The 72089-nt window shown below is 32.3% G+C and overlaps 1 protein-coding gene across 4 annotated transcripts; it reads left to right on the forward strand.

Moving 5' to 3' along the window:
- The first annotated feature begins 7601 nt into the window (after positions 1 to 7601).
- Positions 7602 to 52077, forward strand: POSTN (periostin). 4 transcript variants are annotated; one of them, XM_051987408.1, is made up of 23 exons: positions 7602 to 7774; positions 9163 to 9261; positions 14641 to 14705; positions 16409 to 16566; positions 18018 to 18182; positions 19156 to 19302; positions 20130 to 20271; positions 22209 to 22421; positions 23582 to 23716; positions 25529 to 25677; positions 27636 to 27772; positions 29265 to 29395; positions 31283 to 31413; positions 31553 to 31655; positions 32147 to 32214; positions 32825 to 32870; positions 36586 to 36666; positions 40033 to 40113; positions 40863 to 40952; positions 42026 to 42106; positions 42440 to 42523; positions 49586 to 49627; positions 50914 to 52077. In XM_051987408.1, exons 1-23 carry the CDS (start codon positions 7656 to 7658, stop codon positions 50949 to 50951), a joined length of 2505 nt encoding a protein of 834 aa, XP_051843368.1. In that variant the 5' UTR covers positions 7602 to 7655; the 3' UTR covers positions 50952 to 52077. The 4 variants fall into 4 exon arrangements, with proteins under 4 accessions (XP_051843368.1, XP_051843369.1, XP_051843366.1 ...); XM_051987409.1 differs by lacking the exon at positions 36586 to 36666 and having other exon boundaries at positions 7603 to 7774; XM_051987406.1 differs by lacking the exon at positions 42440 to 42523 and having other exon boundaries at positions 7604 to 7774.
- The last annotated feature ends 20012 nt before the right edge of the window (positions 52078 to 72089 follow it).

The raw sequence follows: 72089 nt of genomic DNA on the forward strand, positions 1-72089 counted from the left end.
GCAAAGTCATATATAATCAATGGAATCACTAAGGACTCAAAAGTAGGGCTCCAAAACTGAAGAATTGCTCATTTCAAAAACTTTGCATTCCCATTTTCATTTATCTATCAAATAATAAAATTCGTTTGGTTGTATTTTATTTTGATGTTTTTAAAGTTCTTTTTGTACTTATGTGCTTCCTCAAAACAAAATGATTTCCCTCCTACACATTGCCTTTGCTGAGTGCAGGGTTGATTAAGGAAGTTTGAGCTAGAAAAGAACTGGTAGAAAATCTAATTCAAAATTTTCTCTTAGAAGAAACTGAGACTCTAAAAGATGATTGAACCATGGATTTATAACTGGAAGAACCTCAGAATCCAACATTTGGCAGATCATGAAAACAAGAATGAATTAGGTTAATGGCTTGTCTGTAGTCACACATTATTTGCTGATTCTCAATCCATCCCTGTGGTATGATTAGTTGAAAATGACATAAGTATTAAGTAGCAGACACAAGGTCTCAATTCCATATCCAATAATTTTTCCTCTAATGTAAATTACACAATTAAAATTATTAAAGATTAAATCAGACATAATCCACTCTGCTAAGGTTTGGGAAAGATATGAAAAAATATATATTTCCTGCCCTCTAGAAGCTTATAATCCCCTATGGATGAAAATACACATAATACACAGATAATTGTCCTGGCTTTAATTCCAATTTAACCATTTAGCAGTTGTATAAGACTGGTAAGTCAATTAACTTCCTTGGGCTAGAGTGTCTTCATCTATAAAAGTACCTAACAATATAATTATTACACCTGCCTTAGGATCATAAGGGTCAAATTAGATGATGTGTATAGAAGTTTTCAAAAAGCCCAATACTCCTGAGTCACAGAATATAAGCAATCCTCTGAGACCTCCTCCCCCAATTAAGTCACCTGTAGGATCTGAGTTTCATAGATTTAGAACTAGAAATTGATTAAATAGGTCATTCCATCATTTTTTTTCCTGATGCTGAAATTCAACTTCATTTACATGATTTTTCTAAGTTCAAACAAGTACTAAGAGAGCTGGAATTTCATTTCAGATCTCTGCTTCCAAGTTCAGGGCATTTTCTATTGTACACCAAAAACTGCCTTATACAAAATAAAGTATTAGAAGTAAAGAAGAGAGCCACAAAGTACAATCCAAGGTTAAGGAAGGAAAGTTCACTTTTCAATGGAAGGAATTAGAAAGTATTCCCTAGAGGAGGTAGTATTTGGGCTAGATCCTTAAAGTTCTTTTAAGAAGAAAAGGTTCTTTTGGTTTGTTTTATTTTGTTTTAAATAAAGCATTATTATGCTTATATGTTATTTTTCTTCAATGTGTAGAAAAAATTCTGGGGAAACTGAAGAAAGGAAGAAATATATAATTAACATTAAATTTCTACAAGGTTAGGCAGCATTTTCTCCAGTCATGTCTAATAAGAGCCACAATAACTTTCTCTTTAATAAAGCCAAAATTTTCTCCATATTATCTAGCTCCTAGTGCCAGCTGTTGATATTTTGCTTGAAGCAAGCCTGAATCTTGTTGCCACACCTCCACACTAATACTTTTATCTCCCCAAAGCTCTTTTCCAAACATTGATTTGATACTGATGCCATCCTCTATTGATCTTGTTGTTTATTACTTAAAGGGAAGTCACCTATGAGTCAGAGCCTAAATTCCTGACTGGGACCGATTCCAAAATATGCACCAAACTTCTTCATAGATAACTTACTGATATGAAGGATAGGTGTGATTTTATGTAGGGATGAGATGAGTACTATGTAGCTTCAGCATTATCTATAAAAAAAAAACTTTCAAGAGCTTAGCAAAAAGAAAGAAGAACAGAATGACAATAGTTTAAGAGACTATTTAATGTGGGAAGAAAAAAAAAAAGATGTGTCAGGTATCACAGAACCCAATGACAGAAAAATACAATTGAAGAACAGACAAGATGAAATATCATGAAGTTTGTTTATTTTGGGACATTGAGAAGGAGTTTTTTCTATATTTCGTTTTCCCTGTGATACGAAATAGTTCAGTTGAAAAGTGATAAGCCTTGTTCATAATCAAAATAAAGTATGAAGATAGCACCAGATATTTAGTATTTCATTTCTAATCTAGATAGTGATCATTAGTATAACAGAAGAGAAAGTATACCAGAAGCTCATTAGTATACCATAAGAATTAGTCATTGGTGTTTGAAAAATGTGCATATTCACCTCCAACTATTTATCACCAAAAACTTTGGAAAAGATGATAGAACTTTCTCATTCCAAATCTTATTTACGGATATGGAATCACTGAAAATAAGGCATTTTCCTATTAATTAAAACTAAAACATTTGTGCTATGCATAAAGTAAATGTTTATATTTCACACTCTTTAATCAAAAATTAAAATAATTTTCAAGGAAGTCTTCTGTTCTTCTGGGAAAAAAAAATAAAAAGTATTTATAGAGTTTTCTCCACTAGATGTCTCCAGAGAAATACAATTAATACTGCTGGTAATATCATACCAGGGCACATTAAATTTTCATGCATTACTATTCAAGTACAAATAATTATTTAAATTGTGTTAATGAATTTGTTTGGTCTGTCACCATATTGTTTATTTTCCTTTCTAGATGTATTCATTCATGGTCATTTAAGAGACTTCCATCTTTCATTTTTGGAGAGAGATAACATTTCCTTTTTTCTCTGAATAAATTTATGTTGGTTTATACTGGACCAGAAAAATAAAGTAAGATGGTCATCATTAATATAATACGATTTCCTTCATAGCTTATTTCTCCTCCATCCATGGAGGGCCTTAAGAAGAGGACTGATTTCTTCATTTCAATAAACATTTCTTATCCCCTTGGAGAAGAAGGTTTTGAGTCAGCATGTCAGAAAAGAGGGAATTCAAAAAATCCCCAAACTAATAATCAAAGAACTACTTGTAGATTGATTCAAAATGCTTAGAAACAAAGTTGTTTCCTAGGACTTTGTCCCAACATAATAAGCTTAGAGGTTACTGATAACAATTGTATTCCTTCAGTGGAAGAAACAATAGAGTTTAGCATTTAAGAAAGCTTCATTTGAAAAAGGATTCTGCTAGATAGCACCTTACTTGCCATTATATATCAAAAAATTTGCTTCTTATTCTTGACCATAGCTTGTTGTCTTTCCCATCCCCATCTCATCCACTTCCCAGTACCTACTCCCTCAAAATTCTAGTAGAGTCTAGGATCATTTCCCTATGCTGACTGGAGGTTATATTTTCTACCCACTTGTTCTAAACTATGTTAGTATGGTTGTAGGTACAAAAATAAAACCTCTGGACTCTATTTAGAATGCAGAAAAGCTTTGTCTCTTAAATTTATGCCACTGACTTTAAACTTTAAATATTCATAGTCACATTTTAATTATCACATACTCTAAATTAGGAAGGGTAGAGGATAAAATACATTAGAACTCTTCCAAAGACCTCACAGACAGCAAATGTGGAAGTTCAAGAATACCAACACTCCCCTTTGAGGTCTTAAGGCCTAAGATGCCATTGTGAGTCATTTTCCCTCAAATGCGGAAATAAAAACAAAAAATTTCCCCTTTGATTTCTGAGTCTACCAGTGTTGATATATCCATAATCCAAGTTCAAGAATCATAAGCCCTCCACTTGAATTCAGATTGTATAGACTTAGCTGTAGATTGCCTGCAAGCTGGTAAAGTGAAATAGGGCATGGCAAAAACTCTAAAGGCATAAGGCTTGCTTAAGATCCTGGAGATAGCTGATGAAAATGGCATCTGTCTGTCTGGGAAAAAAAAATTCCCACCTTTCAGACACATTATTCTTCTCTCTTACATAATGAAGAATTTATTTTCCCTAAGTGAGGAATATCATTGGGCTAGGCTTTTCCATTCTTTGGAGGTCAAAACTTTCCCTAAGGACAAAGGAAGATAAAAATGGATTTACTATCCTTTTTATCAAATGAATGAGTAAGGAGTTGATGCTTTCTCCTCAATAGGAATCCCTTTAATACCTCTTGTTCCACTAAAAATGGAGAATGTCTTCCAAAAGAGAATACTTATCCAATTTAATTAATTAGTGCTAGTTAAAGTATCTTAGGGAAATCATAGCTAGTCATTGTGATCTTAAAATACATTTAATTTAACTTTTTTTTTAAATAATTTTTTATTGATAGAACGCATGCCAGGGTAATTTTTTACAGCATTATCCCTTGCATTCATTTCTGTTCCGATTTTTCCCCTCCCTCCCTCCACCCCTTCCCCCAGATGGCAAGAGTCCTTTACATGTTGAATGGGTTGCAGTATATCCTAGATACAATATATGTTTGCAGAACCAAACAGTTTTCTTGTTGCACAGGGAGAATTGAATTCAGAAGGTATAAATAACCCGGGAGGAAAAACATAAATGCAAGCAGTTTATATTCATTTCCAGTGTTCTTTCTCTGGGGTAGCTGCTTCTGTCCATCTTTGCTCAATTAAGGCTCTCTTTATCAAAGAGGTCCACTTCCATCAGAATACATCTCAAACAGTATCATTGTTGAGGTATATAATGATCTCCTGGTTCTGCTCATTTCACTCAGCATCAGTTCATGTAAGTCTCGCCAGTCCTCTCTGTATTCATCCTGCTGGTCGTTCCTTACAGATAATTTAACTTTTAAATGCTTACTTTTTTAGCGAATATTTTAATAGAGATGAAACAGTGAATCTATCACTTCTCACAGAGAGTATATGATGCATTGTTAAATGTTTATTCCTCTCTGCTAAGAGTAAAAGACTTCATTTAAAACTTGCCTGGTCATAGATGTGCATTCCAATGTTAAGTAGTCCTGTGGTCCTATTTACTGTGAATGCCTTGAAATTTCATGTATCACTTACCTTCTTTATGGCAGTGTAAGAATCCAGTACTAAGACACTACAGAGACTGGAATCCTTATCTATTGGAAGGTGGAGATAGGGTGGCGAAAAAAGGCATTGTCCCCCAAAATCCAAAGCAATTATGAGTTTTCAGAGACTGGGGAAAACTGGCAAACCTTGGTATAGAGTTTGGTTTTGCAAAGCTGCCAGCAGATTTCCAATTTTGCTACTGATGTTGTTATGAAAAATCCAAACAACTAAATTCTTGAATCTTCCTTCTACTGTTACATGGCAGTGGTCAATGTGTTGGGCTTAATTTGAAGAGAAATTTCTTCTATCTCAGTCATTGATAAATGTATTATATGGTCCCTGGCTTCTTTTGCCCTTGTTTCTTGCACCTAATAATTAGGTTTTATGTATATAACTGTATTTTAAAATGACTTCAAATTAGTGTATAGAAAAACTTTCAAATAATTCAGATTAACTAGACTGTTTCACAAGGTATTGAGTGTTCTATTTCTGAGAAGCTGTATAACTCTTATTAATGTTGTTGTAGACTGGATTCTTTCATTAGAAAGAAAATCAGCTTGATAATGACTAATGAATCTTCCAATTCTGATCTTATGGCCCTCTATTTGAGGGGGAAATTTTAGAAATTCCAGGATTATATATGTATTCTACCAAGCATTAATTAAACAATATAAGTACTGCATACTCATAGTTTTGGTTTTTACAATGCAATTCATTAGTAAGTCATTCAACTAGTATTTATTAAATATCCACTGTTTGCAAAGTAGCACAGTTAGTGTGTGGGGAAGAAAGGGGGATGGAACAAGAACATAAAAGACAAATGATTCTTAGACTTAAATGAGAAAATACATCTATTTAATGGAAGGGGAGGAAATAATATCAAAGCCCTATGAGAAATGAAGAGGCTAATATAACTAAAAAATCAGAGAAATATGTATGCAGTAGGATTCTTTAACCAGCTGTGATATAAAAGGGGCTTGCTGACCTTCCTATTTCTAAAACTGTCTCCTTATGTCTTCCCCTCATTAGTTTTCTTTTGGATACAAAAGTGTATTTTTAAAACTAAGATTTTTCAAGAAGAGAAAATCTATAAAGCAATACTTTGGGAGTACTCTAAGTAGCACTAGAAGCTTTTCAGAAAACAAATGGCAAGGTCGCTAATTAAGAATCTTGAATTTAACTGTCCTTGTACCCTTAAGCTGCTGACAATATAAGTTATTAGTCTCCTCTTAACCTTATATTCTCTTTTGGATCTTTTATTATATGCCACAAAAGAAGTGAATACCAATTGAAAGCAGCAGTGATAATCCTTGTGAGTATATATTTACATAGAGAAAATACTGGGGGGAAATGTAATATGATAACCCTAAAAGAATCTGGTTGGGGAGGAATGTATTTATAAATTAAGGTAACAAAAATAGAAATTATTTCAATAAGTTTTTAAGTATAATACCTAAATTTATATGGTAAATAAGGAACAGTACAATAATAATTGGCCATTGTGAATGTAATGGGATCTAGAGTATCTAAGCAGATACCTAAGTTTACAAAACTTGCTTATAAACATCAGCAATGCTATACCAAGTCATAAGGCACATGGATATTCCTTGGTCAGGAGCTTAAAAGGGTTAATTTAGAAGACTAGTACTGTTGGACACAACCCAAAGAAAAGTAATATTTTTTTTATTACTCCCTCTGTCGTATTTTATCCTGTCTTGGCTCACTCTGCTATTTAGATTACTAATATTTGTGTTAGACCAGGAATGATTTTGCACAGTGATTATCAGCATGTGTGTTCAGGCTAATGGCATAAATTTTATGAGAAATAAGTTATAAAATATAATACAAGGTAAAATGTAATTCCCTTCTGCCTTATTTTTTAATTCTGAAAAAAATGGCAGACTTGAGAGGTCTGTTGTTTGGGTTATCTCAGACTCTCTGTGATTCCATTTTAGGTTTTCTTGGCAAAGATAAGGGAGTATTTTGGCCATTTCCTTCTCCAACTCATTTTACAGATGAGGAAACAGAGGCAAATAGGTAAGTGACATTTGGACATTTCTCACATCCTTCATCCCCTTTCCCTTTTACACTGAATTGAAAGAAATCTTAAATTTGGTTTTCAGTTAACTTTATATGCACAATACACACACACACTATATATATATATATATATATATATATATATATATATATATATATATATATATATATATATAGCTAAAAAGGTAAGGAGAAATAATTTGAAGTTTAAAATTAAAGTATGTTCCAATTATGATTTAAAGACAACACCTATCTGATCTCTGCTGGACAACATGGAAAAACATTTCAAGGATGAAGAGTTATCTGAACGTTAGAGAGAATAAAAATACAGTTCAATCTCTGTTCCATTGATAATTTCCTGGAGCATACCCACATACATAAAAACAATAGAATATATAAAAGCCTGCCTAAATGTTATAAAATGTTTTCCTTTAGCAAAATCCCAATATACTACAAAAATCTGAGCACAGATTTAAAGAAGAAAACTTCATTGTCACCAGAAGAGGGAAAGAAAACTGTGCATGGTTAATGAATGCAGCTAACTTAAGCTGATTGAAACTGGCAGTTCTAAGTTGCTGATGTTTCTTGGAGAGTGTTCAGTCTCAGGTTGATATTTTGGTCCCTCCCACAACTCTCTGGCATGTATATAAACTCTGAGCTCTCCAAAACTTATTGCCAGTTCTCTTTCTTGACTAACTGAAGCAACAAGGAGACTAAAATGTTACTTCTTTTACCCATATTTTTAACACTCTTATTGTCTGCTCTTGAGTTTGCAGACTCCAATGCTCATTATGACAAGATTTTACTCCATAGTCGTATCAGAGGTCAGAAACAAGGGTAAGTTGATCTTTAATTCTTGTTATTATTATTTTATCTTATTCTATGCAAACAAGTAAAGTAGGAGAAAACAAAATTTCTCTTTTATATTTATTTAATCTTTATAAGGAAAAATGACAATTTACAACTGCACTTGTTGTGTTTAATTCATATTTTTAAAAATTATATCCAGAAACTTTAAGATGAACATTTTTTAGGAAATGTTACATAGTTCTTAAATTTAATTGACAATATAACATGTCTTTCTAATGTAAAAAAGTCTAACTTTTAATTGTTTCTAAACATCTAAGTTTTTTTCACATCATGTTAAGAAAAATTATAATAGACTGAAAGCTTCTTTGCCTTCTTTTAGCAATCTATGTATGTGTAAAAAGAACAGAATAGTGCAATATAACTAGCTTCCTCCAAGTTTTTGCCAGAATTGAATTTGAAGAAGTTAAAAATTCCCAATCCAAGCAAAACAATACAAGTAAGTCATGTTTCCTGCCATTTCACTAAGTCTGACTTGGCTTTCCTTTCAATTCAGCAGTTTATGTGACAAGTGAACCAAGAAAATGATGACTTTTTGATTCAAAATGAATTTGAATACCGCTTAGTTTGACTTAGAGGATTTTTTCAGTGTTCACATGTTTACTAATCCTGTAGAAGAGATGAAATCAAAGTTTCAGATGAGAAATATATTGGAACAGAAATTAGTGGGAGAATATTCTCTGATCCATTTTTTTTTTTTGGTCTAAACAGAATGTTAATTTTCTGCTTAAACCAGCAGTATTAGAAAAGTTTCCCCATTATGAATCCTCCAACCTAAATCTACCTATTATTTTTCACTAGCACCTTTGTGAATAGTTAACCATTTATTTTGAAATATGTGTTTTCCACACAGGAGCAATAAAAATATCTGTCTAGATCAAGGAGAACAACAGCAGACATTGAAGAGGTTCACCATTCTTACATTGTTCTTTGTGATCTGATTGTTCCAAAGCCAGAGAAATGAGCTTTTTTTCCCCCCTTTTAAACCCAAATGCAGTAGCTGAGATCCTCAGCAATTTGTATGTATACACTCACACACACACACACACACACACACACACACACACATGCACACCATGAAAATGAAATGTACAAAACATGAAGCAACTAAATTGTTCAGATATTTCAGTTTTTGTAGCAGTACTCCATCTCATCAGGGAAGTTGTTTCCTCCCCTCTGAGAAGGAACAATTCCTCTAGAGATCCAGCAGGATGGTATCAAGAGCTACAACTGTGCTGGGGTAGAAATCCCATCTGTTCTTGGAAATGAAAGCCATATGTTAGTTTTTAGTGCCAGACTTTGAGATGAAATGGATGTCATTGTAATTTTAACTCTCTTTTCTTTCCTTTATCCTCTAGCCCAAATGTCTGTGCCCTTCAACAGATCTTGGGCACTAAAAAGAAATACTTCAGTACTTGCAGAAACTGGTATCAAGGAGCCATCTGTGGGAAGAAAACGTAAGTTGCATGTTTTTATATAAGCCAGTCCTGCAGAAATTCACATTTCAGTGTACTGGAAATATGGAAAGCATACCATACCTTTTAAATATACTGAATGAGCCTCTATATTCTTTCCCAAACAGAAAAAAAAATTCCAAATTTCAGACAAAAGAATTTCACATAAATTAAGTAATATTCTGTATCACTAATGAATGATATTAATGGAAGTCAGATTTCTCCTAAAATGGTGATATAGAAGTCATATGACATAAGACAAAAAATCCTGGGTTCAGTATCAGGACACCCTGAATTTCCCAAGTTTTGATTTACTATCAAAAAAGGATTATGATCCTAAGTAAATCAAAAAATTTTTATTCCTCATTTTCTTCATCTCTAAAATGGTCACTAAGTTCCCTTCAACTCCAATATTTTATGATTGAATAATAATTCTAATATTTATGGCAAATGTCATTGCTTGAAATAACAAATTGAAACAACAGAAAATCAAAGAGATTCTTTCATTTCAAGACCACTTTTATAAAGATCAAGACCAGAATTTATTTGTGCAAATTCTCAAATAAAATATTAAACTAATTATACAGATAATTGGGGCAAAATAAAATTGTGATATTCTTATATAAGTACATACATACAATGTACTATATATATATATATACATATATATATATATATATCTACATTTGATAATTAGTTTTTGCCCATTTTACAAGCAAACTTACAAACTTCTAGGAAAGAGAATAATTCATTGCAGTATGGTAAAAAGCACACTGACTTTGAAGTCAAAGGATAGGGATTCAAAGGTTGGTTTTGCCACTTACTACCTGTTATGACATTGAGGAAGATGTTTAATATCTCTAGCTCTAATTACTTACATGTATGAAATGTGATGGTTGAACAATATAATTTATACAATCCCTACATGTTCTGAATCTAACATCCTAGGATCCAAGAGCACTGTATGTGTTAGTGATCCTTTAGGGGGTGGGGGGAAAAGAAAGCTATTATAATAATCAGGAAAGAGATACTTATTCATATTTCTGAAGAAATTACTATCATTATATCAGAGAAGAGATCATAAAAGAACATGAGCTCTGTAATCAAGAGAATTGAGTTGAATTCTTACATCTGTGTTTTACTACTTATGTGATATCCACACGAGTAAGTCTTTTCCTCAATTTTCCTATCTATAAAATGAGATTGGACTTGACCATTTCTCCAGTCTTTCCAATCTAAATCTCTAATCCTATGAGTCATGTATGTTAAGCTCTGCTGAATTCTTGCTTTGGATAATAGCCCATGTGTGCTGCTATGAAAATGAAAGAGACTTCCTCTTATTTTATTAGAACCCATTCATTCTGAGTATCAGACTGAATAGGACTTATAGTTATTTCCAAATAGAGAGACTTTTAATATCTTGCCAAAGATTTTTAAGGTAAATTCATTACCTTAATAAAAAACAACTGTTCTTGTTGAACAGTGAGCATTGCTTTTCAGAATTCCTTGGAAAATGAGAACAACTATAGAGTTCAAAGTGAACTGTTTCTTTAATTAAATTTAACATTTAATTATTAAATTCAAGGCATTCAAACACAGTAATTAGTAAAATATTTTAGAGAGCACTTTGAAATCTAAGAAGAATCATGGCATAGAAAATATATAACTGGTATCAAAATCAAGAAGGCCTAGGTTCAAGTACTGTCTCTGACATTTAGTGGCTATTAGCCATTCTACCTCTCAGTAGTCCAGGTGAAAACTTTAGGTTGCAGAATAAGGAGTAGAATAATAATTAATATCTACATAAGACTTATCATGTTCCAGGTAAATGCTAAATGCTTTACTATCTTTACTATCTCATTTGATCCTCACAACAATCATGAGGTAGGTGTTATTATAATCATTTTACAGATGAAGAATCTGAGGAAAACAAAGGATAAATGACTTGCCCAAACTCACATAACTAGCTTGTGATTGGATTTTAGTTTGAGTCTTCCTGAGTTTAGGCCCAGTGCTCTGCTCACTTCCTCACCTGGCAGTTTCATAAATTCTAATTTTTAAAGTTCAGGGAATATTCTCATGAACTACATTTTAAAAACAAACTGGCTAATGAGCATTTAATAGACATATGTCTATTATAATCTGTAAATAGAAATGCCCTTTAACATTCTTAACATTTTTAACTTAAAAAGTGAAAGCTGAAAGAATTTAGATATGTTATTTCATGTTTCTGTGACCTTCTGATATTATTGTATCTTAGTATACAATGAGTTTCTCCAAGTTACAGAATAGTTAATTCCCTATTTCCTTATGCCTCACATTTCTATGTACATCCTTTCTCAAAGAGATGAAGGATAAATGATAAAGGTCAAGTGAAGAATACTATAAGGTTTTTATAACATTTTCTAACATGTTTTAACTTAGTAGTTCTTAGGGTGTACACTGACAGACCTTTGAACCTTGGAATTATTCTTATGCTTGTAGTTCAGACTCATAAGAAATCATATAAACCATTTTAAGTGACTGAAGAGAATTAAAAATGGGCTTGTTATTGCTAGTTTAGGTCCCATTCTCAAATATTGTGGGGTTAGAGTCTTCCTTACTAATTATTCTTTCATGACATGAGCCTTACTTGGAATTTCCAATTACTAGAAAAGAAAAGATATAGTCTCTAGTTCTTTAAAGGGAAATCTTTGTAATACCCTGCCCAGAAGATATGGAGGTATGATGTAATCTTACTTCTACCATGTAAGTACAGCACAGATGCCAAAATTTGAATGAAGCAAATGCCAAAATACAATCTTGCTTTTCATCAAAGGACTACTTAAAAGTCAGGCATTCTTCCAAAATAAAAATGGTATCTTCTCTATTCATTTTTTTCCTCTTTCTCTTTTCTTGAGTAACTAAAAGCTTCAGAGAAGCCACATCTTTTTCATGAACATATTAACACCAAAGCTTTAATGTGTATCCAAATTTATAAAACAGGAGAAATAAACAAATACTGATAGCTTTTCAGAATTTGATATCCATTCACTTATCTTCAAGTTTCTAAAGACATCTTTAGGATATCATGCAAGGCACAGTGTGACATAAATGGAAGTCTTTTGTTTGAACTCACATTTGGAAAATTTGGGGATACAGCTGAATCAATATCTTCCATGTTTTACAATGCAAATAGGGTCTTCAAAGATTAAATATAGACATGTAATAATATATAAAGTCTCTTTAGACTCTGTATTGTATGACCTAATCTTTTTTGGGAAAATCTCATGAAACTTTGTAGAAAATTTAGAATACTAATAAATATCCCTGGGATTTTATGGTCTTGAATTTAAAAGTAGAAGAAAGTCTAGAAGGACACTTAGTTTAGGACCTTTATTTTATAAATAAGGTTCAGAGGAGCCACAGTGCTTCTCTTAACTCTCTAGTCACCTAGTGTCAGAGGAAAAATTTGAGCCTAGATCAATGGTCCTTTCACTGTACCTTTTAGATAATGCTAAATGAAGTTTGAGATTGATCATCCCTATTGAGATTGACCTTACTGGTCTCATGTTGCCTGTCAACTTCTTACTCCAAAAGCAATGGACTGACAATAAATATTAGCTCCTCTGGGGCAATATATAGGAATTCAAATACAGGAAAAAGTGTGTTTCTTTATATATACATATATATATATATATGTATATGTATATTTATATTTGTGTTTGTGTTTTCAAAAGATAATAGCATCTTACAATCTTTTTACAATATTGTACTTTATGTAGAAACTACTTCTTTGAGACTCCAATATTTCGTCCTAAGAATAGTTTCTCAAGCCTCTCAACAGCAAACATTTTTAATGAGTTGTTTTGTCAAAGTTCAATGAGTACTCCTTGCAATTATTTGATACATATAAATAAATCCCTGTATTTATTAAATAGTTAAGAGGGCTACAACAATATTTTATTGGGTTTGCATATATGTTTATGTTTTCACAATGTTATTTAAACTCAGGGAAATCTTAGAGTTATAGTGTAATCTGGAAATTACAGTGTGTTGATTTTTCCCCCTTCCCTTCTTTTTCATCATCCACTCTAATTGTCCCAGATGTTTTACATAAAACAACTACAGCTAAGAAAAGATAAACACAAAAGCAAAGCAAGGGTCAGACAAGAAGCTCTAAATTACTAGGAATATCATAATTATCCCTACCCCCCATTTGGAGATCATTAAGCTATTGACCCTCTTTATTGCTATTAAAGGAAAACAGCTGTTAAACTGATATCTGATTACAGCTAAATAAGCTTTTACCATTACAAATGGCATTTCCCTTACTTTATTGAAATTTATTAATAAGAATATATTTTCTGTTTTTCTTTCAAATGATTCAAATTTCTTCATGAATATGTCACTCTTAAAAACAATTGTTGATAGGAAATTAATTCCATTAATCAACAAGCAAAGAAAAATGAATCTAAAAATGAACAAAATATATTGTGATTGATGTAGCATTAAACCTACAAAGACTCTTTCAGCTTAGTGATTTATAGATTGTTCTTTTTCTTTCCCATGAAAATTTTTGGATTTCTTCCTTATATATCAATATTTCTTTTCATCTAATTATATACTGATACATCATTCTTATTATATACTATTCCTCCAAGTTTCTATTAACTATAGTTTTATTATAAGTAAGCTTCTAATGAAGATCGTAAGATTTCCAGAAGCTTTACTTGCCAAATGGAATTTGATAACCCCAAAGTCAGCTCTATATTAGCAGAAAAACTTGGAGAATTGTAAGTACTATTTGTATAACTTTAGCAAAATTAATAATTTTACCTGAAATAATTGAAAAGTTGTTATAAAATTAAATCATCTTCCTTGAATTTTATCTATTATTACCTTATTCTATGAATTCCCTTTGAATCAAGCATAATTTAATTTGTTGATTTTTGAATACCAAAGTATTTTATTTAGTGCTATTGGTCAGTTTTAAATTTTATCTGTCATTTTGTTTTCTCAGATTTTCTGTACAAATATAGCAAAAGAAATAATTTTGAAATCTTCCTTTGAGCTGTAAATACTGATAATTAGTTTCAATATTTGAAATCAATTAATTCACTTTAGGAACTAAATTGTTTTTTCTCATGATATTTTATTGTTAATGGATGTTCTGTTGTCCTGAAAAGTCAATGTTCCTTCTTAAGTTTTAAATGTAATAGTGCAAAATAATTTATGTACTACACACAGAGAGAGAAAAAATGTTAGCAAAATAATTTGTATACTATAGAGCGATAAAAATGTTACCTTGCTTTTCAACTAAAAATATAGAAACAAAAACTGCTCACTAAGCTAATTCTATTCTTTCCCCCATTTGATTTCTTACTTTTACCTTGCATACAGGACTGTGTTATATGAATGTTGCCCTGGATATATGAGAATGGAAGGCATGGAAGGCTGCCCTGCAGGTAAGAATATATCTTGTGAGTAAAAGAGAAGAATATATAAAGCTAATATCACTTGGGGAGGGAAAGCTAAATAGACTTCTCCAAGCAAGAAATAATAATAGTATACATTTCAGAACATGAAATCTTTGAAATTTTGTATATATCAGATAAATTTTGCCTAGCCTTTGAGGGGAGGTTTTAGTTTTCTTAATTGGAGTAATCTGTGATTCCACTGAAATTGTTATTAGATATTGTATTTCCTATGTACCTTCTCACTTTGTATTGAATTATAAATTTTCATTTTATTTCAAATTTATTAAATATTATTTATTAAATCAATAATCTTTTACTAAGCAGCTACAAGGTGTCAGGTATATGCTATGGCCTGAGAGTACATAGTCAAAGAATGAAACAATGGCTTTTATCAAGAAGCTGACATTCTAACATAAACTTTGTTAGATCATTTAGTACAATCATTGTCCCAATGCAGAAATCATCTAAATAAAATATAACAGGTGATATTGTCAGTTTTAAAATATTCTTATTAGGCTTTATCAAACCAAAAATCTCATTTTTTGTAGATCTTTCATTTCTACCTTTCAGAGGGGAAAATAGATCTATTTCTTCTTTCATATATATGCAAATAATAGTAATATTTAGTATTTAAATAACATTTTAAAGATTTTAATATTATTTATGAATATTAAATAATTTTATCTTTACCATAACCCTAAAAAATAGGCGCTATTATTATTTGCATTTTACAAATGCAAACAAAAATGTTAAAAGTCCCATAGTTAGTGAATGAGTAGCTGAGATTAGATTTGAATTTGTATCTTCTTGATCCCAAGGCCAGTACTCTATCTACTGTTGCTTGAATCTATCACCTAGTTGCTTAAATCAATACTTTATGACATGATTTCCATTCTTCTCAACATAATAATCAGAATCTTTAGAAAAGGATCCAATGTATCAAGGTATCCATTAATATGTGGCAAGTTATGTCATAGTTATGACATAAGGCTATGATCTAATTTCATACTGAACTTATCAGTCAAAAACTGTAGGACTTTCTTTTCGTGTGAATGACTATCAACTCAGATCTGAGTTTTTCATAATTCATTTTTTCAACCTAATCATGGTCTTGAACATGATGTTAAGGAAGGGAGAATGATATAGGTTAAAGGAAAAAAAAAAAAAAAAAAAAAAAGCTTTGACAATAGAGTCAGAGGGTCTGGGCCTGGATTTGAATCTTGCCTTGGAATTGCATTTCCTGTGTCACTTAGCTAATCTGGGGCTTCAGTTTCTTCATTTTTAATATTAGATGACTTGATTAGATGACTAGCAAGGTCCTTTCAAATGCTAAATCTAATCATCCCCATAAGTTTCATCTGGCTGACTTTGATCCATTATTCCATTCTAGTGAGACCTTATTTATTCTGTTAATATATTACCTACAGTTCCCAAATTGTGTTGTCCACATATTTGATACATATGTCATCTCAGTCTACATCCAAATCCTGCTCATAATTGCATGTGGTATTTTTAATGTAAAAGCAAGAGGCTAATTTTCATCTCATGTTAAGTATGATTTGTGTTTGAAATGGACATTGAAATTGAATCAAATCTATTTTGTTATATGAGAAAAAGTAAAAATAATAACAATAAAAAACTACATGAATCCTATCCTAACATGCATATTATTAACTTGAAATTTTTTTCAGTGTTGCCTATCGACCATGTTTATGGCACTTTGGGCATTGTGGGAGCTACTACAACTCAAGGATATGCTGATGTGTCAAAACTGAGAGAAGAGATAGAAGGAAAAGGCTCCTATACTTTCTTTGCACCAAGTAATGAAGCTTGGGATAACTTGGATTCTGTAAGTTATTATTATTATTATTATTATTATTATTGCTATTATTAGTAGTATTTCTTGACATTAATTGATGTTTACTTTTTATATTTAACAAATGATTGGGGAGCTAGGAGGCACAGTAGATAGAGCACTGGCTTAGGAATCAAGAGGACCTTAAGTTTAAATCTGGCCTCAGATACCAATTGTGTGAACTTAGATAAGTCACTTAACTCCAACTGTCTCCCAAACAATAAAAATTAAAACCTGAATCTAAAAATAAATCTTGAATTGTATGTATTTTAAAATGTGTGATCTAAACATATATGAACATTGACAAACATATAGGCATGTATATAGTAATTGCATATGATTAACAAACATTTGGAAAAAATAAAAAAGATACATTTTTAAAGCCTATAATATAGTAAGATAAGACACACACATATACACACAAGCAGAGAGTATGCATATATTTCAAGACAAATAAAGTTTGAAAAAATGATAGTTTTTAGAAAACAACTTGATTTTGAGGTTTTTGAAAGTGCATATAGAGGAGAAGCTATGGCAGATAATGGCTAAAAAGCAAACTTTGGATTCAGGAAGTTATAAGATTAAGTCCTGTTTCTGACCTTCCAGAAATAAACTTTGTAATGCAGGGAATTTCATTTTAATGTCTAGATTGTGCAAGGAATTCTTTGAGATTTTAAGTTTTAAATCAGGTGAACCTGTATTGGCAGAAGTAAATTTTTTTTTACTGGGAGTTTCTCATACAAGAGGATTCATAGATCAGGTCCATACATGTGTGTAACTATAAAATAAGAGAAGTTGAATAGTACATAATAATCTACTTAGATAGCCAGAAGTCCTAAATTTTTGTCTAGGACTTCATTTAAAAACAATGATTTAGCATGTAGGAATTTGTGCCTTATATCTATGTAGTTAAAATACCTTATCTTCACCACTCTGCAAAAATGAATTAAATCACAGCTACTTATGAACAGTAGGAAATACCTAGGCAGATTGTTAGGGGTCATAGCTCCTTGAATTCATATCTGTGATACTGTAAGCGGAAGAACTTTGAAAATTGTAAAATACTATGGATTATTATTATCATCATTTTTTTTCATATAGAACAAAAGAATTCACTCTCCTTTCTGAGTGCTTATTTTATCATCTCTATATTCAGTCTTTAAGTAGACTCTCTACATGCATAACATCATTAAGTAGCCAAGCCTGAGTGTATATCATATGTTAGACACTATAATAGGCAAACAAGTTTCACAAGTTATATTCTTGTTGCTGATTTCTGCTAATCAATTAACAATGAACATTCTGATATAATTTAAGTTATATATGTGTTAATTTAACTTTAATTGATACTGCAATGAAAAATAAAAACTGGAATTAGCATTATTTTCATGTCAAGAAATTTAATAATCACTACTGAACCAAATTTTTAATATTTTTTCCTCTAGGAAATCCGTAGGGGTTTGGAGAGTAATGTCAATGTTGAATTGTTGAATGCTTTACATAGTCATATGGTGAACAAGAGAATGTTGACCAAGGATTTGAAAAATGGATTGGTTGTTCCCTCTATGTACAACAATCTTGGGCTCTTTATCAATCATTACCCTAATGGAGTAAGTTTGATTTAAATGTTTTACACTTTTCTGAAATTATTAGTTCCTGGCCTCTGCATATGTTTGTATATATTGAAAAGAATCAGTGTAAGGAAATTTGAAGTTGTGCCATGATGCTTCATCTTAATTGTAATATATTGATTAAACATACAATATAATGAAAGGTTGATGCTAACAGATGATTGTGGAAAAGATATTTGTTACATATCTTGTCTTCTGCAATGCGATCAATGTGAAATTAGATTATTTTTAAAAGAAAATCTGCGGCTGTTGTAATCAATTGCTCTGAGATAAAATATTACACATACTTAATAAGATTGCCAGAGATGGAATGTGGTACTTTTCACCCCTACTTTTTCTTCTCCATGCTATATAATTTGTATGTTTGAAAGGAAATATTATTGAAAAATAGTACATGATGTCTTGGGGGAATCCTTCAAAAATAACATAACAGTAAAGCTGTGAGGGAGCAATTATAATAAAGATGTGACCAGAGAAGCTACTTATTTTTAATCTGCTAAATTAATATCTACTTCTTACAAAGCACTGCAGTTCAGAACAGCTTATGACTATGTAAATGGTGAGAAAAGGATATAATTAAAATTTTTTGTCCTCAAATCAAAGATTGCTTTGAAAACAAAACAACTTTAAAATTATAGAATAGCTTACATCTTTGTAAAGAAAAAACAATTACCTGGGTAATTCAAGCAAGCAAATATTTCTATTTAAGTTATATGTAGTCTTTGAAAGTGGCAACATGAGATCTGAATTATTTAGAAAGTTGTTTCCATTATTCACTTTTACTTCTATAGGCATGGAGGCATATATGCTTTTATGAACAGACTGAAAGATTTTTGTTGCATTTTCATTACATTTTGTGAGATATTACTTACTAAGATACATGAGTTGTCAAAAATAATTCTTCCTGGGTTAATAGTGTCTTAGAATTCTGCCTTTTTCCAATAAATTATAGGTTGTTACTGTTAACTGTGCTCGAATTATCCATGGCAACCAGATTGCAACAAATGGTGTTGTACATGTCATTGACCGTGTCCTAACACAGATTGGTACTTCAATCCAAGATTTCCTCGAGGCAGAAGATGATCTTTCATCTTTTCGAGTAAGTGTATGTGGGAGTGTGGGTGTGGACAGACAATGGAGGGAGGAGATTAGGAGACACAACAAATGAATTATCTATATTCTCAATTATTTTTGAATTTTTTTTCAAATTAAGAACATTGCTAAATTTGGTCATGATTTCCAATCCAGTTCTTAATTTACATCATGTGTTTTCCATTTGAATAGGGAAAATCTTTTCCTGAATTGAAATCATTGTATCATATTCAAAGATAAAAATTACAAGAACAAAATAATAAAAATTGAATTATCATCATCACTATCATAGTTTACATTTGTATAGTGTTTTAAATTGGTACAGTGGAAAATGTTTCGTACTATCTTTTTATTGGCAGTTCTGACATACTGGCTAGAGATATGTCCTAGGACTTAAAAAGACCTGTGTTCAAAGTTCAGTCTCTGACACAGTGGCTGAAGGAACTGGACAAGTCACTTAGTTTCTCAGTGTTCTAGGTAATTGCCTAAGACTTTAAATTGCAGGAAAGTTATTGATCTACAATGATAGGAGGAATTTACTCACCTGAAGTTTCTCCATACTAATGAAATGATAACTGCTGTCCCTATGTTTTCCCTTTCTCAGTGGATCATAAAACAACATGTAATCTCTGGGTAATAAATAATAATAATGATTCTATTCAGCAGGTATTGATTGAATAACCTAGAACTGAGTACAATTCAAAATGCTAGGAAGAAAAGCTAAAGAAAGGAAAAAAGACAGTAGAGAAAGAAAAGTGATTTGATATAATAGGTCAATCCTCCATTTGTATTATAGACATTTGTGTTTTTGTCATTTGTACATTTGTGTTTTAGGCAGCTGCCATCACATCAGACCTATTGGAAGCCCTTGGAAGAGATGGTCACTTCACACTCTTTGCTCCCACTAATGAAGCTTTCGAAAAGCTTCCAAGGGGTGTGCTGGAAAGGATCATGGGGGATAAAGTAGCTTCTGAAGGTACTGAAATTTTTTTTTTTTATCATTCTCTGTTATTCTAGGAAGAAATAGACATGAGATGAACTTGTACATTCCATAGTATTTTGATTTTGTCATGGTACAGACCATAAAAGACAATTGTCCTTAAGTAGTCTCTTAAGTACATTTAAAAAAAAAAAAAAAAGATGGACTACAAATGCTGAACTAAAAGCAAGTCTTGGTCCTATATTCTCAAATTTTAATAATAATCAATAATTAATATTAACCAATATTTGTGTTCTTTTGCTATATTCTGTTTATTGTTTGTTAGGTAGATACAGTATTGGTTTACAGAGGTTTTTACACATTTTAAAGATAATTTATAGATCCAAGTATCTTGCAAATAATTTCCTTTCTACACCTTTGTCGTTTTTTATCTTTTACTTTTTTTTTTTTTTTTTTTTTAAGATTTTCTGGCAGTGGTGTTTTTTTTTTTTTTCAATATAAAAGAAATCTATTGTAGTACAGTTTAGAAACTAAATGACTAAGAAATGTAATGAATACATCTTGTTTTAACATTTTAATGAGGGTGTTGTACTGTTGGATATATTCAGTTAGATTGTATTAAGTAAGTTTTTATTTAGTATTAAAATAAATTTGTGAATTTATTTTTGCATTAATAAAATTTGTACCTAAAAAAAGTTTTTTTTTTTAATTTTTAAAAAATACTGAGTTTTTTTTTTTTTTTTTTTTATTCTGTTAACTTTTCCTTTTCCTTAGTGGCTGATCCAGCTATAAGTAGCTTCTACAAAATTGTATTAGAAGTTTCAATGCACAACTTTTTAAGTGCACAAATAAAATGATACATGTTTGAAAGTAAAAATAAAAACAAAAGCATATTAATCTTTGAAAGGGGTACTGATCCCTTAGACATATTGATCAATTTTTATTTTTGGTAGAAAATAGAATTTAAGGCAGAGATTCCAAACATGGCTACCATGTAAGGACCCTCTGTCCACTGGACCCTCTGTCCAGTGCCCTCCTTATCTCTACCTTCGCCTATACTTTAACTTTGCTTATCTAATAATAAACCTCTTTTATCAATCTTAAAAAAAAAAAAAAGAAAGAAAAGAAAATAGAATTTAACTCTGCAGGTGGTTCCCTAAGGGCTTAAATGAGTAAAGTTCTGCTGTTACCAGGGTGTTCTTCAAGCACTGATAAAAATCTGGCTTATCAGTCCTTTCCTTATTTCAATTTAAATTCAAAATACTGTCTAAAACATTCACCTTTTTTTCCTACTTGAACTCACTATATTTAATGCAGCAGAAACAAATAATAGAAGACTATATATTTTTTAAAAAAATATTCATACACTCATGGATATGAGTATGATACACTGCTTCAGCTTCCATGAAAATTTCCTTCTTATCTAGTGAAAATATCCACAAGTCACATTCTAGTGGTCAACTTTGGTCCTTGAAGAAGCTATTGGCGGTTATAGATGACAACAATCTATTCTCAGTCTCAGCCTTTTCACAGACTATCCATAGATGTTGAATATTTGAAAACTGGGATCACTAATTAGGAATTTCACCCTTAAAGGCTTTATTCCAAGAAAACTTCTCCTTCCTTTATGATATTAATTTAGTAATATTTTTACCATGGCAGCTGGAACTTTACTCCTCATTCCCCAAACCACTCCCACATACAAAACATATTATTCCCTGGGACCACTAGTCATTTCCTGAGTCTATATTCTTCCCATTATTTATTGGTTTAGGTCTTCCTTTCTTCTATTTGATGAAAATAATTATCCTAGAAAAAAAAGGCTTATTTTGAAACCTATGTTAATTGATATGTAGAAATGCTGATTTCATCTATTTCACATATAGAATTTTCTTCCTGAATAGCAGTTAAGTCTGTATTGTTACATACAAGTATTTAAATGTTTCCTCTTTATTTTTTTGCTTGACCTCTAGCTCTCCTGAAGTACCATATTTTAAACACTCTCCAATGTTCTGAGGCCATCATGGGAGGTGCAGTGTTTGAAACCCTGGAAGGAACTACAGTTGAAATTGGCTGTGATGGTGAAAGTCTAACAGTTAATGGGGTCAAAATGGTAAACCGCAAGGATATTGTCACAAATAATGGAGTAATCCATTTAATCGACCAGGTGTTAATTCCTGATTCTGGTAAGAATCAGTTTGGCTTACTATTCTTGTGATTAGAGGCAGCATTGAATAGTGAAAGGAGCATTGAACTTACAATCAGAAGAGGCCCAAATTCAAATCCTGACAATTCAAACTAACAATTCAATTAAAAATTTTTAAGTGTCTACTCTATGCCACTAGGAATTATGAATGTTGCTGTTTGTTGTTTGCCCTTTATTCTCGAAGAGGACCATGGCATCAGGGATGTGATGCTATGATATGCAAGTGAATTGGTTTTGAGGGAGGGCTGTACTTATTACACCTGCCTTATTTTCCCCTCCAGAGTCATCTGGGTCCACTGGCAAGATATGGATACAAAGACAATAACAGAAATCTGCCTGTTTAGTACAAGCTATAGGACTACAAACAATATGCATTACTTGTTTTCTTATCTGCAAAGTGGACATAATACTGGTTGTGTTATGTAGACTGCTATCATTCTATCAAAAAAGTTCTTTCAAGCAGTGAATGGTTACATATGGTAAAAAAAAATGTCAATAAAGAAGACTAATTTTTAAAAGATATATGCATATATTTTCCCCCTAAGAGCTTTGATGTCAAACATTTACTAGCAGAATTCTACATATAACTTTACCAGGCTTTGCAAGTCAATTGGTGTAAATTATTCTTTGACCATACTTCCAATTCTGCAAACCAGAATCATTGTCTGTGATTATAGCCATTTTGGGGTCCAAACCGAGCGAACAATGATAGAGTGACTCATAATGAAGAAAAATTAAGAATGCTATAGTTATAGTCAGTAAGGAATTTCAGACAGAGTACAAATGTGAAGTGATAGTAGAAAGAAATGGTGGCCAGAAGAGGAGAAACACATCTTCTTTGTGTTCATAATAAGCATTTATCCATTGCCAACTATGTGCAAGACTCTTCTAGGCTTTAAAGACAGAAAGAAAAGATAAAATTGTCACTGGCCTCAAAGAGGTTCTCTATTTTTCTTGCTAGTGACTATAAATCCGAAAGAATAAGACCTACAAATCTCTCATTAGGTATAGGGGAGGATTGAGGGAGAGGAAACTTTTTTTATAAGAGAAAAGATTAAATAGTCAAGTAGGAATATCAGCATGAAAATAACTTAGAAAAAATTAATATCTATCTGTTGATAATAATGATTAATATTACAGCCAAGCAAGTTATCGAGCTTGCTGGGAAGCAACAAACTACCTTCACAGATCTTGTGGCCCAGCTAGGCTTGGCTTCCAGTCTAAAGCCTGATGGAGAATACACATTACTGGCTCCTACAAATAATGCTTTTACTGGTATGTATTATGTTGCCCCCTCCCTATATCATTGCATTCATAATTCTTTCTTATGATAAAAAAGATAAATGTTTAACAAAGGGATAACTCAGTTTTTACATTTTGCTTATGTTTTGAAGCTCATATATGGTGGATTATTAAAATTTTAGCTTTGTTAAATTGTTCTTCATATCAGTTTCTTTAATTTTCATTACAAATTGTTCCATTGAGATAAAAACTTTGAATTCAATTATTCTGTGGTTCAAGTTTTATCTTTGTAAATATAGTGATGTGATTCTTCTCGTATCTAGAACCCATGATGAATGTTTCTCCTTATTCTCTAGCACCAATATTAAAATCTTATCTGTAATTGCAAATACATTTTGCTTATTTAAAATAAGAAAAATAGATTGTAAATTAAAGAAACTTAGAACTTTTAAGATGATAACAAATGTTCACATGCTTCTATTTTTCATATCTTATGTAGCAATTCACTTAATTGTATTGGGGCCAAGAGATAAATTTTCATCCATTCAACGTTTACCCTATGTATATCTAGACTAATTCATAAAGAAAATGAAAAAGAAAATTCATAAAGACTCATTCATAAAAGAAAACAGCTAAGATCCCATCCCAAATAAATGCAGAGTTCATTTCTTAAAAGTTTTATTGGGGTATTTTGTTTTTATATTACTTTTTTTTTTAATAACTTTTTATTTACAAGCTATATGCATGGATAATTTTACGGCATTGACAATTGCCAAACCTTTTGTTCCAATTTTTCCCCTCCTCCCCACCCCCTCCTCTAGATGGCAGGATGACCAATACATGTTAAACATATTAAAATATAAATTAAATACAAAATAAGTATACATGACCAAACCATTATTTTGCTGTACAAAAAGAATCGGACTCGGAAATATTGTACAATTAGCCTGTGAAGGAAATCCAAAATGCAGGCAGGCAAAAATATAGGGATTTGGAATTCAATGTAATGGTTCTTAGTCATCTCCCAAAGTTCTTTCGCTGGGTGTAGCTGGTTCAGTTCATTATTGCTCCATTGGAACTGCTTTGGTTCATCTCATTGCTGAAGATGGCCAGGTCCATCAGAATTGATCATCATATAGTATTGTTGTTGAAGTATTTTATATTACTTTCATGCATTAGCCTTGCTCTATAAAAGATATATTCTAACAAAGTAAAAAAAAAATTAAGTAAAGCTAACAATAGAGTAATCTCATCTGGAAATGCATGCAGCATTCAACATCTGTAGCATCCCTCTCTATTATTATTATTTTTAAATAACAAATCTATTTTCTTTCCCTCCCTCTTCCCAAAACATTAAAAGAGATGGAAAAAAGGGGGAAAAAACACATTGTAACAAGTATTCATAGTAAAGTAAAATAGAATCCCTCACTGACTATGTATATCCACATATACATAAATGCATAATATAAAGATATATATGCAAATATATGTAGTGGTATTCATTTGCTCTTACAACTTTCAAAGTTGCTTGTCTTGGTAGTGTTTCATTTATTGTCTTCCAGGTCTTGTCTATTTCATTCTTCATCAATTATGAATACCTTCAAAAATGTCATTTTTATTAATATTATCATAGAAATTGTCCATCTCTGTATACACATCTTTCCATCTCTTTGGAATTCAAATCAATTGAGTTAACTAGTGGCTATTTTGTCCATGAAGTGAATTAAAATACTGAGGATGTATAAAGACAAATGGATCATACTCTCTATATAAATTTGTACTCCAATCTTCTTATTATTCTCTACATGAACTATTTCTTCATTTTATTAATAAATGTATTTGTAGATGATACTCTGAGCATGGATCAGCGCCTTCTTAAATTAATTCTTCAAAACCACATTTTGAAAGTGAAAGTTGGACTCAATGAGCTTTATAATGGACAGCACCTAGAGACCCTGGGAGGCAAGCAGCTCAGAGTTTTTGTCTATCGAACGGTAAGGAAGATTTTGGTGGAGAAGGGAACAAATGAAATAAAAATTGGAATCAAAAATATCTGTTTCCTAAGGCACTCTAACAAATCAGAGATAATATTTATCAAAATATACAAGAAAAGATTGTGGACAAAATAAAAGTGGCCATATCAGATAATGATGATAGCTTCAACAGACCATAATATATATTTAGAGTTCATTTATATTAGTATAATTTAGGTCAGTCATATCAAAGATCACAAGTAAAAAGTAAAACCAAAAATATAAATACGTTCTCATCTTACCTTCTCCTTCTAGAATCACTAAATTCTGTAAAGACATATCAAGGAATATTTTCTTCATAGACTTTTTCCTGATTTTCTTAATATTTATCTCCATATCAATTTGTATTTTATAAATTATGTCTCTCTATATACATATATACATATTATTTCTATATATATAGCGTATTTGTATGTGATATGTATATTTATATATGTATACATATATAAAACGTATACATACATATCAATGTATGTAATTGTTGCTTCCCACTAATAATATATATGTTATTCAAAGGCACCAAATACCATTTTTTTCCTCTTTTATCCTCAAAACCTATAATAACATCTGAAATATAATAGGTGCATAACTAGTGATTGTTGAATTATTTTATAAAATGTACTAAATAATAGGAATAAAAGATAAAGAAAATTCACTGGAAAGCATTTACAAAGAAGAGAGCACTTGAAAGAAGTTAAAGGATTCAGAGAAATGGATTTGAGAAAAAATGTACGTGATGAACATGGGATAAAGAGCTTCAGAAAATGTATGGGAGTAGAAGACCGAATGTTGAGTTCAAAGAACATTTATTTAATAATCCATATTGGCTAAAAGATGGAGTGTATGAAAGGAAGTATTATAAAAATGGTCTGAAAAGAGGCTCAAGACAAAAGTGTGGAGGCACTTAAATATCAACCTGAGTAGATACATATTTTAATTTTTGAGTCAATATATAATTACGGAAAGCTTCAAACAAAAAAGTATCATAATCAGACCTGTATCCTAGGGATATTATTTTTACAATTATATAGAAGGACACTTTATAATGGAAGAAGTTGAAAAGGGTAGAACTATTTTGATAGTGGCTATTAACTGTAGTCTGGACAAATGGCAATCTGGACCTGATATAGCTGGAAGGGAAAATGTGATAGAAAGTACAGGAGAAAGATGATTATTTCTCTTTTAGCTATGCTGGATTTGAGATAGAAGTGGAATATTCAGGTGAGATATTCAATAGACCTTTGGTAATACAGGACTAGAGTTTTGGAAAGTCATTAAAGCAGAATATATAACTCTGAATACATTTATGTAGAAATTATAATTTTTGTTTTTAGAAATTGTACTTGAGCAACTGCTCCTAAGTGGAGGGAGAAGAGTAGAAAAATAGGTAAAGGCTGTTGCCTTTATATGTGAATGAATATAGGATGTGAATTGTCACTTAGATAATGATAAATAAATTAGACAAGCAAGTTGGAGCTAGTTTGTAGATATCTTATAAAGTAAGGGCTAACTCCCTTTTTTTTTTTTTTTTTCATTCTGAAGAGATGGAGATCATGGGAGTAAATCATGAAACCCTGGATTTAGATTATGATATATGTCCCTATACAAAGTAAATATGTGGGGTTTTGCTGAGCTACTTTTTTCCCTTCCACTTTCTCTTTAGATCTTTCTTAAGGAAGGGTTTACTAGTTAGAGAAGGTTTCGAAGATGGAAATGAGGGGCATATAAAAACATAGGGAATCAATAGAAAATAGTCTTTAAAAATAATAAAGGAAAGAAGATATAGAAATTTTTGTTCCTGATCTTGGTTTTAGGTAATTTTCAGGAAGGTTAATCCAGAAATCAAATCACCTCCAAAGTTTTCAAATTGAGATTTTCATGTAACTTTGTTTAACATTTGTTTTTCTTTCCGTTGTCAGGCCATCTGCATTGAAAATTCATGTATGCTTAGAGGAAGTAAACAGGGAAGGAATGGTGCTATTCATGTGTTCCAAGAGATTATTAAACCTGCTGAGAAATCTCTGCATGAGACATTGAAACAGGATAAGCGTTTTAGGTAAGAGGTTATTAACTTAGCCTCCTCAATGGATGAGTATTCAGCCTTGACATTCATACTGGTACTTAAAAAACCCATCAGCCACTTACTGAATTGAAAATGGATCTGAAAATGAGCAACCTATGACAATATTTTCAAAAGTGAAATGAGACTTCTCATGTGTTTTTATTCTTAGGACAAAATGATTTGAAAAGATGAAAGTTAAAACAAGCAAGTATACTTTAGCCAATGTCTCCTCTTTTTTATTATAGTTAAGTCAATAATGACAAGAAATGTTAACAGAAAATATTCCTTTGAAAAAAGTCAACATATTTTCAATTTGTAATGGCATTAACTGAACTAATTTTACAGTAAAAGAAGTTCAAAAAAATATATGCACTGATAATACCCTTCCCTCAACAACTTAAATATTACCCAATTCCTGTATCATAAACATAAAACTGCATGAAGGCATCTTCAGCATTATAGTGAAGTTCAAATCACTATTAAGCATAAAATATGACCAGTTTAAAAGAATTGTACAATTAATGAATTGTTGCAAAATGTACAACTTTATTTATATTAAATTAAAAAAAATGTTGCCAAACAAAATCAACAGAAACATTACTAAAAGGGAAGTACAAAGTGGGGAAAATTTTTACAACTAAAGTTTTTTATAAAGGTCTCATTTCTAAAATATTTAAAGAATTGTGTCAAATTTAATACAAGTTATTCCCCAAATGATAAATGGTCAAAGGATATGGACAATTTCCAGATGACAAAACTCAAGCTATCTATAGTTATATGAAAAACTGCTCCAAATCACTATTGATTAGAGAAATGCAAATTGTAACAACTCTGAGGTACCACCACACACCTCTCAGAATGGCTAATATGACAGGAAAAAATAATGATAAATTTTGGAGAGGTTGTGGGAAAGATTGAACATTAATGCACTGTTGGTGGAGTTCTGAAATGATCCAGTCATTCAGGACAGCAATTTGGAACTACATCCAAAAGCACTATAAAACTGTGCATCCCTTTGTTCCAGCAATGCCACTACTAGGTGTGTTTACCAAGGAAATAATAAAGGAGGGGAAAGAACCTACATGTGCAAAAATGTTTATAGCAGCTCTTTATGTGGTGGCAAAGAATTGCAAAATGAATAGATGCTTATCAATTGGGAAATGGCTGCATAAGTTGTGTTACATGAAGGAAGTAGAATATTATTGTTCTATAAAAATGATGAACAAACTCATTTTAGAAATGCTTGGAAATATTTATGTGAACTCATGCTGAATGAAATAACCAGGATTATATTGTACACAGTAATAACAAGAATGTGCGATGATCAACTATGAAAGACTTGGTTCTTTTCAGTGGTTCAGTGATCCAAGACAATCCCAATAAACTATGGATAGAAAATATCTGCATTCAGAAAAAAATGCATTTTTAATGAGCATTACTAAATCTTAAATCAGAACTTAAGGCTATATATTTTTCTTTTACTTAGCATTTTCCTCAACCTACTTGAAGCTGCAGATTTGAAAGATATTCTGATACAACCAGGAGAATGGACATTGTTTGTGCCAACTAATGATGCTTTTAAGGGACTTACAAATGAAGAAAAAGAAATACTAATACGTAAGTATAAAAACAAATTTGTCGTGCTAGTTTCTCGAAGTTAAGAACTTTTTGATTCAACAACTATTTATTAAAAGACTGCTGTACAGAAAATAAATTACTGAGATAAGACATAATCACAATCTTCATGGTATGTATAGACTATGAAGCAATATAATACATAGATAACTAAATGGCTAATGAAATATGTTTATTAGAGAGAGGAAAACAGTGTGGTAGGCAAACAATCAGGTTAAAGCTAGAAGATAAACTTAATCCACATCCTCTCATTTAGAGATGAGCACATTAAGGATCAGAAAACCATGACTTATCTAAGATTAGAAATATTGTTAGTGAGTAGCTGAACCTTTCAAATCAGTTTATTTGACTCTAAATCTAATATTCTTCCCAATAAACTATGTTGCCTATAGTGATTCCTTTGAGTCTTTAACTTCTTTCCTACTTAGCCCTCAACTTCAACAATTAGAAATTATCATTTTTAATATAGTTTGCAGTTTAATAGAATAAAATTTTAGAGAGGAAAAATAATCTGAGACTCATTTTTCATATAATAAAATGTCTCTACCCAATGTCCCAAAACCAGATCTAACCCAGAGGATTATTTTAGTCATACTATACTTTGTTCTCCCCTATATTCTTCAGAATTCCAACTTTTAAGTTATCTTTAAGCATCAAATATGACCAGTTTTCAAACTTACTATTATTAAAATAACTATTATTTATAGAAGGTCAAATATTACATTATTTGTTTCTGTCCACTTATTACTTTTTCAAGTTTTTTCTTGGATTTCAAGTAATTTATGTCGCATTTTCAAAAGTTCAAAGGAATATTCATTTAATATTCTTCATGTTAATGTCTTCCTCATTATTGGACCTTTACTCCACTTATCTGACTTCAAATTTCCTTTTCCTTTTTTTCTTTAAAGCAGCAGAGCGGTGAGGAAGAAAACAAAGAAATTCAAATTGGGAAAGACTTTTTTTTCAAATGCTCATTTTTTCTAATTTGCCACTCTGGTTCATCAGACTGGATAATATTTTTCAGTTATTGCACAGAATCCTTAGTATTGGATCTTTTATATTTATAATTAGAATTATTGATTTAATTAGCAGTAGAAGCTACTAGATGAAGAAACTCTATCAATATGAAACAACATTTTGATGGTAACATAAAATCTTATATAATTGCTGAGGGAACCGAGAGGCAAATGACATGTTCTGAGTCATATATTTAGTATACATCATAGGCAGGACTTGAATCTAGATTTCTCCCTGTGTTCAAAGCCAATTCTCTATCCAATACATCATTCTGCTTCTAGAAACATATACAAGCAATACACACACATCTATCTCCATATCTATATAAAGTATTGTCATATATGCATAATATAATATTATTATGTATATAACATGTGTGTTTTTTCAAGTGAATTTTAACTGAAAATAATGTCTCTTATTATGCCCAGATTATGCTTTTCTTTTTCTTGCCCCCCCCAACCCTCTTCCCCAGTTTTAAATTTATAGGCCCCACTTGTATCACGCTGCTCACCCTCTTTAGGATCCCTCCCTCCCCACTTTGAATCTCTTCCTTAATGTCTCTCCAATAAATTTTGTTGTTTGACTTTGGTGATTTGGCATAATATACTGTAATATTGTGTTGTTGTGCCCATGTAAATCCAATACAGTAGCTTGACATTTGCCAAAACATTGTATGACCACTAACTGAGTTTGTATTGATTATAATACAGTGGTATTATATAAAAAGACACATATTTGAGTCCCATGTAAAGATCACAGAAAGGTTCTGTCATGATACTGGCTTGATGTCAGAAGTTTTGAAAACACAGCTTACAATGACATTTTCTGAATTTTTTTTTAATTTTTTCCTAGGGGACAAAAATGCTCTTCAAAATATTATCCTTTATCACTTGACACCAGGAGTTTTCATTGGGAAAGGATTTGAACCTGGTGTTACAAACATTCTTAAGACAACCCAAGGAAGCAAAATCTTTCTTAAAGGCGTAAGTCCTTTATTTCATAGTTTTGGCAATTTATTTGAAATAAATTCATATTGTAATTAAATTTGGATATTTCATACAAAGCTTTTATCAGGAAACAATAATCCATTGTCTTTCATTCCCTCCTTTTTCACCCTTGTAGGTAAATAACACACTTATGGTGAATGAAGTAAAATCAAAAGAATCTGATGTCATGACAACCAATGGTGTCATTCATGTTGTAGACAAACTACTCTACCCTGCAGGTAAGTTAGTATATCCCCAGCTATAATAAATAAGTTAATCTAACATACTGAATATAAGCTTTGCAGGGGGAAAAGATGTGCCCTTAAATCCTAATTATGAGAAAATTATGAGAAAGTATTCAGTAATACTTTGTAAAGTTATCTTCTTGGAACTAATTTTATAATAATTCTTTTGCAATAGAAACTCTTGTTATTTAATTTAATAATTTAATTAATTTAATCAGAGTAAAATGTTTAATTCAGAGGAAATTATTACAATCAATACTTGCTAGAGCATTTAAAATATAATCTAGATATGGATCATTGATCTGAGACCTAAATTTAATTTACTTTTTATTTTTAATTTAAATTAATTTTTAAAATTTAATTTAAATTAAATTAATTTAAAATTAAAGCATAAGGTTCCTTTGAAAGATATATTTTAAGATCTTTAATTCAAACCAGCCTATAAACTCCTAAATAATTCTGATTCTGAGCTGTGTTTTTCATAGACATACCTGTTGGAAATGATCAACTGCTGGAAATCCTCAATAAATTGATAAAATACATTCAAATTAAGGTAAAAGACTTGTTTTTTAATGCCTTTCTTTTTAGTATGCTTAGCAAAAACTGATCATTAGAAGACATTCCCCAAAGTGTCTGCATAACTTATCAAACACCAAAAAAAGTTGAATTTAACTCTTTATGATCTATATAGCTGACCTATAAAGTTGTTATAAAGTCAACATTATTTTTTCTATTATTTAACATGTTATTCCTGGAAAGAAAAATACAAAATATTTTAAAGTAAAATAGCATGTTGCTTATTTGAAGAAATGAGTCACTTGACTTTGTTGGATTCTAGATCCCTTTTTAATAAGAGATGCTAACTAATGTATAAATCCCCTTCTGTCCCCAATAATTATCTAAGTATAGAAACTGTTGATCATACTGTTCCATTCAAAACATTTCTTTCTGTACTGCATGGAGAATACTTTTTGTATAATCTGGTCTGCTTGGCAGAGAGTTAAGAATATAAATTCTCTGGGATCTCCTTCTAATCCTATGAAATATGAGGACTTTCCCTTCTGTTAAGAGAGTAGTTTAGTGAGAATGATGGCAATGTTTGATTTTGTTGGCAAAGATACCATATTTCCTTCTACTAAGCTTAAAACATTTATGATTTTCAGTTTGTCCGTGGCAGTACCTTCAAAGAAATCCCTGTAACTGTTTATAGTAAGTATACTGTCATTATTTTCAAACATGGGAAAAATATTGATTTAAAAAAATGAAATTGAGTTCTTTTGGTCTAAACCGTAAGTCATTGGTAAATTGGTATTTGAACTCTCAAATACTGGAAGATAAATTACTTTTCAATTACTCCAGAGTTAAGAAGAGTGCAGAGAAAATTATTTCTTCCTGATCACATCTTTTAGATGCAGTCATACTCTTCACTCATCTAACACTGAGCTTTGAAGTGTGATTTTAAAAATTACCAAAAAAATGAAGTTGGGAGGGTAGAGTGAGACTGGACAGAAGAGAAGGAGCTCAAGAAGACACCCTGAAGCAGTGTGTATGCTTTCAGGAGTGACTATTCAACACTTCTAACCATCTCAACACTGAATTGTCCCAAGAACAGAAATAAAAAAACAAAAACAAATATAAAAACACACAAAACCAAGCAATCCAGTGTTTGACAGTTCCTGGCTTCTTTGCCATTCTCTATATGTGCAGCTGTAAAGCTTGGCTGCCACTTCTAAGAATGGCTGATTCCCAAATTCTAGAATATTTAATTCTAATCTGGCCCAACTATAAACGTTCTAATTGCGTCCCTTAAAAAAGATCCCTCTAGATTTTTTTTTTTTTTTTGCTAATATGTAAATATAGGTGATAATGGGAAGGGTTTCTTTTTCTTATTTTCACCAAAGCTTTGAGGAGCAGAATATTTTCATTCTGTTTGGCTTTAACAACAATAACAATAACAACAACAACAACAACAAAATAACTGTAATAAAAATATGAGATTTAATTTGCACATTTATTTTTGCTAGAAAAATTACTCTATTTCCCCCCTACCAAAAAAAAAAAAAAAAAAAAAAACCTGGTTTTTTTAATGATCTGAATAATTAACCTCTTTCTAAATTCCTCCAAATTTAATGGACTAAATCCAGCATAATAAGTGAAACAAAATGTCTGTTGCTTTGATTTAATTTAAATAAGAAATAAAACTCACTTATATGTTTATATAACTCAGTTCAGCTCAGCAATTTACTTAAAGATTATAAAGGAAGGCTAAAGATTCTGAAATGTTACAAATTTTAGAATTATCCAGCATTGTTTAATTCATCTTATTTAAGAAGTCTTTATGGGCTCTGTTCAGCAGAAATATTATGTGACCTTTATCCATGAAAAAGACCTGCATGATGTTTCCTCATCTTTAAAATTTATTAAATATTACTTCATCAAAGATTTCCTAAATGTTTCAGTGAAACATTGTACATAGAATAAGCTAAAGGATATCAGCATTATAATAGTGTCTTTATTTTCAACATTTTTTCCCATTTACAAAACTCAATTCCTTAGATCCAAAGCATAATCTACAATTTGTGACATCAAGTAAACTTTTAAAAACTGGTTAATCATTTCTCAATTTCTACATCCTTTAATATGATCATTGCAGTGCTTTACCCTTATATGGTGTTTCAAAATTTCCAAAGTTCTTTAGATTTATCTTATTTGAATTTTGTATTATCAAAATAAATACAGGGTAATAACTACAATCCTCATTTTACAAGGAAGAAAAAAGACAGTAAGTGACTTATCCCACCTCCCACAATAGTACTATGAAACATAGTTCTAATATGCTCAGAAAAAAATTTTAGAAATTAGAATTGATATCATAAGAAGAAATGAGTTTATTTTCATTATTGAATTTGTTCATGTTCATACATTTGTTCATACACCATATGCAATGTATACATGGGAATATTTATTACATTTTGAAGGAGTCCATCTTTCAAATATTCTAATGAAGCAATATTATAATGGACTTAAGTCTTCTGGTCCTTACTTCAATACCGTATCCTCTTTCGCATGATTTTTCCTATGTGTTCATATACAAAATTGTTGCTATCACTCACAGAATAGATATACTGTTATTCAAGAGTATTATTTCAAATAGAGCATAAAGGAAAAATTCAAATTTAAGTCCAATTTAAATCAATAATTTGTTGTGTTTATTATTTTATATAACTTTGTCTTTTGATTTTATCTAACAAAACCATCTAATTCCTTAAATTTATCTGATAAGTAATTGTACTTTCTCAATTATACCAAGAATAATAATTTTTCTGAAAACACTTTATAGATTCTATCAGTTAAGATATACAATATTTGAAGAGAAATGACTACTTTATTCACTTCTACCGTCATCATGCATTTTTAATTGAAGACTGTATGCAGTATGTAAAGAAGAAAAATATCTTAGTTCTTTGTTTTTAAAATGTAGGAATTGTTATAAAATGATTACTTTTTAGTGCTGAAAACTGATAGACAATTCTGAACATGTGCTCTTTAATTGGAACAAATTCTTTCATGACAGGCATGTATGTATGTGTGTGTATATATATATGCATATGATTGATTGATTGTGACATGTGATGAGTTTCATTGCTTGTTTTCATGACATAAAAATGGAATGTGGCTGAATCTAGTTATTAATTAAGACTCCTTCATTTTGCCAACACTCCTTCACCACCCCAACCCTCCTTTCTACAGCCTCCCAGTTTCCACTGCCAAAGTTCCTCAGAAATTAGAACTGAGAATCTGAAAAGTTAACAGATTATGCTAGCAGCTGGATTTTCTAGTGTTGATATGTCTATGCTATGTATACACAAGCAGATTTATTGTAATCATTAGAATAAAGCTATCTTTTTAATACTCTAATGAGAAAATGGAGGAAACAGTAGCTAGGTTTATATGGCAGAAAGTAAAAGGGAGAACTAGTCACTTTCCAGGTTATTTAAGGAAATCAAATGAGGAAAGTTAGGTCAAATATCACATTTGAGGAATGAAGGTGAAAGTATTAAGTTGCACGAATTGTTTTTCTAATTTGGAAATTTTTACTAGATATTGTTTAAATCCTCCTCCACTCCCCATCTCCATTTCAGATTGCATAGACAGAAACCATATTTTTACCTTGTATTACTTTTATTTTCAATATAACTTTAATTCTAGAGTCAAGAAGAAAATAATATAAGAACTAATAGAATTTGTTTTTGATGTTGCTAAAAAAGAAATCAAAGATGTTAACTTTGATGTTTGAAATACTCAACATATAATATTTTGTTGTATAGAGCCCATATCTAGCTGCCTGAAGTTTAATTGAGATTCTTAATTATGCTGACATTTTTTTCTTGCTCTTCTTTCCTTATTGCTATAATCCAATGCATGAAAAAATGTTTTATAGTCTTTGTCTTTCATTTTTTCTTTAATGGAGAGGGATAAAAACCAAGAATGCAATTTGAAATATGGTCAATTGCATAAGTCTAATTATGTTTATTTATCTTCTATTATCATGCAGCCCCTATTTTCAAGAAGTACAATTAAAGGTAAAGAGCTTAGTGGTAAAATTTTTTAAAATCTGAGTTCTCCAGATAAATGTTCTTTAATGAGCATGAAATTGGATCACAACCAAATCAAGGAAATTCAAAATCTTCATTAACTGGATTTCTGAAGATACTGAATATGACACAATTAACATTGCTGGATTCTGAGTCCCTGCACTTGTATTATATATGATAGTTCAAAACCATTTAATGGCCATTAATAAAAGAACAATGCTGTTCTGGCTGGTTGTGTGTGTGTGTGTGTGTGTGTGTGTGTGTGTATGTATGTATATACATATTTATATTTATATGTATCATTCATGTTCCACTTTCTGTACTTTCAGCAACTAAAATTATTACAAAAGTTGTGGAACCCAAAATTAAAGTGATTGAAAGCAGTCTTCAACCTATTGTCAAAAGTGAAGGTAAAAATCAATCTATTAATAGATACTTCTTTTTCATTTTGAAAAAAAATATCTATATAATAGATTGATTTCTGGGAATGTTACTACATTTTTGAGACTAACATGCTAAATTCCTTTAAACCAATGGCATGCTGCTATGATTGCAGAATGCAAAATGTAAAGGCTGTAGCAAAATAAGTGGATCTTATATGTTCTTAACTCCTTCAGTACATTTACTTGTGCTAAGTTTTAAGTTAAACTCAAGTGACCAAGGCCTTTGCTCTGCTACCCAGTCATTCTTTAAGCAACCAAATCTTATACATTCTTGTAATTCAAATTTTTTGATTGATCTACAATTACTTTGTAAACGTAACCTCTTTGGCAATTTCTTAAAATTTATTACTTTTGGCTTCTATTAATGCTACTTCCCAAATCATTGGTTCCTTTCAATAAAGAATGTTAAGTATCATGATTTGAGAAATGAGAGGCTAGAATTTGTTGACTGGTAAAGGCTCTAATATGAGCCATCATTTTTATTTCTTCAATTTCTTTCATTGATAGAACTATATTAAATAGGTTCTTGTCTTTTTCTGTCTGAATCATCTTCAAGTATAGCTCTTTTTAATTATTTTTCTTTTTCACTATTTTTTCTTGGAAGGTCATCATTTCTGGATTTCTCATATTCAAAAGAAATTTCTCCTTTAAGTATTTAAATGTGGTGAATGAACTTTTGGAAAAGTTTTTTTTTTGTGTTTTGTTTTGTTTTTTTAATGTAAGGAAGAACAAAATGTAAATTACATGGGTCAGAGCCATAGTTTTACACAAAATATGCTTTTAACTTCTTGATTCTATTTTAAATATTTTACTATTCTATGGTAGCTAGTTTCAGATCCTGTAAAATTAGGTGAAGGATTATATGGCAGCTTTTGTCTATTCCTTTTAAGTATTATATTAAAATTAACATTTATAACAAATGAGGAAAAGTCATTTTTATAATTAATTATCTGACTTCCTTTAAAAGTTATTTTCTGGTTACTAAATTTTTTGAGAAAATGTCTGTTCTTAAACTCTTAAGTTAATTGGTTGTGCTTCATTCTCAAAGAGGACCAAAATGATATCACTATGTTGGAGTCAAGATACAGTAAGTCCAACTGTAACTGATCAAACCCTTAAATCCTTAGAAAGCTTTACCAAGTCAGGCACAAATGATCTATATGAATAATTAGAGAGGAGATGGTTCTAAATTTGCACATCTCACAATTCTTTTAAGTATTCTCTTGCATATTGTGTTGGTGAACATTGTTTTCATCTTTTGTCTAATAGAAATATGGGTCTGTATGGTTTATAATTAGCTTTCAGAAATCTTTCATTGAGAAAATGTTTTTTTTTTTATTTTCATTGAAAAACCTCTAAACAAACCTTATTTATAAGCTAATACTTATTCCTACTATTATTAAGAAAAAAAAAAAACTATGATAGAGTTCAAACACATTTCCTCATCTTTATCTGAAATCAACTTTGGAACTCTTTATTTTCCTTATTAAGGTTCTTCACAATTCTTACAATGACCAATCTTTCCATTCTGCCTGCTTGTCTCACCCGCCTACTTCTGCTAGAAATACTCTGCCCAATTTTCTTTCATGTATATTGTGCAGAGGGGTAATAGATGTTCATTCTATAATTGGGCTACACTCATGAAATTGGAAAATCCATATGAAAGCATAAAGCCAAATCATTTTTGGCTCACTAGCTATAGTCCCTGAAGTGATATAGAGAAACAAAACGATTAGATTAGAAGGTTATGGATCTTCATACTGCTCTCCTTCTGCTAATATTCTTCCAGTCTCAGCTTAAAGGTTACACTTCACTTTTGTAAAGCTGAGGTCTGTCATGTAATTCATTTCTTATGGTATCATTAAACCTTCAAAATTGCAGTATTTTCTTACAATGATATTTTATCAAGCTCTAGATTAAAAAAAAAACTTGACATGAGGATTCTTTATGTGGTAATTATTCTCTTATATTATTTTGCTTTTTGTAAAAACAGCACAGAAATGAGGATATGTTCATTTATTTGAAGATTATTTTTATTTAGAATTATTTTGCATCATTTTCCTTTTGTGGATATTAAAACATTCAGTAATATATTATGCAAATTCATAATATATTTTTCCATATTTCTTAAGTTCTTCCTCTAAGTTTCATTGCTGAATGATTTTTAGCTTCTATGGGTGTGTATACTTCACAGTTTTTTTTTTTTTTAATTAACAGTCAGGCAATGATTCGGAATGATAATTTTTTGTAAGAAAAGACTGCAAGTACAAAAAATGAAATCACATTGCATTGTCAGGTATTATAGCATGAGTTAAATGTACTGAACTTTCTTCTTTATTCTATGAAGTATTTTTGGGAACTAATGCAGTAATCAACTTCCTAACATTCAAAATGCTTTGCTTATAAAGCAAAGACATTTTGCAAGTAAACTATACTTGAACATTTCTTTGGTATTTTAAAAGGGAATGGGATCATTAATTAATTGGTTAATCTATTTATCATATTTCTGTAACAGGTAAGTACTATTGCATATAATTATTTTACACACGCAGAGAGATATACACACATAAACACACACACACACACACACCCTTACAAAAAGAGAGAGAGAAAGAGGAAGAGAGAGAGAGAGAGAGACTCAAAATTAGAAAGACACAGAGACCCAAAGAGACACAGAGAGAGAGCTTCTGCATTTCCAAGCAGAGATGAAGTTATGATGTTTTACTCAGTTCTATGCATTGATTTTTTAAAGTAAATGGTCAGTGGATGTTGAGGTTTTTGTGTCATTTAGCAAAAAGCAAGAAAGAAGATTGTGTGGCAAAGCAAGGATTATAAATGTCTAAGTATTTATAGGTGCATAGACCTTGCACGGGAAGAACTGTCAGAAGCTGTCTAGGTCAGCCTCATTTTATGGATGTGTAAACTGTGGTCTTGGGAAGTTAAATGACTTGTCTAAGTTCACACAGCTAGTAAGCATTCCAGGTAGGATTTGAGCTCAGGTCATTTGACGCTAAAGTCAGTAGTCTTGCCACTGTATCAAAATGAAATAAAAAAAATAACATGATTAGATTATTCTTCCATTTAATTCTGAGAATTCAGTAAGGAAATGAGTTAACATACTACTTAACTTGTGCCAAAATAAATAAAACTCCATTTAATAATTTCAAAAACTAGAGATTTGAATTATAGATAGGTAGACAGATGTGAAATGAATTTTCACTTTAGACTAAATTAGTCAATTTAGACTTTAGACTTTAGGTTTTCAGATAGTGTTAAAAATCATGTAAACAAAAGTTTTTATATGACCTTTTATGTTTTAAAACAATTTTTCAGGACCTTCAATGAGAATTGAAGGTGATTCTGAATTCCAAGTGATTAAGGAGGGTGAAACAGTAACTAAAGTGATTCATGGAGGTGAGTTTTAAACATGATTCAGTATTTTCATTGGGCCTATTTTAGAACCATCTTTGAAGTTCAGAATGATTTTGTTCCTATTGCCATTTTTGAACTATTTTAAAAGAAAACTGAAATTGTTTTTATCACATGTAGCTTTATGGATATTTAAATATATATTTGTCCTAGTGTACAAGTTCTTAAGGTGATCATACTCCACAGAAAGTATATAGCAAGAGAAGCTCTTTAGATAAAGCAACTCTTTCAATGGGTATAATTGAACCAGCTTACTAATGAAATTACTGGCTTTCATATAATGAATTGCTTTGGAAACCAAACTCAGGTTTCACTTTGTAGCTATAAATGAGGTATTCTAGACTACAAGATATAAAGATAAAGATAGTAACAGTAGGTAAATCTGTACCAAAATAGTACTATTTCTAAAAAGACATAATTTTCTCTAGAATTTATTCCAGAGTTCAGGATATAATCTTGCATGGTTCACTGAAACTCATCTATAGAGTCATAAGAGGTCTAGTCATCAAAAAGTAAAACTGCTGTCAGCTATTTAGGTTGGCCTTCACCACTATTCCAAATCCCCAGTAACATTGTTACAACTTGATGCTAAGTAGATTTATATCAAGGAGAATTCTGGTTTGGATTAAATATTCAAATGACATGTTTTCAATAAGAAATTGAAACATGTAGCTGCCTTGTGGGCAGTATTCTAATAACTACTGAGTGATTTATTACATTTTTATTTTTTTCAGAACCAATTATTAAAAAATATACCAAAATTATTGGTGGGCGACCAGTAGAAATAACTGAAAAAGAGACAACAGAAGAAAGAATTATTAAAGGTAAATTATACTCCTATATATAGCTGACTTCTGTACTGCAGAGTGAAATATTATCACTTCAATATATTTTTGCCATCTGAAAGTAGTCCTTAGTATGAAAATATTTAGTTGAGGTAAATAAAATGCACGGGCTAATAAACTCATGATGTGTGTGTATGTGTAGACCTGTGAACTCACTGATGAAGGGGACTTCCTCTCCCAAAGTAAGTTTGTCAATCCTCCAAATTTGAGTCTTAGAAAGACCTGAAGAGATTTTACCCAAATTCACAAAGACAATTTATATCAGAAGTAGGATGTGCTTAAATCTACACCATTCTAATTTCAAAGTCAACTCTATCTACAAACTTAGATTGCCTCTCTAAGTTAGGAAACAACAATCCAAACAGGTATTTCTTAAATATTTCCTACTAGAACTGATTTTAAAAGCATTTTTATCTTAAACATACTGACATTAATATAAAATGAACAGACTTTATATTGCTTATTATTAATGAACAGTAATAATTGAATTATTGAGAGGGTATTCAATTTAGTTTTCCAGAGAAAAATCTCTCTAGTTGTATATTGAATGCTGTTCTATTTGGTATTTTTTTACACAACATGAAAAGTTTAATAAACATATTCATAAGTTTCCTAACTGTATAGCTACTGCCTTGTCCTTGCTATTATTTTTTGTTGATTCAGTCAACAAACATATACTAAGTGCCTACTATATGAAAAGTGCAAAAAAAAAATTAAATTATTTTTGTTCTCATTGCCATTACATCCTATTAGGGGTAAAGAACATGAATATGCTCAGTAAAGCCAAAAGACTCTATAAAGAGTAAATACAAAGCAATTAGATTCCCAGAGAAAGATAGCTCTGTTTACATATTAAACTATTTGTGCCATTTGGTATCTTTTAAAGGAGGATTTTAATAATCACACATAATTTTCCTGACTGTGATTACTCCCCAGTTTTTATTCTTATCCTGTATTGAATCAGTCAGCATATAGTAAAAGCCTAAAAATTTGGTGAACTGAATGGATTCATCCAGATTTAAAATGTTATATTCCAATTCTCTTTCTTTTAGGTCCTGAAATAAAATATACCCGCATTTCTTCTGGTAATGTTGGAGAGACAGAAGAAACTTTAAAGAAGTTTCTTCAGGAAGGTTTGTATCTTTATATTAATAAGAATCTAGGTATATCAAGATCAATTATTTTATGAAAACTTTGGAGGTTTTAACAGTTCATTATGCTGCAATTCTCTTTTTGATTTAGGTTCCCTCCCAACTTAACAAAAGAGAACACAGATTTATAGTTTCTAACACTTAGCAGTTGCATTGGTTTTATTTGTTTGGAAAAATAAAAAATGATATCCTGTATTTTCTTGAAGCAGAAAAATTTAGGTCTCAAAATTATTACTATTGAATTGTTAAGGAAATTGATTTCTATGTAATAATCTTGAATAAACCAATTTCTGCTATGAACATGTATCCTCTCAGAGGTCACCAAGGTCACCAAATTCATTGAAGGTAGTGATGCTCATTTGCTTGAAGATGAAGAAATCAAAAGGCTGCTTCAGGGAGGTTAGTAAATGGGTAATGACTAACCTTTTTAACAGGTACTGGTGACAAATTCTCACCAAAGATTTCCTCTCAGCTTTTTAAAGACTGAATGAGTTTTGAATTAATATTTGTTTTTATAAGCAGCTCCTGTTCTAACAGACCAATTGGTTTGCTTTGGGTGAAACAAAATGATAATGACCAAATAATGAAGCAGTTTCAACAGTCTTTAAAAGGTTTTCTAGAACAAAGCTTGGGGAGTAATGAATACTTTTTTCACTTACATAGAAAGAATCTTCCTCTTTTAATTTGAAAAGTGTAAAACTGGTGAATTTTAAAATTTAAAGAGGCCTAGAGTTGTAGAATATACTCTTCAAGAAGCTTGAAATGAGTATTCATTGCTTCTAGAGCAGCAAGCATGATAAAGGATCTTTATATCCATAGAGGTAGCAAGAAGTGATGCCTCGATAACTTCCTTTTCCAAAACTACATTTTTTGAGAATGGGGATATTTATTTCTTCTAACAGTGATGTCATGATCTGTAGTTGGGGGTATAGATAATTTTTGCATATGAAATTAATCCCAATCTAAAATAATATGGAATGTTTACTGCTTGTTGCATTAAGTAGAATTGCCTGTAATATCAGTGTGAGGGGGAAAAAAAAGGAATTCAAATTTCACCATAAAAGTTTTAAATAATGGTTACCTTATAGCAAGATAAATAGCCAATGTAAATGTTTCTGATTAGGTCAGTTGTACTATTTTCATAACCTTTCTAACAATGTTTAAATGAAATCAAATTTATCCAAAAATGTTATTCTAAATTGGATCTTTATTAAAAATTATTGTTTTAAATTATTAAGTGATTTAAAATATAATATGTACAAACATAACTTTAAGTTAAAAAAAAAAGAAAAACCTATAAAATGGAAACAGAAATTTGCCATTGATTTAAAATTAGAAACTGAATAAACTGATTTCCCTAGTAAAGGGAACTCTCAGATGAGAAAATTCCCTTTGCTAATACAAATCAGTACTTTTATTATTACTTAGATCCTATGCTTAAATGCATTGACATGTTATGTGACTAGATCAAGATCACAGCCATTATGTTTTAGATATAAAACCTGAACTCAAATCTCTCTTGTTTTAAGGCAGTTTTACTGTACCAGAATATGTTGTTTTTTTTTTATTTAAAACAATTATTTCAAACTGTTTTAAGTAATTTTTTTTAGTCTTATGACTATTCTTCCCATAGGGTGAAGGGATATCTCTCTTGGATAAGTTTTCCTAATACTTATCATTTGATCTCATTTATTTTCATCCTTACCTCAAAAAGTCTGAAATAATCACTAAATTTCTGCTGATGAGCTTTGAAATACTAAATATGAATGTTATTTATTAACTAGATTTTTTTAAAGCCATGTGTAATTTTAATGGAGTATTTTGGGAGTTCAGGAAAAATCATCTCCCTGAAAGGAGATCACTATACAGGACAATTTAGTCCAAGTTAAATAATAATGAAAGTCTAATATTTTCAAATACAGAAAAATCCAATTATATTGCATCATTAGACACCCAATAGGTATGTTGTAAAATATTATTTGAATTCCTTTTTCTTCCATTCCATAATAGGCAGCTTTGTAGAATAGTACTGCTTTATTAAAAAAAAAAAAAAGAATCAATTTGTAGCTGCATCTTGTAATGCTTTCATTTATTTAGCTTTATTTTTGCTATTATTTTCTGTTTTATAAAACATTATGATATAGTTTATTGATAGATTACTTATGAGATTTCTTATTTTTTTTTTATTTGTTCATGGATTTGTTAGATGAATAATTTGGATGGGTTTTCTTTCCTTCCCTATGAAAAGGCCAATGGGTTATATTAGATGATTTCTAAGATCCATTCCAAATTTAGAACTTATTATTAACTGATGAATAATTTGGCATCTATGATTATAGCATATTTTAAACATTTTATCTCATTGGAATTTTAAACTTATGATCATTTCTCTAAATTCTTCTATACTCATGCAGCATCCATCAACATGTTTAGCCAAGGCAAGATGTATATATGAAATTTTAAGGGCTTCTTTACTAATGATAATGTTCTACTTATATCCAATAAATGGTATCCTTTCCTCAAGGATCTGGCTGACTTGTCACCAAAATGAACTTGTCTTGTATTTCTATAAACCTGAATTTTCTATTACTCTACTCAGTACATTGTCAAACATAAATACTTTTCTAGTCTCTTTTTCACTTGTACTGCAAAGTACTAAAATATTTAACCTGCTGACATGTCAGGGGACTAATTTTCTGATCATTCAACCCATCATCATTGCACTATGACATCTATAATACTTTTTTTTTTTTTGAGAGAGAGACATACTTATGAGATAATTGAACAAATTAAGACTGGATTTGGGCTTTCATTTATTTATTTAATTTTGCTGAAGCAATTGGAGTCAACTGACTTGTCCAGGGTCACACAGCTTGAACATATAAAGTGTTTGTGGCCAAATTTGAATTCAGGTTCCCCTAACTGCAGGGATGGTGCTCTATCTATTGTGCCATCTACCCGACCCAACATTTAGCTCTTGGTAAAAACTAATTCCATACAAAGCTAATGGATACCTTTACACCTTTAGTCATAATTGTCTGCTATATTCTGAATAGTGTTGTGTTTAAACCTATGTAGTTTGATTAACAAAGAGCATATCCTTGTCTTTTATGTAATGATTATCTCAAAAGCACACGCCTCTAAAATGTCCCCGATTTCATCACCCAAGGATGGAATCTCCATCCTCTCTCCAAATTGATAATGAATTATGCAACTGTGATCACTTGTCTCTAATGCTTATCTTAGTTGGAACTCTGTACAACAGTTCACAAAAGTAATTGAGAGTGAACCACAGATTATCAAAACACAGAAGTCAATAAAGTCCTTTAAGCAGATTAGTTTGTCTCTGCCCCTAACAGCCCTGAGATTCTTATCTTCAATTGACATCAATGAGTTTGGGGTTTAAAATGTAATCAGTATCTTTTGAAACCATTAATCAATCAGTACTTCAAGCATTGTTTTCTTTTTCTTGGAAAAAGGAAGCTTTCAAAGAAACAGATTGCATTCAGTCCCTCAAAAGCTTGGTAGATGCTTTTAGATAGAACAGAAAATAATTTACTGATGAACCACTTAAGCCTTAGCTAGAAGATTCATCTCCATCACCTTGGCATGGTTAGACTTTCCAGAATTGTGGCTCTATGAGGAGAGCTTTTGAGAATTCAGTTATTCTCATGCCTTGATGAATTACAGCATAAAAATTTAATGGAGGTTGTCCACCCATGGAGTAAGAGATGGTATCTATTCAGTTTAGGATCTTCCAAATGTAAATGCTTCAAACAAAAATACGTTGTAGTTGTGAGCATCCAGATAATTTATTCAATATCCATGCAGTTCACATCTACAAATATGGTCAAGCATAATGATGTTTATTATTGAATGGCAGAGAATATTTTGAAATTTAGTAATAATATTTAAAGTGATATTATATCTTTAAGAATAATTACTTTCATATTTTCCCATTATTAAATTTCCAAATCATGAATAACTCACTGAAACTTTATTAATTCGGGCCTCATGCATTCTTCAATTGTTAACATTGAATTTGGAGATGGAGTTGGGATGAATAAGTTCCCTTTTATACATATTTATTTTAAAATGTTTAGCAAACAAAAAGATAATACGTAAAAAAAAAGGCCGAAAAACTGGCTTTGAAAACAGAAAAACCTGCATTGAAGTTCTAACTATGTCGTTTATTGGTTATATGATCATGGTTAAGTCACTTGTGCTGTAGGCAATTCATTAAGACTGTAAATTGCAAAGAAAGTGCCAACCTGCATTGATAGAAAGCATTCCCTTATATGGGAATTCCTAACTTCAGTAAAATCACAGGCTCAATACTTATCCTGATTTCCATAGCAATCTAAATGGAAAAATGTTGCAGAGAAAATGTGTAAACTACTTATGACAACAAATTATTTTCCAACACTCTAAATATATGACTTTAGGAATCATTTTCTGTTATTAAAAGTAGTTCATCTCTTCTATGGCAAGGCTTTGTTAGCCATGAGTTGGTGTTATTGAGTAGTGTTATATGATTGAGAACTATGCCATTGTAGTCCAACCTACTCATTTTACAGAGGAAAAAAAAGTGAGGCCCAGAAAAGTGAATTGATTTGACAGTGTCATATAATTCATAAGTGACTTGGATTGGATTGGGAACTAGACTCTCTATTAAACTTTTAAATCAGGAGTTGGAATATATAGCCTTAAAAAAAAAAAAAAAAAAAAAAAAAAAAAAAAACTTTAGGTCTAAATCTATAATCCCAAAACTTTCAATATAATGTCCTTACCATTGTACTATATGTTTCACAAGTATAAACAATGCATTTATTTGGGGAAACTTCTATAAGCCAAATGCAAAATTAAAGATGCTTAGAGCTTGAAGAAAGCTTGAAGAACCTTAATTTGAATCCCCTTGTCTTTTGGATGAGACTTAGAAGTAGTAAGCATTTTTAAAATCCCTTAGTTTTAGTTTAAATTATTGAGTTTTCATTGTATTTCTGCACTTTATTTTATGATTATGTATGCCACATTATTCATACTTAAATTAAAGACACTTTGGAATACTACTGTGTATGACAGGAAACAATTCATCCAAATAATATAATTGTTCTATTTCTGTAGCTCTATGAGAAAATCCACAAATGGTTCTTAGTGAATACCACAAACTCTTTTATGTTATTTTAAAAACTGGGAAAAAACAAAGCAGATTAAGAAGTTTTTATTTGGTCACTTTGCTATAGACAGATTATAAATGACATTTTTTTGTGATTTTTCTAGGGAATGAACTAGTATAGGAAGTACTGTTAGTGTAGAAACTGATTTTTCTCTTTTGATCCACATTCACAAAAACATTGTTTTAAAAAAAGACTGAAAAAGCCCATTTATTGGTGGCCAAAAGTTGTGTTCCACCTTGATGGTACCTGCCTATTTAAAGATATCAAGAAAGTTAATATGAAGAGGGCAGCCAGAAATATTTCCGAAAAGAAAAAAAAATACAGCATATAAACATACTCCAAAATAAATTGCTTCTAAACTAAATAGCACATAATCACAGAATTAGAGGAGGGAAAAACCTCTGTGGCCTTCTAGTATAAACTTTATACCAAAGGAATCCAATTTAAACAAACTCATTCCTCTTTTGGACAGCTTTTTATTGCTAAGAAATTTTTCTTGGCATCATCTCATTTGACCTTTGTCTAACATCTATTTATTGCTCCTGATTCACCCTAAGTACAAACAAAATAAGTCTGTGTAATGGGCTAAAACTGAGGTGATGCACTGAGATCCAAGCACTTAAGGCTAATTACCAATTGGACAATACTTTATTAGCATATGCTTGGAGAAAGAAAGGCCCTGTCCACTACTCTGTGCAGATTTGATCTGTTGTATAGGAGATTAGGTGGAGAATTTAGAGGATAGAGTGAGAAAAGCCAGAGTCACTCCTGGTGGATTCATGTTGCAATTCCTCTCACTTCGTATTTCCATTCAGTTCATCTCCACAAAGAATAAAGATCAAGGACTATTGCTTATCCTGACTCTGGCTGATTCTAAAGTATCCAGGGTGCTAACATGGTCATCACAAGTCTGGTCCTTTGTTCTCATGAAAGCCTTTGAGATGATGACCAATTTTCATCAATGACAAGCATTTATTAAGTTCTATGCATCAAGAACTATGCTAGGCATTGAGATTACAAAAAAAAAAAAAAGCAAAAACATAATTCTTACCTTCTAGGAGCTCATAGTCAAATGGGGAAGACCACATTCAAATAACTGGATTCATATAGGACTTTCTAGAGCATGGATTCTTAACTTGATATCCATTGCCTTCCAAGAAGACCATGGGTTGGTTTTAGGATGTCTATAAATATGGAGAAGCAGACAAATAACATCTCTTTTTTTTTTTTTTTTTAACTAATCTCTCAGTAAAAATTTAGCTTTTTTTAAATTTATTTCTATTTTATCTATTTCCAGTTCCTTCCCTCTATTAATGATTTCCAATGCATCCTGTGATAGTTTATTCAAAGTTGTTTCTTGTCATCTTCCCCATTACACTTTCTTTTTCCTTTCATTTTATTCCCATTGCTTAACTCAAGTCTGATATTTAGCAGATGTTTAGTAAATGATTATTGACTAATTGACTATAATACTATTCTGAAAAAAGGGCTTCACAGGCTTCACTATACAATGCAAAGAGTTTATGACCTGAAAAAAACAAGAACTTTTGAGTTAAGGCTTGTTACTTATATAACCTCTCAGAGGCATAGTGAAAGAGCAGACAGGACCCAGCAGAAACCAAATTAACAAAAATACAATAATATTTGGTGGGAAGAAACTGCTCTATTGATTTCAAAAAGTATGCTTGGACATAGAGACATAGAGTTGTTTATATATTTTTTTAGTTTTCCTGGTTTTCTACTTTTGGAAATTTCCAGTTAATCCTCAATCATTGTTACACAACTTTTAGATTTATTGTCACAACTAGAAATATTACAGAGACTCAAAGAGATCCATTATATTAACTCTGGAAGAGATTTTATTTATGAGAATTCCTATGGAATAACTCTGGGATAATTTACTTCTACTAAATATTGGATAACATTCTGCAGTTATCTCTTTGGAACATGAATCAATATCATCTATAGAAGGAGATAGGGAGGAATTCATATTATGTATTAGTTCTTGAGATATCATGGTGTATTCTAAATCATGTAATGGAACATTGTGTAATACACATAATGGACATTTTTTTTTAAAATTTGTGAATTAATAGTTTCTTTTTGTGGATAAAAGTTTCTTTATTTTAGGTATTCAGATTAACAAATTAACCACTGTAAAAGCTACTATCATGATAATATAAGGTCTATTTCCAAAGATTTGCATATGCTCATTTAACTAGATATTCCACTTTTCATCCAAGCACAATTTTGGAGTTTCTGTAACTATTGTTATTTTTTCTAGACCGACCAATGAGGAAAGTACCAGCCAACAAAAGGACACAAGGTAGAACACATTAAAATATTTATATTCTTTCCCCAAAAAAGGTTTGTATTTTTTAAGAAATCTAGTACTGAATGTATAATAAACTTTTTTTTTTATTTAATTGTGAGTAGTGAAAAAAGAGGAAGGTTCGGGTAGTCTACTGTTAGTCTTTAAAATAGCAGAATTAGCACATATCTTGAAAAAAGGGACATTGAAGTAAAAATCTAATGTGAAATAAAAAAGTTAATTGTTTTCTATAAAAGTATTAAGGGGAGAAAAACATAAATATCTAAGGAAAAGCAATTGGGTATCCATTAACAGATGACTGTATCTGGTCACTGGCCCATTCTTCATTTATTGAGTTCAGATATCAATTCATAAATTTAAAGAAGAGATAGCAAAGCAACTGTAACTTTACTGTAAGCCTTTAGAAATCTTGGAACAAAGACAAACCATATAGGTCTGTTTCAGATGCTTAGATATTAGTGTTCAATATATACAAACAATGATGAGTCATAATGCTGTGCAAATGTTAAGGAAAAGATTTTATTGTAACTATTCAGAAATATCAAGATATATTTAACTTAAGACAAATATCCTATAATTACCTCCTAATCATATAAGAAATGTACATTTTTTTAGATTCTCCTTTTCAGCAAACTTGCCTTCTCATTGCTTCAGAAATATTAACACTGAAAAGGCAAAAGATCAGGTTTGGAAAGGATGGAATAAAAAGGTGAAGGAGAGAGAAGCAATATAATATAATTTTTAAATTTCTAAGAGCTACTCAATCAAGTCCTCTCCAAATGTAATGCTTATTGTTCAAGATTAGTATGCCTCACCTAGAAACTGACCCCTTTCTATGCACCTAAAAGATCAAATAAAATGTATGTTGGAGAGCCTTTGTCTTAATGAAGAATTTACCATAGAATTATTTGTTTTGTTTTGTTTTGCTGAGGCAATTGAGGTTAAGTGACTTTCCTAGGGTCACACAACTAGGAAGTATTAAGTGTCTGAGGCTATATAGAATTTTTTTTTAATCATCAGCTTCTACAATATAAATAAATCAAGTTACTAAGAAAAATTTATATGAAACATTACTAAAAAGCAAAGCTGCCATGTGAATAAATTTCATTCATTTACTCTGAATATTAATATGACTTATCCCCTACAACACACATCTTGATGTTCTCTCCTTTGAAAATGATTTCCTGCCACCTCTGAATTATTGGTTAATTGGCTTTCATATCCTTGGAGTTAACTTGCTTGTACAAATTTACAAGGTACCTTTCATTTCCCTCATCCAGGAACAAGAAGAAGGTCAAGAGAAGGTCGTCCTCAGTGATACTCCAGAAAGCAGACCTCGTACAACTATAAATCAACCGTTGAATCTTTGAAGAAAAAATTGTGAAAGCCACTTTGATTTTGGAAACCTTTCCAAACTGAACCATGAGCCCATTGCAGAAAAAGCAGGGAACAATCCAGAATGTAAATTTTGCTATTTCTTGTAAATGAGAAATATAAATGAAATTAGAATTTTTAAAAAAGAAAATGAATGAATAGATGTGTTTGTAGAAGAATATGGATAGTGAGAGGGAAATGAGTTGTATGTGCTTTGCACATATAGCTCAGCAGAGTCCTTGCATCTTCAAATGCAAAACAATTTTTGTCAGGTTTTAATGCCAACAGCATTCATTATAGTGGATAATGCCAATGCTGGCATCATGTTCTTTTATTTCATGAAAATCTGAGTGACTAAATTTTACCAATTCATGTGAAGCTTCAAAAATTCATTTCCAAAAGTGAAAATGTTGGCAAGATACACACAAAATCAGTATTTGCAACATGAAGCCAATTCAATTCAATGTAAATCTTAAAGTCTTGAAATGATATCCCTTTAAGAAGCTTGAGTCATAAATTGCATCTAAGGGAAACATAGAATGCACACAAACATTTTACCTCTGCATGGGTAATTAAATTGCAAAAAAAAAAAAAAAAATGGGTGCTTGATATGGAAACTGTTATATCAAAAATGCTTTGCTCATTTCTGATACTAATGTGGAGTTATTTGTAAATGATGTCATTTTTATAACTTGTTTTGTATTCATGAACTGTTTGTCATTTGCTTCTTGCAATATATATGTATATTTTTAATCTTAAATGTTTCAATACAGCCATTTGTCAAGTCCAAAGAAAGTTACTTCAAAATGTGTAGCTTTGAAGTTACAAGGATTTAATTTAATAGGTGGTTTGGGTTTGGGAACATGACTTTATACCTCTTTTTGAAACAAATATTCATTAAAGGAAATTTACTAAATTCAGTGTCCCATGTATTGGCAAGGTAATGATTAGAATAGAGAAATGAAAAGAGTAGGTTAAGGTTGCCCAGGTGTTCTCAAGCTTCAGGCATACCTATGGATAGAAAGTTACATGCTATGTTGGAAAGTTCAATAAAGTAAAAATTAAGAGAACTGGAATAAGTCATTTAATTTATCTATACTTCACCTTTCTCATCATTAAAATGATGGAGCTGTATAGATGGTCTTAAATGTCCCTTCCAACTTTAAAAAGTTATGAATCATTTTACATAAATTATAATGAGATAGCTTGAAAAAATACCAAATCACCAAATAAATATAAAATCATATAAAACATGCTTACTTCGTAATGTTTTTTAAAATATCTTTTAAATCTTTCAGAGATATTGTCTGTCCATGTAGGGATATAAGTAGGTTAACTTTGTTAAACACTGTACTATTGTTTTTCTTTTCTTTCTTACTTACTTTTTTGTGCTTCTCTTGTGTCTTATATTTGAAGATTGAATTTTCTGTTCAGCTCTGGTCTTTTCATCAGGAAAGTTTGAATATCCCCTATTTCATTGAATATTCACTTTTTCCCCTTTAAGATGATTCTCAATTTTGCTAGATAGCTGCTCTTGGTTGTAAGCAAGCTTCTTTGCATTCTGAAATTTCATATTCTAAGTTCTTCAGTCCTTTAAGTAGAAGCTGCTAAATCCTATGCAATAATGATTTTGGCTCCCCAAGATTTATGTTGTTTCTTTATGAGTGTTTGTATATTTTGTCTTTGATCTGTTAGTTCTGGAATTTAGTAGCAATATTCCTTAGAATTTTTCTTTACCCTCTGCTTGAAGTATATAGGGTAGTTTTCCTTGATAATTTCTTGAAAGATGATATCCAGGCTCTTTTTGTTGTTGTCATGACTTTCAGGTAGTCCAATAATTTTTAAATTATCTCTACAGGACCTATTTTTCAAGTCAGTTGTTTTTTCAATGAGATATTTTACATTTTCTTCTGCTTTTTTATTCTTTTGATTGTGTTTGACTGATTTTTGATATGTCATAGAATCATTAACTTCCATTTATCTAGTTCTAATTTTTAACACATTTTTTTTTCAGTTAGCTTTTATACAGTATCCTTTTCCATTTGGCCAATTTTACTTTTCAAAGAGTTGTTTTCTTCAGTCAACTTCTGTGCTTCTTTTTCCAAGCTGTTAACTCTTTGTGATTTCATATAAATTTCATTTCTTTTCCCAATTTTTCTTCTATCTCTATTACTTAATTTTTTTAATGGCATTCCTATAGGACAGAAGTATGTACAACCAATTTGTATTTGACAGAACAAAGAACTATTTTCTTTTCTATCACTTCCTATTTCCTACTCTTTACTCTACCCTTATATTGCCAGATATTTTCATACATCTATTCAAAGTAAAAACTACAAGGGAATTAAAGCTTTAGATTCTACATTTTATATGAAAATAAGTAGTGATCACATAAAATGGAAAATAAACCACTGATAACAAAGAAGATAACAAAGAACTTTTGACTTTCTGAACCAGGGCTTAAGATCAAGAATAAGTATTTCAATGAAAGAAAGAATTAATTAATTAATTAATGGAAAAAATCTATCACTTATAAAGTCCTAACCCATTGTATTACAGAGATACAAATACAAAAGACTACTCTTGTCCTCTAAGTGCTTACACCCTAATAAGACAGACAACATCTATAGGTGGGGTGAAACCAAGAAAGGATATTTTGGCCTGGAAAGTCATAGGTTTGGTGAGTAGAGCCATAGAAGAATTCTTCTATGAATTCACTAAAACTCCCTTTCCAGAAGCAATAATAGCATTAATGTGATCATAGTTTCCATAGCATGAGAATCCAGTGTATAACCATTGAAGCAAGATGGATGGTAAGAAACAATCCAAAATTTTTAGGCTGGAAAGATAGGTGTGTTAACCTGGCCTAGACCCTATATACTTGGTCAAATAAGTTTGTATTCCCTGAATCACAAATAAGAATAAAAGTACTCCTCTCCCCTTTGATTTCAAATACCAGGTGAAATCTTTCCCCAGGTTAAAATATTTGCTCTGACTTATCAACATTTGCCATAAGATATAGTTATCCAGATCTGAACACAGTATTCCCAATAAAGTTATCCCAAAAAAAAATAATGTAACTGCATTTCCCCTCAGGTCTTGAAAATTTTTCTTTACTTCATTCAGTTACAAATGGCTTTACTGGCTGTAATGTCATATTGTCATCTCCAATTGACCTTAAGGTCCACTAAACTCAGTTCAGTTCAATGAAAATTTATTAAACAAAGAGCTACATAAGTACCTTGTGATTCAAAGACAAAAGTTAGACAGTTCCTATCCTAAAAGAGCTATACTTTACTGAAGAGACTTGAAATGTATATAGATAAGTATATATGCATATACAATAAATAAAATAATTTCTTGAGAGAAAAAGTATTATAACATTTGGAAAGATCAAGAAGGACCTTGTGGAGAGCTTATGCTGGTGAACGTTCTTGTTTTCATTTTCAGACAAATATTAAATCATTCACATCTCCTTGTAGGTAGATTTCTTTCTTTTTGCATGTATTCACATTTTTAACACTTAGCAAAATTCTAGTGCATAGTAACATAATAAATAATTTTTGAGTTGGTTTGATCCACTCAAACCAGACAAATGACACAACAAGATCAAAATTAGAGAAAAAGGATCCATATGCACAAAAGAAAATTTGTAGTGGCAGTCTTCATTGTAGCAAAGAAATGGAAATAAAGTAGGTACCCACAAACTGAGAAGTGGATGAATAAATTATACAAATGAACATAATAAAATTTTTCCCCTTAACAAATTAAGACAAGGTTGGAGGAAAAAAAACTATGAATATTTTTTATAAACTGATGCAAAGTGAAATAAGAAAATTCAAGACAATATATATACATATTCCCATATATTATTAAACATACAAATATAGCAATATATACACATAGTAAATATATACATAACATATACATATGTTTATATACATATACATGCACATATACCAATATACAATGTTAAGAGATACTCAGAACTTGTTTTTTTGAATTGCTATATTTTCCAGAACCCTGAACACAGGTTATGTAGGAGGATCTGAGTGCAAAAGGAAAGAGATTCTTCCTCCTATACATACATATCAGCTAATATAATTTGATGTTTGCATTCCAAACTGGAATCACTGTGTACCCTTGGAAGTCAAGACAGGTACCAGTCACTCTGAACCAGGAGGAGAAATTGCTTTTGCAGTTTGGACCTTTGCAGATAAACACAACACCTTACCTTCGTAGTCTAGCAGTTCCCAAGGGAAAAGAATGGGGCTTTTGCCATCACCTTGAACTTCCCCTTGGGGAGAGGTTTTGTCCTTTTTTCACCTGTATTGAATCTTTTCCTCTTCCATTCCCTACCTCTCTAGGTAGATATTTCTGTTTTCTCTTCTTCCTTTGCTGCACTATCTTAAATATGCAAAATTATGAAAAAATTATGAACACTTAGGATTCTACATGCACATTCATGCCTCTTGTAATAGACCTAGTTTTCACATGAGTTTTGTGGACTTGTAATTGCCTGCTGACAATATTAAAAAGAAAGAAAGAAAGATATATGCAAATACATAGTATACATATTATAAACATACATAGACTGTATATATATATATATATATATATAGCATAGATGAATAGAGTATATTTATATACTGTGTATATATGTACATACACACACACACAATATGAGTACACATATAAATGTGCACTGTATTATATACATTTGTGCACATTCATTTAATATATTGTAGGGGAAACTATCTTTCAAAGAATTAAGAATTCTGATCAAGATCATGATCAACCAGAGCTCCAACACACTGATGATGAAGCATATTCCACACCTTTTTGCAAGAGAAATAAAGGATTCTGGATACAAAATGAGAGATGTCCATTTTGGATGTGAACAATGTTTGTGTATAATTTTTTTTGATACCTGTTTGAATTTTTTTCACAATTCTACATGCACATTCATGCCTCTTGTAATAGATCTAGTTCAGAAAAGGACATAAAGAGGGAAATGTTGGCACTATCATGGTAAATTTAAGTTATACTTTACAAAAAAAAAAAAAGATAATACCCTCAAATTTCACTCCAATAACAACCATAAAAACTATTTGGTATTGTTTGAAAATAATTCATTGGAACATATCAGATAAAGGACAACCAGAAATAATAGAATTTAACTACTTAGCATTCAGTAAAGCAGAAAAGACACATTTCTTAGTAAAGAACTGCTTGTTTGATAAGAACTTGCAGGAAAATTGGAAAATATTATCACAAAAAATGGGCTTAAATTCATATTTTACATTTGGCTGACAATCAAAAAATATAGCATGATACTCTGCATTATAGACATGTCTATCAGAATTTTATATTAATTCATTATTATTATTATGAATCAAAACATTGTTCTACATGAGGGAAATGTCCAAACTGAAAATCCTCTCATGCCCTAAGTTATACCTCTCTCTGGAATAACATTTTCAGTAACATTGAACAAAGAATACATTGTAATATGATAAAACGTATTAATTCATTTCAGGTTAAGGTAAAAATAGACATTTTGCTTCATCAATCCATTAAAACAATCATTTAATCTTGCAGAAACATTTTCCTAAAATCATCCAGTTGCTCTGTAAAAATTTTAGTAGCTTTTTCTGCTGGATCATTATCTTAATACCTTTTGGAGTAGAGGAAAGGAGTCTCTACTATATTTGAGGTAATTCTTCTAGATTGGTTACCAACTTTAATCCAATTTCTGGTGTCTCACCTTTTATTCTGAACCTCTTACACACTTTCCTGAAAGAAAATTATTGAGTCTCACAGATAAAGGTAAGAATTTTCATGAGGAGCTTCAATATCTGAGAAGCTTGAATGAGTACCAAAAAAGTTTTATTCTGTCAGGTAAGAATAAAATGAACTTCAACTGAAAATATAAGATATCGTATTTTCAGTTGAATTTAAGAGGATACAATATTACAACAATTAAACAGAGAAAAGTCTCATAGATATTGATTATGATGCAGCAAAAGGGTAAATTAGAAGCAAATAAGATCCCTTTCCCAGCTAAAAGAGAATTTTAACTAAATAAGAATTTGAGACACTTACATATATATGTATATATATAATTTTCTTACATGAAATGGAAAATATTTTTTCATAAAATTAATACATCTAATATATGATAAGAAATAAGAAAATAATTGAACCAAATTTCTAAAATTATTTAGATGATTCTCTAAGTCTACTATCATATCATCTGCAGAGCGGAAATTAAATTTCTTCATTGCCTTGCTAATACCTTTGATTTTTTTTTTCTTTTCTTATTGCTACAGCTAATATTTCTTGTATAATATTGAATGACAGTGTAATCATGGGCATCCTTACTTCATTCCTGATCTTATTGGGAAAGCTTTTAGCCAATTGCCAATATATATAATGCTTGCTGGTGATTCTAACAGGTACAAGATGTCATATTAAAGAAAGTTATATTTATTCCTATGCTTGTTGATGTTTTTCATAGAAGTGAGTAATGTATTTTATCAATAGCTTTTTTCTGCTTTTATCTTCCCTTATCTTCCCTTCCCTTCACTATAACATAAGATAGATTTCTTTATACAACCGTGCACATGATTCCCTCTTTGGGCCAATTCTGATGAGAGTAAGATTCAGAAATTGTTGGCCACCACCTCATTATTCCTGTTGACTGTAAAAACTCTTTCACACCTTTTATGTGTGAGATAATTCACCACAATTTAATTCTTCTCCCAGTGCATTCCTCATTCTCACTTCTTAATTTTATTTTCTTTTTGGATATAGTTCCATTGTAGTCATTGCACATCTGTGTCTTCTATGCTTATTTTCCCAACTTCCCAAATGATGAAAAAATTCATAAGAACCTCTACTAATAAGAAAAACCAAGTCCAATGTGCTGCTCAACTCTGGGTGAGAAGGAATGAACAAATACCCAGTGAGTGAAGAAATGGTGGGACAGGGATATTGCTGGCTGTGGGCATCTTCAGAAAGGCAGAGTTTTTCATTTCAGGTGAAATGAATTGAAAACTAAAGGAGGACTGAGGTCTAGAGGTACCATTCTTTTTTTTCTTTTCTTTTCTTTTTTTTTTTTTTAGAAGCAAAATTCACTGGAATCCCACTCATTGAGCAGTCAATGGAAGGGAGGAAGCACGTTAGGGGTAGGGTCGATGCTTTTAATCCCTAACGCAAATTCCCCTCCCACCACTAACCCTCATCCTTATTGGCTGAGGACCTTACATTCTAAATGCGGGAACTATCCAAGAAATTGAACTTGACCAATAAGCACATAGGTGCCCATATTTGGCTGAAATAGGGAGGATAACAATAAGGGGACTTAAGTTTGCCCTTAGGGGGATAACAGGGAGGGGATAGCAGGCAGGAGACTTTAAATATGTCCTTAAGATAGCAGGGAGGAGACTTTAAGTATGCCCTTAGGAAAATAGCAGAAAGGAGACACTTTAAGTATGCCCTTGACTTAATACTTAAAGTCCTTCAGGCCTACTCAAACTTTGAAATAGATGAAGCCTTACTCGATTTTCACAACTGTCTTGAAAGATCTCACTTTATCTCATTCAGTCCCCCCTCTTATTTATACACTGAGATCTCCTCAACATCTTTATACAACAAAATATACAAATTTAGTTTCACACAAACTTCCCCTTCCTCAGCTAACAAATAATCCAGCAACAAAACAGCCTCTCTTGTTTGAGTAGCTTGGTCAGCCAAAAGATCTAGTGTCTCAGCAATCTGATTGGTGATAATCTCTACAACTGCTTGAAGCTTAATTATCCTGTTCAACATATATATTGGGGTTCTATATCCCCAACTTCCATCTTGAGCCCAAGTGGCTGGCTCATACTCTATTCTTTCTGGAGACCAGGAATCACCCCAACCATTTGTTTCTCCAATCTGGAGGTATATCTCTCCAATGGAGGTGTCTAAACTCCATTTCTCTCTTCCCAAATCATCCCTAAATATTGGTTTGCCTATTCAGGAAGAAAGAAAAATTTTGGCCTTATTAGTCCATGACCCATTAGAATAGATTGTTCCCTTGAAAATATGTCTGAACTATTCCTTGTAAAAGGGCAATATTGCTGGTCTCTCGTCCCTAGGGGACCTTCCCCTACAAAGGTGACATACAGACATTTCCATAAACCCTGATCCTTCCTCCTACAACTGGCAACTGGCCATTGACCTATTGGGTTAGAGGTATTCCAAAATGTGGGAAACAGAGTCCCATGTTTCCCAGGTGTCCCATGTGGTGACATGGTGACAGGTAAAAATTTAAGTTTTCCAAATCTTTGCAGCCTCCCTTGTGTCTCCTAGAGACAGAGCAGACAAAGGAGGTCTTTTGTCAATCCGCAGCAATTCCTAAGAAATTGTGCCAGAGCTCCCAAGAGCTCCAAATGACGACTGCAATGTCCATTTGACAAATGCTGTGTCCACTATAAGATAAGGAAAGAAAAAGTCCTTGTCCAGAGTTAAGTCCACTAACATACACTATTTCCCAGCTTCAAACTTTGCCCTGTTTAACAAATTCTATCTTCTGTCAATGGCCACTGATATTTCTCTTCTAAGTTCCAGAAATCAGCCCCATTATGAATTTGGGATCAGTTACCAAGGATCCAGGCTGGGCTTAAGGGTTTAGGTACCCATGGCCATTAGCTCAGTAATTGGGATCCACCAATTGATCAAATAATTTGATAAGTTAAAAGTTCTCCCTATATTCTGCATGAGCAGGAGGAGCTGGTTCTTATCTCTGGAAGATAAAGGTCTGGTTTCTGTGGCTATTATGAGGAAATAGGCAGACCCAAAGCTCAGGAAAAACCCCATGAGAATTTCCCAAAGTAATTAATGTAAGAAAAGTCATACAATTACAACGCACTGGATTCAGAATTTGTGTCCCATGGAAGTCCCCTCCTCAAATGTAATTTGAGGTCTCCCCATCTTCAACTGTCCACTCAGATAAAGGTGGTGCCACAGGTCCTTTTGTTCTAGTGTGGTGTGTCCAGCTTCACTCCCGGGTGAGAATTGCAGTGTCCGAGAGGTCAGTATTATCTGGTAGGGTCCATCAGGGTCTGTCCCAGCACAGAGTCAGCTTCTCATCCTTCCAGGAACGGATTAACACCCACTCTTCGCCTGAATTCTATGAAGAGGGAAACCTAGAAGAGTCTGAGCTATTAACCCTTCTGTTGAATTCCTCATAAATATCTTAGCAGTGATTTAACATCTCTTAAGAAATAAATCCTTTGTCTCTAAGATAGGGTCCCAGTTTCCCATAGGACAAGCCTAGAGAGGATGACCATACAATAATTCCTAAGGTGAAAGCCCAATTTCTCTACGTGGCTTGGTTCCGATTCTGACCAGAGCAAGAGGAAGACATTTAGTCCAAGGTAGTTGGGTCTCTAAACATAATTTAGTCAGTTGCCATTTTATTTCCTGATTTATCCTTTCTACTTTCCCAGAAGAAGGAGGATGCCAAGGGGTGTGGAGATCCCAAGTGATTTCTAAAGCCCCGATCACATTCTGCAACACCTAGGCAGAAAAATGTGTTCCCTGATCCGAGTCTATCCTCTCCACTATTCCATATCTAGGAATAATTTGTTCTAATAAGACCTTACTGTCGAAGCAGTTGCTCGGGCTGAGGGGAATGCCTCCACCCATGAGGTCAGATGGTCCATTATGACCAACAAGTATTTGAGGCGACCCACTGGTGGCAGCTCAGTGAAGTCCACCTGGATGCTTTGGAATGATCTGATTCCTGGAGGTCGTCCCCCTTCTGGGATCTGGCGTTGAGCAGCCTTATTAGTCCTTCGACAAATGAGACAGCCGTCCGTCCACCAGTTGTCCGGGCCATTGTATATAGGCCAGGGGAAACACACCTTGTCAGCACAGCATCACACAGGTTTTGGCCATCCCAGAGACTGCCCTGGTGCAGTTGCTGAAGAACCTGCCTCATACTTGCTTTGGTCAGTACCTCTCTGCCATCAGGTAAGAGCCATCATCCTTCCAAGTTCCCAACTGCTCTGAAAGTCGAGGCCTTCTGTTTTCCTTCTGGTAAAACTGGGAGAGGGTAGACTAGGGGGAAATGCAGGTATCACAGTCATCATGAGAAATCTCCTGGTCTCCAGCTCCCTTGGCCTCCTCATCTGCTAATCTATTTCCCCTTGCCTCAAAAGGGCTTCCCATCTGATGTCCCTTTATATGTATTACTGCTACATTCCTAGGGGCCAGAATGTTTTCCAGTACCTCTCTAACTAGTGTATAATGGGCCAGTTCTTCTCCTTTACTCTTTACAAATCCTCTTTCCTCCCAAATCCTTCCAAATACATGCACCACACCCCAAGCATATTCCGAATCAGTATATATCATCCCCATCTTGGTCCCTCACTAACTTCAAGGCTTGATTTAAGGCATACAATTCACAGGTTTGGGCCGACCAATGGGCAAGCAGACTGCCTCTGGTAACAGTGGAAGTCCTATCTCCATCCACAATAGCAAACCCATTTTTCCTTTCCCCATCTACCCTCTAGAGGATCCATCTACAAACCAATTTACTCCCCCAGGCATTGGGGAGTCTTGTGAATCCTCTTACTTTCATTTGAAAATTGATTTAACTCTAAACAACAATATTCCTCTGCAGGGGTGGTTCTGTTTCAGGGGAGGGGAGGCAGGATTAAGATTATCAACATTCTGAAATCTGTGAGCTATTTCCCAGCTCTCTGATTTAATAGAGTTCTTACTTGGTGTGGGATACTTACTATAACACTGCCTCCAAAGGTGAGCTTCCTACTCTCTTCTACCAAGAGAGTGGTAGCAGTTACTGCTTGTACATAGGTCAGCCATCCTTTGGCTACGGGATCTAATACTTTAGAATGGAAAGCCACTGGTCAGGAACCTTTGCTCCAGCAATGCAACATGGGCAGCTGATCCTATAAGCCTCCTTCCCTTCACCTAGAGTGAATTCCCCTTCATTTCATTTTCTCCGCGTATATAATGGGGAATTGTGTGGGTGTCAAATGTTCTCTTCCCATATAGCGCACCTCCCCCCCCCCCCCCATGATCATGCAAAACATGAAAAACGCATCTGATGACAATATAGATCTTTGATAAATCAGGGGCCTAGAATTGGGATTCCAGAGATAGCCCTGCCCTCCATCAACACACAGTGTAAGAGGCTCTAGGCCTAAACCTTAGCCTAATCAGGGCAATGAGATTCCCAGCTTTCTCAAGAGGCAAGGTGGGAGTGGCCCCAAGTACTAGGGCGAAGCAAACCTTTAGATAAAGAAACTCTAGCCCCAGGAAGTAAAAAGGTTAAAAGATTAATAGCAGCAACCAAACTCTGGCGGCAAATTAAAATATTTATTTAAGGCAGTTTTACTTGTCCATAAGTTTTAACCATTCCACCTTATGACCTATGCAGTCACACCTGAATTTCAAAACTCCCAGCAAATATTAGCTGCAGTGCCAAAGGATTTTATCTTCTACAGCAATTATCATTAATCAAGGGTTTCAGATGAATCTAGTTCTCAAGAATCACAGTAAATGGTTTACAGCTTATACAGCTATCTTTCTTATCTAAGTAGATAGTTCTAAATTTAACATTACACAGATCATTTGCCTTTAAAATACTCAATACAAAGAAAAACAATTCTAAATTGCATGTTGTGCATCCCGTTTCCACATAAAAGAAACTTTTAAATCTTTCAAATTTAACATTAATTCTCTCTTCATTCTAAAAAAAAAAAAAGAATTTTTGGAAATAACCCTATCAAATTATCAGATGAAATTAAAATCCTGCTCTAGATTTTTTATCATCTTCCTTAAACAAGGAGACTACCATGTACGTAAATAAGTATTAAATAACTTGCTTTAGACAGATGGGATCTTAGTAGAAATAAATCACTTTCAGATAACTTACAGTTCCAACAAACTTCTTAGAGCAGACTTGAAAAATAAAAATAAAACATTCAGTTATTAACACCATATAAATGTAGGCTGTTCCTTTAAACAGTAGAAGCAATTGATAGCCGAACCAGCAAGGTGTTGTAGCCACCATACTTAATGGAGAAGGGGGATTAGATCACCTGACAGGTGGCCTCTCCATGTGGCCACTCTTCCCCCATTCCACCATGCTTCCCAAAGCTAACTTATCACAATTAACTTTTTTAGGGTGCCATTTCCCCAGGATCCAATCTGCCTGCTCAAGACAGGCCCCAACCTCATGGGATATATCTCCTTTTCCCATGGCAAATGGCAGATTCACTAGGGAATTTGCTTTTTTCTTCCCCAATCCTGGAGAGCTATTTTCCTCTCTTTTTCTCTCCCACAATTTCTTCCTGTCCCATCTCTCTCTCCTTCCAAAGTTTATTTGCTTAAACCGTCTCCAACATATGTTAAATACTCCCAAACCAATGCTAGATGCTCCATTTAAATTATTGATTGCTTTTGCAAATCAATCTTTCTTGTCCCTTGTCTTTAAGTCAAAGAAAAAAAAATTTTTTTAACTTCAAAATTCTCAAATAACTGAACCAAATTTCATAAAACTTATAATTGCCCAACAGAGATGACAAATTTTAAGGCATAACTCAGTTACAAATTACCCAATACCTCTAGAACACACACCATCTAAGTAGGGAGATACAACCCCAACCTCCCCTAAGGTAAACTACCAGCATTTTGTTTTAATAACCTATATTTTAACTTAAAATCCCAAACATGGCTTTAAATTCCCAATAATATAAAACCACTTTCGCCATCATATTTAAAATAATGAATTTCACCAAATAGCAGTTTCTTTCCCTTGGTTCCACATGACCCTGCTGCAGTCAGGACCCATGGGAGGGAAAGGAAAGAAGCCATCGTCTTCACTCTCTCCATCCCACATACTTCCCTGATGTATAGGGTGATTATGATCCCAATTGGGATCTGCTAACAGTATTTCTGGTCAGCTGAAACTGCTCCTACAGCTGGAGGGTTTCTCCTGTCCCACTCCTTCATAGCTGCACCCCTAATTAGTCCCCTCTCCTCTAGTGAGGAGAGAGAATTCAAAATAGACATAAGTTCTCCTCCCAGCCTGAGGGCCCTTGGAGGGGCTAAAGGAATTCAATCCTTTCCTTCTCTTTCAGGTACAAATTCAGGCTTTGGCACCCCAGTCTTCAATAGTGCCTTCACCAACATCTTTGTCACCCCAGACAAAACAGCAATACCTTATCTCTTTTTCTTGCTTTTTCCTTTATATTTTGTCAGTTTGTTCCAATTATTTAATTTATCTCCCAAGAGACTATCTACCGGTATTTTCTGATCATTTTTCTCATTTCTCTCCGATAGGGCTGGCTGGGACTAGGCCACACCCATTGAATTTGGACGGAATTCCAAAACACCCAAACATGCCAATTGTCGCCAATTGACTCCAGTCACCCTAGAAGGCCTAGCCAAGCCTATCCTGTCCAGAGACGCAGAGTTTAAGACTCCAGGCCTCACAGGCTCCTGTCCAGAGACCCCTCCAGAGTTTAAGACTCCAGGCCTCACAGGGGGTTTACCTTTCTGAGTTGTTGTACAGCAAATTGCTTGACTGATATTTGTCCTCTATTGACCAGTCGGGATTTCTACCTTTTACCGTGGAGTTTCTCCCTTTGCTTTGCTCTGAGTTTCTCCACTTCGTTCCCACTTTACCTTGGGGAGTAAGGAGAAGCCCTGGATGCTGGCGGGCTGCCTAAATCAGGGCAGGGCACCACCCTGCCAGCACCCCAAGGGTTCACCTACTCACTGCAAGTAGTGTAATCCAGGAACGAGCCCCCAAGACTGTGTGGGTCAGAAACCATTAATAAAACAACTGGATAGATCTCTAGAAGCAAAGCAAAGTTTATTATACATTCTCGAGAATGGGCGTCCCACTCATCGAGCAGTCGGTCGAAGGGAGGAAGCTCAAAGATACCATTCTTAATTCCCTGAGACTAGAGGTGAGTAAAATAAAAAACTGCTATTAAATGAGGGTGAGGGAAAGAGCATGCAAAGGAAAAAGAATTCAATAATAATTATGGATAATTATGGAAAAAACCCTAGGAAAACTAGGGCTGATGTCCAGAGAAGAATGCTGAAACAACTACTCCAAAAAATAATGTTAAATGGTCACCTACCCAAAGAGAATTTATTAAAGAACTCAAAAGAAGACTTCAAAGGTCAAATGAGAGAGACTGAGGGAAAACTAAAAATAAATTGAAGAGAAGATTATTAAAAGAAACACAACAAAGTAGAAAAGAATATCCAGAATCTTAAAAAAGAAAATGACTCCTTAAAAACTAGAATTGGGCAAGGGGAAGACAGGTAAATTATAAGAAACAAAGAAATAATATGAAATATGAAGAATAAAAAATACTTTCTTTGCACCATTCTCAATCCGCTACCAAATTATCTCTCTTATTTGATTTTCAAAATACTTCTTGAACTCTTCCATGTCCTGAGATGAATTCTTATTTTTCTTGGAGGCTTTGGATGTAGAAGCTTTGACTTTGTTATCTTCATCTAAGTGTGTGTTTTGATTTGTCTTGTTCTCATAGTAACTTCCTATGGTCAGAATGTTTTTTCTGTTGTTTTCTCATTTCCCCAGCATATTACTACATTTTTAACTCTTTGTTAAAGTAGGGCTCTTTTTCCAGAGTGAATCATGCATTGTCCAGTCTTCAGGGCTTTTGTTCATTTATTTTCATAGATCTTTTTGTTTGAAGTGTTTTTTTTTTTTTTTAATTAAAGCTTTTTATGTACAAAATATGTGTATGGGTAATTTTTCAACACTGACCCTTGCAAAACCTGGTGTTCCAAATTTCTTCCATCCCCTCCCCGAGATGGCAGGTGATCCAATATGTGTTAAACATGTTAAAATATATGTTAAATCCAATATATGAATACATATTTATACAGTTATCTTGCTGCAAAAAAAAAAAAAAAATCAGGTCAATAAGGAAAAAACTGAAAAAAAAAATGCAAGCAAACAACAAAACAAAGAGTGAAAATGCTATGTGGTGGTCCACACTCAGTTCCCACAGTCCTCTTTCTGGGTGTAGTTGGCTCTCTTCATCACAAGATTATTGGAACTGATCTGAATTATCTCATTGTTGGAAAGAGCCATACCCATCAGAATTGATCATCATATAATCTTGTTGTCATGTACAACAATTTCCTAGTACTGCTCATTTCAATTAGCATCAGTTCATGTAAGTCTCTCCAGGCCTCTCTAAAATCAAACTGCTGATCATTTCTTACAGAACAAAATTCCATAACACTCATATATCATAACTTATTCAGTCATTCTCCAACTGATGGGCATCCACTCAGTTTCCAGTTTCTTGCCACTACAGAAAGGGCTGCCATAAACATTTTTCACATGTAACTTTCTTTCTCTCCTTTAAGATCTCTCTGGGATATGAGTCCAGTAGAAACACTGCTGAATCAAAGGGGATGCACAGTTTGTTAGCGTTTTGAGCATAGTTCAAAATTGCTCTCCAGAATGGCTGGATTCATTCACAATTCTACCAACAACATATTAGTGTCCCAGTTTTCCCACATTCATACATCTTTCTAGGGACCTGACCACAAGTAAGAGTAATTTCTGCCCTGGAGCTTTGAGAAGTGTCCATGCTCCCCTGTGGCTCTAAGTTTTAGTGTGCTGAAGCAACAGAGGCCTTCCTCAGTGCTATTAAAGAGATCAACTTTGAGCTGATGAATACAGAAGCTGCCATCACCACCCATGCCCACTTCTGGTTTGTTGGTTTCCCAAAGCCCTTTCATCCCACTGATAAACTTTTCCTACTAACCTTTTAAGACATCTTTGATGTCTCTGGGCTATTGCTGCTGATGATTGAAAGGCCCAAGGCCCATGCCTTCTTTGTTGGTACTTGGGCCAGTAATGGGGCCAGGGTTGGAGCCAGTCCAGGATTGGGTCTGTACTGGCAGGGCCTGCACAGTGTCTGCATGCTGGTCTCCCATTCTGGTGCCACAGATCTTTCTAGATGACTTTCTAAGTTGTCTTCAGTTGGAAAATGCTCCACTTTGTGTTTCTGTATGTTCTGATCCAGCAAATTTTGTTTAGAGACATTATTTAAAGGAATTAGGAGTGGTTTGGCAAAAAAGCGAGGTATATCCCTAAGTTTAATCCCATAATCTTGGCTCTATCTCTTGGAAAAATGAAAAAATGAAAAGAATGTAACACATCTCAAAAAAAAAAAAAATCCAGATCTCTTGATCTGGAAAGAAGATTAAAAAAAGAAGACATAAAAATAATCAGACTACCTAAAACATAATTTAAAATGTCTTGATACAATAATACAAGAAATAATTAAAGAAGATCATCTTGAAATGTTAGAGCAAGGGAAGAAAGTAGAAATAGAAAAAATCCACCACCACCTGAAAGAAATCTTACAAGGAAAACTTACAGGAGAAAAATTTCAAAATTCCCAATTCAAAAAGAAAATATTACAAGTAACAAGGAAAAAAAAAACCTCAATTCAAATATAGTCACTATTAAAATCACATAAGATCTAGCCACAAATACATTAAAAGACCATAGGTCTTTGAATACTATATGTCAAAGAGCAATAGAATTACTGTTGCAACCAAAAATACTATACACAACAAAGTTAGGCATAAACCTGAATAAAAAAAAATGGATATTCAATGAATTATCAGATTTTCAGAATTTTTTTTGCCAAAACACCTGACCTTAATAGAAAATTTGACATATAAGATCCAACAGAAATGCAAGATAAACATCAAAGACTAATTTCAAAGTATTCTGTAAGTACAAAGTATTTGTGTATTATATGTGGAAATGTGAACCATGACTAAGATCTTTCCAGGTCTCCAATTTAGTTTTATTTTTTGAAATTTTTATGTAGCTAGCTAGATTTTATTGTCTTCTAAGTTTATGTTTTGCTCTTTCATGTCATCATTGTGATTTTCTATGGGTTCAGGTAATTTTTTTTTGTTGGTTGTTAATTTCCCCTGCTTTTCTCTTGATTTTTTTAACTTTATATTTAAGATAGCTCTGTTTCTGGTGTAGACAGAGCATTGTCCCAAGTTTCAAATTTTTACGCTGCTCTTTTTAGAGCTAGCAAGCTCTTAGTTCTTCCAAGGAGGTATGATTTTAATACACAATTGCTGAAAAAAAAAAAAAGAAAAAGAAACAATCAAAAATGAAATTTACAAAATTGAAAGACCAAAAGAAGGAATATTAGAAGAAACTTCCCCCATTTTTTGGAGAGGTGGAGAATATATAGCTTGGAAAGTTTGAGATAAAATATCCATTTTTTTCCCCATTTATTTATTATTTATTTTTTCCATTTATATTAGTTTTGATAAATTCTATTTTTCTTATTTTTAAATCTTTTAAGGAAGGATGGTTTTCTGTAAGAGGTAGTGAAATGGGAACAGTTACAGAATGGAATCTAGAAAATGTAAAAGCAAAAGATATTTACAAAATTGTAATTTAAAAACAAAAATACAAAATAGATGCTTGCAGTTTCATGTATAATCTGTTTTAATTTTTGTTTATGCATGGAAAATTTGTGTTTATTGATGTCAATCAAATTGATAATTTTTAGACAATTAAAATTGCCTTCAGAGAATTAATAAGCACTCTTGGAATTATATTGAATGAGTTCTACATTCATCTAATTCAACTACTAGCCTCCACCTCTTTTCATCAAGAATAACTTGAAAAATTTGTCAAATTTACATACACACCTTCATTCTCAGTTACTTAAAAGTTACAAATAATAAAAATATGTTCCCATTTTCTCTTTTCCCCCCCAATTGTTGGCATTGACTCCTAGAGTTCCAAGTAAGTGGATAGGATCAAGTTTTATTGCCCATCAAAACATTTCCTAAGCTCCTGCATTATTAACAGCAGACTGTTCATTTTTGATCCCTACATGGTTGCCCAGCAACCATACCTACAGGTCTTCAAGGGTTGCCAGGGGCATCTGTAGACATTCAAGTAAAGGAAAATCTTTCTTCCTAGACATTAATCCTAGTCAAGGACAAACTTTCTTCCAAGGTATATTTCTTTATTGTTTATTGTTAATACTCTTGACATTTGCAGAAAGGACGGTCCCTAAGTGTTTTTTTCTTGTCTTACCAGAGATGCAGTTATCCATGTATTACTCCTTCTGTAAATCAAAAACAGACTAAAAACCTCTTCTCACCAAAACCATTCTCCTCTATCCAATGGTTTCACATTACCATGCCCAATGAACAGAATAATGTTGCTCGCCATTTTCAAAAAGAGTCGCTGTCACCAATTTTAGGTTCAAAAATGTGTTCACAAATTTTTATATTATTTTTCCTTTAACCCCTGGAAGGCCTTTCTAATACCAGAAGGACTACTTCCTATTTGTTCACAAGGAGTTTAAAAAAATACAACCTCAAATTTTTCCTTACTGACTCTTTGATACCAAGAAACCTCTTCTTAACCAAGATACAACTTTCTTAATTGATAATCATTTGTTAGGTACTCACGAAGTGCCAGACATTGTGACAAATCCCTGGGAGGCAAAGCAGAAGTGAAACAATATCTACCTACAGGTTCTTATATTCTCTCAGTCTAGACCATATGTGAATTTCTTGTGTGTGTATAAATATAAATATATGTGTGTGTATGTAATGGGCTGAGGCTTGAGTTGATGCACTGAGGTCCCAAGCACATGAGGCTAAATAGTAATTGGACCATACTCTATTAATATATAAGCTTGGAGAAAGAATGGCCCCCACCCACTCTTTGTGCAAGTCCTGATGTGTTGTATAGGAAATGACGATTTTGGTGGGTGGAGGCAGGGGAGTGGAAAAGGAAGGGGAGGAGAGACTTTTGGGATTGCCATTGCCATGGTTGGCTCTGCTCGCGTCTCTCTCTCTTAGCTGGCTTCCTGTCGCAGCTGCCCATATTTGCTAACGCAATCTTTATTCACCTCTTCACTTCAATAAATATTGAAGATTTTTCCCTTAACCTGAATTCCTGACTCCAGCTGATTTTAAATACGCGGTCATTACATGTGTATGCATGTATATATTTCATCTAAAATAAAAGAGACTGAGGCAGAGATCTGAATAAGTTGCACTTTGTTAAACAGTCTTTGGTCCCTTCTAATGAAGTGGACTTCATATCTTCCTCACAATTTAAGGAATCTCCTTCTTTCAAGGTCCTATTTTTATAGAACTAGATGTCTGTTCATTCAAGAACAGCTATCCCACATACAGAATAATTCCATTGATTGACACATAATGCATGATAAAAGAAGCAAAATAATATGTCACCAGGATGAAAAGTTGGGTGAAACAAAGAATATCTCCACTAAGATGGACAGGCTTTTCCTTAAGGTGAACAGGAAGAAATGGTACACAGTCAGTGATCTAAGTGATCATAAGATGGTCACGTAATCCTATGGGACAAAGGTTTGGTTTGGGGGTATAAAAATATTTTGAGGAATTTTCCATGTAGTTGTCACTTCCACTATGCTGGACTTGGTCACCATGACAAGGGAAACCAAGGATGAAGAGATTTAGTTAACTTCCTATAATTAAGCAAGTGAATTTAGAATCTGAAACTGGTAACTCTAGGGCCTTATATACAGAATCCTGATGTGATTTTTATCAAATTGATTAATATTTATTGGAATATAGTAGGGGTTTAAATAAATTATTTCTCATATATATAGTAGTCAAATTTGTATATATATGCATACACGTACATATATATGCATACATAAAATGTGTATACTAAATTAGCAAAAGGTAATTTTGTTTTGTTTTATTTATTTGTTTATTTACTTTTAATACACATTGCTTTATGAATCATGTTAGGAGAGAAAAATCAGAACAAAATGAAAAATCATGGGAGAGAAAAAAAAACAGAAAAAAGAACTGAACAAAACATGTGTTGATTTATATTCAATCTCTATAGTTCTTTTTCTGGATGCAGATGGCATTTTCTATCCAAAGTCTGTTGGGTTTGCCCTTAGATCACTAAATCACTGAGAAGAACCAAGTCTTTCATAGATGATCATCACATATTCTTGCTGTTACTATAAACAATATATTCCTGGTTCTGCTTGTTTTGCTTAGTATCAGTTCATGTAAATCTTTCCAGACCTCTCTAAAATCAGTTTGTTCATCATTTTTAGTAGAACATTAATATTCCATTATTTCCATATACTGCAATTTATTCAGACATTCCCCAATTGATGGACATCCACTTATTTTCCAATTCCTTGCTAAACAAAAAGAGCTAGTACAAACATTTTTATACACTTGGGTATTTTTTTCTTCTTTATGATTTTTTTAGGTACAGGACCAATAGTGGCACTTCTGAGTCAACTGATTTGTACAGTTTTATAGCCCTTTGGGCATAGTCTCAAAACCTTCTCTTGAATGGTTGGATCATTTCCCTATTCCATCAACAATGCATTAGTGTCCCAGGTTTCACACATCTTTTCCAACATTTATTATTATCTTATCCTGCCATTTAAGCCAATCTGAAAGGTGTGAGGTGGTACCTCAGAATCATTTTAATTTACATTTCTCTTCTCAATAGTGATTTAGAGCATTTTTTCATATGACAATAAATGACTTTAATTTCATCATCTGAAAATAGTTTGTTTGTATCCTTTGACCCATTATCATTTGGGGAATGACTTATATTCTTATAAATCTGACATGGTTCTTTATATATTTTAGAAATGAAACTTTTATCAGAAACACTGGCTGCAAAAAAAAAAAAATTCACAGCTCTGCACTTCCCTTTTAATTTTATTTCTATTGCTTTTGCTTGTGGAAAAAAATTTGTCTTAATTTGTTCAAAGTTTTTCATTTTGCCTTCCATAATGATCTCTAGTTTTTCATTGATCATAAATTCCTCCCTTTCCCAAAGATCTGATAGATAAATTATCCCTTGCTCTCCTAATTTGTTATGGTATCATTCTATACATCCAAATCACATACCCATTTGACTAAAGTGGGACATGTAGATCTATGCCAAATTTCTGACATATTATTCTGCAAT

The sequence above is a fragment of the Antechinus flavipes genome, chromosome 3 (assembly GCF_016432865.1).
Source record: "Antechinus flavipes isolate AdamAnt ecotype Samford, QLD, Australia chromosome 3, AdamAnt_v2, whole genome shotgun sequence".
In the NCBI taxonomy this organism is placed as follows: domain Eukaryota; kingdom Metazoa; phylum Chordata; class Mammalia; order Dasyuromorphia; family Dasyuridae; genus Antechinus; species Antechinus flavipes.

Bases quoted from the DNA above. Each gene is read 5' to 3' on its own strand.
- POSTN (XM_051987408.1), top strand. From the start codon at position 7,656: ATGTTACTTCTTTTACCCATATTTTTAACACTCTTATTGTCTGCTCTT. The intron at 22,422-23,581 runs GTAAGAATCAGT...TTAATATTACAG, and splicing joins GGTGTTAATTCCTGATTCTG to CCAAGCAAGTTATCGAGCTT. The intron at 40,953-42,025 runs GTAAATTATACT...TCTTTCTTTTAG, and splicing joins AGAAGAAAGAATTATTAAAG to GTCCTGAAATAAAATATACC.